Source organism: Xenopus laevis, chromosome 2L (assembly GCF_017654675.1).
Source record: "Xenopus laevis strain J_2021 chromosome 2L, Xenopus_laevis_v10.1, whole genome shotgun sequence".
NCBI classification, from domain to species: Eukaryota; Metazoa; Chordata; class Amphibia; order Anura; family Pipidae; genus Xenopus; species Xenopus laevis.
Window position 1 is genome coordinate 171,608,068 of NC_054373.1, and position 72,089 is coordinate 171,680,156.

Genomic DNA, 72,089 nt, shown 5'->3' on the forward strand with positions numbered 1-72,089 from the left:
TAACCCCCTAAATATTAACGCAATTGTGAACAAGCCCTTAAATATTTCCCCCACCTGTTGCCACAGCTCAACTTTCCTTACACGTCTTTGTGCTTGTCGCTGCTCCCGACACTTTGTAGAATTGGAGATCGCTATAAAAAAAAAATCACATAAACAGTCCAAATCAATATTTTGTTTAAATAAAGCCTTTGCATGTGTAACATTGGATAAACCCACAAGGAAAGGCTGCCATTTTAGGTCCTAAGCCCCAGCCTTTGGATTGTAAGAGGCACTGTGTTCACACACACAAATCAAGGGCACACATTCCTGCTTTGTTACACCAGCCAATGAATGGGCAATGCTATGTCATTTACTCCTACACTTCTTCCTGTTACAGCTAGAACTACATTATTTCCTGTCAGGTGATCTGTGACAACGCACACAGGCCATCACAAAATGGTGGCTTAAAGGAAAATATGTAAAATGGCTATATTTACCAAAATGAGTGTATAAGTTTGGTTTAATTCTTTAACAGGACACTTAGGGACCGATTCACTAACTTCGAGTGAAGGATTCGAAGGTAAAAAACTTCGAATTTCGAAGTTTTTTTGGGCTACTTCGACCATCGAATGGGCCTACTTTGACCTTCGACTATGACTTCGAATCGAAGGATTTCGTAGTAAAAATCGTTCGACTATTCAACCATTCGATAGTCGAAGTACTGTCTCTTTAAAAAAAACTTCGACCCCCTAGTTCGCCATCTAAAAGCTACCGAAGTCAATGTTTAGCCTATGGGGAAGGTCCCCATAGGCTTGCCTAACTTTTTCTGATCGAAGGATATTTCTTCGATCGTTGGATTAAAATCCTTCGAATCGTACGATTCAAAGGATTTTATCGTTCGATCGAAGGAATTATCCTTTGATCATTCGATCTAACTATTTGCGCTAAATCCTTTGACTTCGATATTCAAAGTCGAAGGATTTTAATTCCTAGTCGAATATCGAGGGTTAATTAACCCTCGATATTCGACCCTTAGTGAATCGGCCCCATATTATACTATACATTAACTGTTGGGTAATTATTCATTCTTAAGGTATAGTTTTCCTTTAACTACAAGCAGTGCAAGTGCCACCCAAGCTCCCAAGTCTAAAGGTCAAATAGTAACAGATGATTGAACTTTTTGACAACAATTTCAAAAAAAAAATCATAGTGATATAGGGTAGATAATGTTCAGGAGGTGATAAGAAGGGGGACATCCTAGACACCAGACCAGACCAGTGCACTCCTAGCTTGCAGAAGTGACATCATGTGTATGACTGTGTGTGACATCACTTCCGTTAATGTGTAACATCGCTTCCTCACTACAATGTGCCTAATACCCTTCACCTCCCCCTGGTGGCGGTGGCAGCTGGGAGGGGGTAGGGGGTGCGGCAGTGCAGCAGGGGCCCCATCAGGGTGCGAGAGGACCAGCAGGGGGCCCGTGGGGGTTGTGGGAGCGCCTAAAAAGGCAACACCCGGTGGGCCCTGTACCCACCAGTCCACTTTTATTACTTGTGGTTTTCGAGTTATTTTAGCTTTTTTTTCAGCAGCTCTGTTTGCAATTTCAGCAATCTGATTGCTAGGGTCCAAATTGCCTTAGCAACCATGCATTGATTTGAATAAGAGACTGGAATAGGAACAGGAGAGGGACTGAATAGAAAGATGAGTAATAAAAAGTAGCAATAACAATACATTTGTAGCTTACAGAGCATTTGTTTTTCAGATGGGGTCAGTGACCCCCATTTGAAAGCTGGAAAGAGTCAAAATAATTCAAAAACTCTAAGAAAAAAAATGAAGGCCAATTGAAAAGTTGCTTAGAATTAGCTTTTCTATAACATACCAAAAGTTAACTTAAAGGTGAACCACCTTTTAACATCTTACTGCAATTCTGAATCTAAATGTGCCCTTAGCAATTACTCTGCATGTCCCCCCAATCTTTCTTATAAGCTCCTCCTGTTTAGATCTGTGACTGTCATTACAGTTGGGAACATTTTCAGGTATGTACAGAATAGTTTACTTGTCCCTGCAGTAAAACTGAATATTTCTAGGGGTGGGGATGAGGGGTAAATATACTAACTGTACCATTCTCCAGTTGCACAATTATATTTCTAATGAAAGAATATACAAAGCACCAAAGAGCAGTATGTGCATTAGGTGGATGAATTACCCCTTTACTTGCACCTCAATGAGAAATATAAGGGTGAGCTTGTGCGTGAGTGTTAATTGTAGTCAAATCCCTAAAGGGTTAACAAGCTCTTTTTTTAGAAGTTGAGCAGAAAAAAGAAGATACCAAGCAAATGTCATAATTAGCATATGCAAACGATAAAAGTGGCCGATTCATCATAATATTGTATAGGGAAATAGGGAATATTTATGTACCTTCCGCTACTCATTTGTTTTCGACTTGCGTCTGCCTGGCACGAGGAGGAAGACCTGACCAAAGAGAAGCAATCTTCATTTTAAAGGGGCATTGTCATATTTATAAGCACTGAAAGATGTATCTCTCCTTTATATATAATGAGTATTATACAGTATATATAGACACACGATACTCATTATATATAAATTATTGATAAATCTTTCAGCACTTATAAAAAAGTTTTTTTTTGGTGTTAAATAAAACACCGCTTCACCTTTCCAAAATCCTGTGAGTGCCTTACTACTTTGAATTACTCTATGCATATTTATTTGCGGTGTGCATCCAGATATCTGTCATTTTCAAATATTTTGGACTTGCTCGCTTGATTGCCTGCCCCTGTTGCAGGGTCTGCACCTAGCAATGGGTCTGCAAGCCAAGGTGCTGCCACTAGTGATGGGTGAATAAATTTGGCAGGTTGAAATTCGCGTTTCGCCGCCGGCAAATAAATTTGCGAATCTCTCGCGAAAATTCACCGGTGAAAATTCTCCTTTTTCACGATTTTTCCTTGAAAACGTTCAAAATGCTCGTTTTTTTTCGTGAAAAGGTCTATTTTGCGCGCAAAGTTCGAATTTCATGAATGTTTCACCTGACCAGAAATACTACATAACAGTAACAGTATAATGTTCCTGTCTATTAGGAACCTTTAGAAGCAGTGGGTACACTCAGATGCATAGGGCACCCCTGTGGATTCCAGTGTTCGCTGACACCCTTTTGGGGCCCTGGGCCTTCTGCTTCTATTGAACCTGCTAGGAGTAGTGCGTAAATAGTAACAAGTCCAAAAACGAGGTTCCAACAAGGATTAGGCAAAACGTAGTCGAAGAACAGGCTAAAGGCTCAAGGCAGGCAGCAAGAATCGAAGTAAAAAAACAAGCAGGAGTCAAAAGAACAGGAATTCAAAACAGTATAAATCCTTTGGCAGGATCTGTAAACAGAAGCCAGCTTGGGCACTGCTAAAATCGAGACAGGGCCTTTTAAAGAGGAATTGGGGCAAAAAATTCAATGTTAATTGGCTCATGTGACCTAACATGTACAGTTTGTTTGGTATGTTTGTGTGCACCGTGAATCATACGATCCCGGGGGGCGGCCCTTATTTTTTAAAATGGGAATTTTCTATTTATGGTAACCCAATGGCACGTACTACTAAAAAAGTATATTATTCTGAAAATGGTTAATTTACATGAAGTAGGGTTTTACATATGAACTGTTTTATGCAATATCTTTTTTTATAGACACTTAAATTGTTTGAGGGGTATAGTTTTCATTTAACAGTATATAAAATATAAAGTCAATCTGCTCCAAGATATTATAAGTTTTCCAGACTGCTGAGATGGGTAGCTTATGTAATGCCTGTAGCCTTTGCAGTAAATTTCCAAGAAGTGGTAGTGTCCCTTAAATTCTTGAAAGTAAATGAGATTGCCTATGCAATGGTCTCTCTTATCTGCATTCTCTGGCCATAGATTTCTTAAAGGTGTGGTTCACCTTTAATTGAATTTTTAGTATGTTAAAGAATGGCTACTTCTAAGCAACTCTTCTATTGGCCTTCATTTTTTCTTTTGTACAGTTTTTATAATATTTGCCTGCTTCTTCTGACTCTTTCCAGCTTTCAAATAGGGGTCACTGACCCCATCTAAAAGACAAATGTTCTTTAAGGCTACAAATGTATTGTTATTGCTTTTTATTATTTATCATCTTTCTATGCAGGCCTCTCCTATTCATATTCCAGTCTCTTATTTAGATTGATGCATAGTTGCTTGAGTAATTTGGACCAGACTGCTGAAATCACAAAGTGGAGAGCTGCTGAATTAAAAGCGAAATAACTGAAAAAACAGAAATAATAAAACATGTCACCGTATATCAATCTCTACATCATATTAAAAGTTAATTTAAAGGTGAACAACCCCTTCAAGGTCTGATTCTGACCTTTCGCAGTAAATAGAGGCAATCTGCTCCTAAGTCTAATGAGTAGCCTAGGAGTGTTAAGAGGGATTGTTCCATGTTATCAGATGTATTTGCAGAACTTTTTCAAGGGTTTTCACTGAGAATTTTCATTGGAGTTAGACCCCACTAAACACTCCCCCTTGTGGCAGAATTAATACAATTTTGGACCCTGAAAATGAAAACCCTGGGGACAATAGAGGATGTTCTCTCCCCGCATTTAAGAGTAGTCTCATTCTAAGACAGCAGGTGGTTCCCTTAAAGGGTCTGTCAAGGAATAAATATATCTGATAGAAGTCCAGATTTCCAGTCTCAGCTGCTTTACATGTGACGACTAGCAGAACATCGGGCAGCTGATTTGATGACTGCAAAGAATGCTAACACCATGCAAGCTCCAGCAGTGGCTTCATGCAAATCAATGCTGAAGAATCTACTTAGATATGTAAATAAAGCGTCTGTATAATATGAAGTCTTTGGTTTCCCAGGACTGCATAGGTATGTGTCACAGTACTATATGGGATGGAAGGGTGGTCACAGAGTGCAGTTAAAATACAATATATGAAGTTTCATTTACAACCCAAAAGTCCAAGGGGCAAATTCACTAAGCGCCGAACGCTAGCGTTACTTCGCTAGTGTTTGGCAAATTCACTAACGAACGCTGTTGTAGATTCGCTAGTGTTACTTCGCACCCTTACGCCTGGGGAATTATCACTACGGACGTAACTACGCAAATTCACTAACACGCGCAGTGTACTGAACGCTACCTTTTACGCTAGACTTCCTTTGCCACCTCAGACCAGGCGAAGCGCAATAGAGTAGATAGGGATTGCTTCAAAAAAAGTCAAAATTTTTTCTATGTCCCAAAAAACGCTGGCGTGTTTTCTACATTATGGGTGATAGGCTGAAAAAGATCGCAAATTTTTTTGGGGCTCCCCTCCTTCCCCCCTACATTTCCTGACTCATGGCAACTTACCTAGACAGTGGGCACATGTGTAGGGCAAAATAAAATTTTTATTTGATGTTTTGAAGGTTTTCTAGGCATTTGTAGTGCTGATACGTATTCCTCCATTGAAATTTGAATTTGGCGCCTATGCAAATTAACCATCGCTAGTGTAACTTCGCTTCGCTTAGCGAATCAACGCTAGCGCAACTTCGCAACCTTACACTACCCCTGAGCGCAACTTCGGATTTTAGTGAATTTGCGAAGCGCTGGCAAAACTACGCCTGGCGAAACTACACCTGGCGAAGTGTGGCGAAGTGCGGCGAAGTTACGCCTGGCGCAACTACGAATCTTAGTGAATTTGCGCCCAAGTGAACACAAATTTGTGTGTGAATTCAATCCATTCAAAAAAGATACTTGCTCCCTACTGTACCTACTGACACCAAGGAACCCCCAAATTATCCAAGACTGATTGGAAAAGAAAATTGCACTCTATGCCACAGCGCATAAATATTCTGGAAATATACATTAAGGGCTAATGGAATATTAGAATATATCCAACCTAACACCCACCAACTGTATGCACATGCCGATCAACTCCTCCTTAATTTGTGTCTACCAGATCCAGGTAGAGGCTACTTTCGAGGCAGGGGAATGGACTGGGTCATAGGGGTCCATGAAGGCTGATGCCCACCCAGTTTTGTCCCAGTAGCCAAGCCCAACACTGTCCATGCAATAGGCAAAGTGCAAAAGATTGCCTTATTATTTTGTGAAGCATTGTAAATGAGGCCTAAAAGGTTTTGGGGGATGGGGCATGTAAATGGAGACACTCTTCTCCCCCATAATCATCTTATAAGTGCACAGCATAATTTGATAAGTCTGAATCAGTTTGCCCAAGCTTTAAAAATGAAAGTTGGTTTGGTTTAAACTGTTTCTTGTTCTTGTATTTAGGTTATTAATGGATGGATGTGAGGCCTGGCATTTGTCCTGATAAACAGTGCGTGTAGAACATGCTCAGCCTCTCCGTTTATTTTAATCTACATTTATTACAAAATGAACAAAGTTAACATACCCGCCCCATTATCTACTAACTCATAGTGACACTGCAATACATTCACCATGTCAGCTCTCTAAAGTAAGAAATAATATCAATTACAAGTTCCTGTGCAAGTTCGGCTGGCTAAGCTCCACATGCAAGAGGCAGGGATCTTTTTTTTTTTACTCTGGTTAAAAATGATGACTTTGGGATTCATACAATTATCATTTAGAGCCCTTCTGGCAGTTTGTAGATGCAATGTAAAAGATCTGTATATCTCTTATAAATATATCTTATATTTACTGTATAAGAGGGGCCAGTTACAACAGGAATCAGGAATTTGGCTATGGTTCTTATTGTAAATACAACTCCTTCCGGTTGCTGTTGTCAGGGGTCACTATATGGTTTTTGCTAATGTGCTTTTTTTGTCCTGCAGCCCTCAGTCTTGCCATTTTAACTGGTATGTGGTTGCTAAGCTGGAATTACCCTAGTAATCAGTCAGCAGCCATGAATGATATGGAATATGGATAGGAGTGAGTCTAGATAGAAAAATGATCAATACAAATGAAGAAGAACAATAATTACAGTCAAATCTAATTTTTTGGTGACTTTTTTTGGGATGACTCTCCCCAACAAGCAAATAGCATTTCAGCTGCATGCTGGAAAGAGGCAACATAGGAACAGTAATCGTTTTATTTTCTGGTACTGCACAAGCACATTTCCAGAGGTTTTTTTTACAAAGGTTAAACATCATTCCCTGTTCCATTTTAGCTTACAATCAAAGGTCCCTATCACATTCACACACTATGGTCAATTTAATGTGAGCCAATTAACCTGTTTCTGTGTTTTTTGAGTGTGGGAGGAAACTGAAGCACCTCTAGAAAACCCCTGCAGAGAACATCCAAACTTCTTGCAGACAGCGCTGACACCAGAATTGAACTCAGGACCCCAGCACTGCAAGGCAAAAGTGCTGCCCACTGATTTAAAAAGTACTAGAAGGACTAGTGGAAAAGATCCTGCTGTCTATGACCTGCAATCCCCCCTTGTGTGGCCCCTCACATAAAAGTCTGGCTGCTGTAACTACTTGACTTTTGAGATTTAAAAGGTATCAATACTGAGATTAACTGGCCCCTGCATTGTTCCACCTCAGATTCAGGCTGTAAACTCTTGCATTGTTCATACCTATTAAACCCTGTACTGTTCACACCTCAGACCCAGACAGAAAGTGCACACGTTGTTCACCTGTTCACACCTCATACAAACTGCTGAAGGGGCACCAGCATTGTGTTACTGAATTTAGCACAGTATGAACTGTTCATTTTAGAGTGGTCCTGATATGTTACCCTGTCTCCTGTATTCTGCCAGCCCTATGTTCCCTGTGTGTACCATACTCTGCCTGTTATACATTGCCTGGTGTACCATACTCTGCCTGCCTACACTGCCTAGTGTGCCATATTCTTCCTGACCTACACTGCATGTGTGTGCCATACTCTTCCTGCCCTATATTGCCTGTGTGTGCCATATTCTTCCTGACCTACACTGCATTTGTGTACCATACTCTGCCTGCCCTACATTGCCTGTTTGTGCCATATTCTTCCTCACATACACTGCCTGTATGTACCATACTCTGTGCCCTACATTGCCTGTGTGTGCAATACTCTGCCTGCCCAACATTGCCTGTGTGTGCCATACTCTGCCTGTCTGACACTGCCTGTGTGTGCCAAATTCTGCCTGTGGGAGTGAGTCTGGTGGGGTTTTTTTTTAGCATTAACCATGTTCTGGGGGTTGCTGTGTAATCCACAGGGGAGGAGGAGTCATATGGATATAAAAGAACAGTTACATCAAAAAATTAAAGTGTTTTTAAGTAATAAAAATATAATGCAGTGTTGCCCTGCACTGGTAAAACAGATGTGTTTGCTTCGGAAACTCTATAAGTAAGATGCTGTGTAGCCATGGGGGCAGCCATTCAAAGGAGAAAAGGCTCAGATTACACAGAAGATATCAGATAAGCTCTGTAGAACATAATGGTGTTATCTGTTATCCACTATTTAAACTGTGCCATATAGACTTTTTTTTCAATTTCTGCCATTGTTAAACAGCAGCTTGTTTATATGAACTATAGTAGTTTTTTTAGTGTACTACCACTATTAATGTGGACATGGTCTTAAAAGTTCTTGCGGTAACATGGGTGTGGTTTAAACTGGGTGTGGTTTAAAAACTGGAAGTGGTCAACACTGGCTTCCATTATCAGCACTCCACCACGTAGGCCAGAAAAATACCATCCCTCTGTACCGCAGAAGTTGAAGAGCACTGGTCTGGAAAAATAGTATGTTGGTTGCTAGATTGAATAGCTTGTTAAAATATACCATATACTAGGGATGGATAACCTCCCAGCAGCACACAGACAGCTCATCCTTCCTCATCCTGCTCTTATGGGGTACACAGGACAAGCAGGAAAGAGGATTTATTACCCAATTGGTTCCCTATCAGTTTCAAATGTCCCAGGGAATTAAATCAGATATCCAAAATGCAAGGCTACTGTATAAATCAAGATAAACTTCACACTCATGTTTAGTGTTCCACCGAAGGCCACAAGTGGTCTAATTCAAGAATGACTTTAGTCTCCTTTTATGTGTTTTCTCTGCTTCATTCCTTGCCGGTTGTTGGACTGGGCCCTCCTGGGCAGGGGTGCTCAGCCTGAAGACCACTCAAAGAGTTACTGACAACAGAAAATAACCTTTTTGTATATCCATCATAACACTGTCTTTGAATGCTATTTATCTTTTTGCCATAAAAGTATTTGCCTGATGTTTTTACATTACCTTTCTAACCTGCCATATTTGTGCAGCAAGAGTCCGTTAGCATTAGAAACTCTAACTGAAAGACTGAGAAGGGACAGTCAGGTTGGCAAAACAGCTTTAGGAATTTCAAGTAATAAGTAATAATTACTTAGGCAACTTTTAATGTAGATTAATATTTTGAAAAGAACATTTTTAGTGTCAGTATCACTTTAAGGTGAGATTTGTGAAAAAGTCCCGTGTGTTCTCTTAGATACTCCGAAAGCCCAGGTTGAAGGTCAATTGAGTTGATATTTGTGGTGAATACCTATTTGCTTCCCTAGATGTTTTGGAACTATGATTGGGTTGGATGCAGGGCCGGAACTAGGGTTAGGCAGAAAAAGCAAGTGCCTAAGGTGTAAAGGTGGAGGGGCGCCAGGTGCGTACCTCTTCCGACGTGTACCCCTAGTTCCAGAAGCTGTGGCAGCAGTTTTTCTCCTCTTGCGAGTGTGTGCGTCCTCTGCGCATGCGAGTCCTCTGTGCTCGTTGTCTTCCGTGCATGCGCATTCGCACGTCATTAGTGCATGCGCTCTTCCCTACAGCGGGGGGCAACGCAGTCAGCCAGGTTGCCTGGGCACCTGGCCAACTTGGCCCGGCATTGGTTGGATGGTGTTTAGCAAGTGAGGGAATATAGGGTTATGGGAGATAGCTCATAGTACAAGTTGATCCAGGGACTGGTCCCATTGCCATCTTGGAGTCAGGAAGGATTTTCCCCCTCTTTGGAGAGGCTTCAAATAGGGTTTTTGCCTTCATCTGGATCAACTGGCAGTTAGACAGATTAAAATAGAGTTGGAGGGTCGAACTTGACGGACGTGTGTCTTTTTTCAACTTAACTTAATATATATGACTACTGAATGACCAATGTGGTCATGTTTTCCCAATACCAGTAACCTTGTTATTAGCAAAGAGGAGCACCAAGCGAAGGTTGGACATCAAACCCAAGCTTCAACTAAAAAAGTCCAACAACCTCAGGTGTAGCTAGATGCTGAATCAGATAGCATTTGTGGAGCAGGTGCTATTTATGTAAAGTGAGAGATTCCTTTCTTACAAATTATTCATTTTATCTTTGCCTGCCAGTCAGAAACTCTGCATATGAAAACGAGCTTCTTACATCATTGTGAATAATAGCAAATGGGCATCAGGAGCATCAGGAGCATCAGGAGCATCAGGAGCATGTTGTCCACTCACTAAATAAATGCCTAGGGCAGGTATCAATAGGATGTCCATGATTTTAGTCTCGTATTAATTCACACAGAGTCTGCAAACGTGCAGGTTACTATGATGGGCTTGCCCAAACAGGTGCCTCAAAATGCTGATACAGGGCTTTTTATTCCCCTGGGCCTCTTCCTAGGCTGCTGTAATAAAGGAACGGTGGTGCTTCTTCCCCCCTTGCTCTTTATATGGGAACAAGCAGGCAGCTTCTCCTGATATATGAATGACCTTTTATTCCTTCCCTAGTGAGCAGCTGGCTCCTTGCAAAACCACCTGAGGGATCTATTTGTGAAACTGACTCCATTCAGCTACTGATTGCAAAAGGCAAGCGTGCTACATCAGTCAAAATGTTAACTCTATTATAGCATGTAATAGGAAAAAAAAAAATTACAAATGCCCCTTAATGGAATCGATAAAATCAGGCCGCGCACTTTGGATACCGTGGTGGGATTATAGTCGAGAAGAAACTTGAAAAGAGGAAATACTGAAGTATAGGGCCTTTGTATGGAAGGAAATACAGGTATTTAGGGATGTATTTCATCTTATTTCTTGTAGGGGATACGAGTAAAAATGATGCACACAGGTTAAGGCAAGTTGCTGCTTGAATAGCTAATTGTCCAGTTATGTGTATGTGAGCACCTTGGTTTTAGCTGCAAGTCCCACCATACGCTTCCAAATACAGGGTATGGAGGGGCAATGGTCAGCAACTGGTGATGGAGCTTAAAGGGGTGGTTCACCGTTATGTTAACTTTTAGGGGCATTTTTATCAAGGGTCGAATTTCGAATTGAAAAAAATTTGTAATGTGAATTCAAAAAGACCAACTGAAATTAAGTTGAAGGTTTTTTTTGGCCAAATAGGTCCGTATTCAAAGTTTTCTCCCAAAAAAACTTAGATTAGAAGATGAGAAGTCCAACAATTGGCTCCATACAGGTTCTAGGAGGTCCCCCATAGGCTACAACAGCAATTCGGCAGGTTTTAGATGCGAATGGTCGAAGTCATATTTTTAAAGAGACAGTACATGATAAATTTCGAAATATTGAAATATTGAAATATTGAAATTTTCAATTTTTTTTTAATTCAAATCAAATTTGGACTATTCCCTAGTCGAAGCACTCAAAAAAATTCGAAAATTTACCTCAACCTTTGATAAATCTGCCCCTAAGGGGATTATTTATTCAAGTTTTTTCAAAACTAAAATTTTTGATTTTTAGAAGCAGGGCCAGAACTAGGGGTAGGCAGAGTAGGCACGTGCCTAGGGCGCAAAGCTGGGAGGGCGCCAGGCACGTACCTCCTCTGCCACCTACCCCAAGTCCGGTTCCCTTCTCTTGCCGACTCTATGTGTTTTTCACGATTTGTGCGCTTCTGCGCATGCCCAAATTCACGCATGCGCACTCAAGCGCAAATCCGCACGCGCGCTAATTTGCGCAGGTGCACACTAAACAGGCGCCGCGGCTGCCGGGCCTGCCTAGGGCACCTGCCCAGCGTGGCCCGGCACTGTTTAGAAGTTTACCAAACTACTCCAAATTGATTGTAGGAGGTCCCCCATAGGCTAAAACACCAATTGGGCAGGTTTTAGATGGCAAATAGTCGAATTTGAATTCTTAAAGGGACAGTACATAATAAAAATCTGAAATTGTAATTTAGATTTTTTTTTTTTTGCCAACTCGAATCTGATTTGGACTATAGAATTACACAAAAAAAAACCTTGAATTCGAAAATTCAATTTTTTAAATCGACCATTGATAAATCTGCCCCTATCTGTATTTAGAACATATGCCGATATCAGAACAAAGCCCACCAATCTGCTTTAACCCTGCTCCCTTCATTTAGGCCAGGGATCCCTAATCTTGTATACACGTGAGCCACATTTTCATGAAAAATGTTCGTGGCTGGTGCAAAATAAGGGCTGTGATTGACTATTTGGTGGGCCCTAGGTTGAATGTCAGCCTACAGGAGGTTCTGTTTTGTAGTGCACCTGGTTTTTATACAACCAAAACTTGTCTTCAAGCCTGAAATTCAAATATAAGCACCTGCTTTGAGGCCACTGGGAGCAACATCCAAGGGGTTGATGACCAACTTGATGCTCAGAATGTAGAATTGTAGTACTGACGAGTGCCGACCGTCTAGAGAGATCTGCACCACCAGGGCAGGAAGCATCGTGGAAAGGGTGAGAGGTGCGGTTCATCTACACACACAACTTGATGCTCACAAGCCACTGGTTGGGGATCACTGATTTAGGCAATAAAATCGACCAAGCTCATGTAGACTTGTAGACTCACAACAAGACACACTGATACACATTTCTATAAATTATTTCCCTAGCAGTCATGAAGAATGGGCCTACCAGTAATGATGTCCCCAGGGTTTGCCTACTGACTGCCTTAAATCCCACCTTCTTGGAACTGAAGGAAGAGGACTTTCTGGTTTCTGATCCAGTGATTGTGAGCTTTAATGACCTGTTCAATGAATAAAGCTATTAACAGTATATTCAAATGTGTGCAAAGCTGTATGCATCATTAACAAAGCTGTGCAGAATAATTACATATTGCCCTGTCCCTGGACTGATGTTATAACCGATCGTGACACTCACTATTACAAAGGGCCTTGCTAATGACCTGTTTTCCCAAGCAACCCTCATAAATCTGGAGTACCCTTATATAACAAGTCTCTTTGCCTGGCCGTATAATGTACTAACCTTGCAGCCAAATGTCCGCTGCAAAACTGATTAAAGAATTGTCTGCTGACTAATCTGGCGAAGGGCAGTTTAACTTGTAAATGCCCATAATCGTATTAAAGGGACATTAATTGGTTTAGTAAGTGTAATGAAAAGCATGACTGTCTGGATGTTCTTGTTTCCTCTGCTAAACATAAACTGTTACAGTAAATTAGGCCATTCCCTGAGCAGTTCTTTGTGCATTGTTTTCTGTGCACCATTGGGCTTGATTATAAATATACTGTATAAAGATAAATGGAATGTTAAATAGGCTGCCATTAACGCATCTATCTAACGCCCAAATCTGCACTCAAACAGCAGTGTAACGTGCAGGGAATCAACAAGAGGGGCACTTCTTATTCGGAGATACAGAGGAAAGGACACTTATAAACCGAGGGGGAAGTTCATTAGGAAATATTGGTAGTGGAACCTCTCTGACGAGCCAGCGAGACTAATTCTGAAGCAGTAGATGAGGGGGGTATCGATTTAGCAGGAGCAATGTAGCTGCATTCTGTGCTGCTTGTGATGTATCCGTACCTATTGACTTGCACATCTCATATTTACTAAAAATTGTAAGTATATTTTTCAAGAGAAATGTGGATGTAGGCGTAAATTCTCGGTGAAAATTCGCCAGTATATTTTTCCCCTAAAATAGCAGTGGGGAAAATTCTCTAGAGACATAGTAAGGGTCAGGCCACACAGGGCGTTTTGGGGAGATTTGGCGACTAATCGCCTCATTTTTGCGGCGACCGATCTTCTCAAACGCCTTCCCTGACTCTGCGCCGGCTAAAATGAAAAAAAAAACCCACCAGCGCTAATCACACGCAGCGGTTCGTATTTCGAAGTCACCCGAAGTTGCCTCACGAGGAAACTTCGTGCGACTTCGGAAAACAAATTGTCGCGTGTGATTAGCGCCTGCGGTTTTTCACTTTAGCCAGTGAGGGCGTTTGGCGAAATTGGTCGCCGCAAAAATTAGGTGATTAGTCGCCAGGCAACCAAATCTCCCCAAAACGCCCTGTGTGGACTTACCCTAAAAGGTGAATGTTTATGTATTTACAAATAGGAGACGGTATGGGATATGGGGCTATAAATTAATAAATAAATGATGATTTATGATCAATGTTTCTCAATCTATAATTCTAGGTCCAACACTCATAACCTAACTTGTTGCTTATTGATGGGACCTACGGCCGGTATTTCTCATGATATGATGGTCTGTGAATCAACATTTCACATATTGCACCTAAAATAGCTCCCAGCCACATTCCCTTAGAGGTAGACGTCACCTAAACCTATTTGCACAAGAGACTTGCCAAATTATTTGGCTAACTAGTTTCACTAGTTAAATGATGTTCTTTTGTGTTGCTTTTATTTCCTTTAATCCTATACCTTGATCCCATAATGTAAAAATGACTCTGTGCTTCTAAATCTTGTATGTAGGATCCATTGATCAATAGAATAGATCTTAAAGTCAAGCAGTCAATGAAAATGTTCTTTTAGTATGATTTACCATTACCTGTTTTTTTTATGCTTTGGGGGGAACCAACAAAAGCATGATCTGGCATGAAATGCAAACTTTCTAGGAATTTTAAAGGGATACTGTCATGGGAAATTTTTTTTTTCAAAACACATCAGTTAATTGTTCATCTCCAGCAGAATTCTGCACTGAAATCCAGGAACCTTGAACAATGATGGGAATACTCTCATGCACAGGGAATCCCTGTGGATTCCGGTGTTCACTGATGCCCTTTTGGGGCGCCGGGCTTTCTGATGCAGAAACCAAGAAGGTAAGTGCGTATAACAAAATGTCTGTAAAACGAGGTACCGGCAGGATTAAACAAGACGTGGTCGAGATTCAGGCAACGGGTCAAGGCAGGCGGCAATAATCAGAGTCAGAAGTTAGGCAAGAGTCAAAAAACAGGAATACAAGTCACAATATCAAGGCTTCAGCGGGAACAATAAACTGAAACCAGCTTGGGCACTCACAAAATGGAGGACTGGCCTTTTAAAGGTGTTTTGGCACCAAAAATTTAAATTTGGCACCTTTACGTGACGGCACAATGCTTGGCATCACAACGCGAGCGTCATCACGCCAATCGACAGCGTGATTTTGCCCATGGACCCGGAAGTGCGCACCTTCGCACAAGCAACCTGGGAGAGGCATCGGCCTAGCCAGTAGCCGGTATTACAAATTAACCACCAATGTACTTGCCGGTAAATTTGTAATACCCTTAACAAAAGCCTGTGGCCCTCCGTTTAAAATGTACCTTTTCTTTTATGCCACAGCCCGCCCCTTATGTTCCCGCTGCACCACCGGCCGGTACAAATTTTCTGAAAAGATGGCAACCCTACTAACACAAGATAACAGCTCCCTGGTGGATCTAAGAACAGCACTCAGTAGTAAAATCCAGGTCCCACTGAGACACATTCAGTTACATTGAGTAGGAGAAACAACAGCCTGCCAGAAAGCAGTTCCATCCTAAAGTGTTGGCTCTTTCTGAAAGCAAATGACCAGGCAAAATGACCTGAGATGCACCTACACACCAATATTACAACTTAACTCAATAACAGTGCTCCACTATACCAATCCACTGGTTTTAATATAACTACTATTACTGAGCCATGGTGCTTGACTATGCAGTCTCCAAGTAACTTTATAGTTCAACAATGCATGCACCTGGGGTGCAGCCCGGAATTTAAATGTTCTTAAAATTACTATCACCGGTGTCCAATAACCAGTATAGCTTCTATGGTGTAACGTGACATGTTTATTAACAGTTAAAATGTATCTGGAACTCTTGCTGAACTGGAAGGGGTATTCCAGAGGAAGAATGTAGGGTATGTGAAAGAGTTAATCACCCTCAGGGCCCAGTTGAGAATAGAGTTGAGAGGGGGAGCAGGAGTTTAAATAGATTTCATAGGATATTGAGTTGGTCATGAGCGGTTGGACTGGGGTTCAAAACTAAGTTCAATGTCTTTCTTGTGTAATTGTAACTTATAAAGTAATTGATTCAGGGAATTATGTGATTACGTTTTGGGGTTAGGAAGGAATTTTTCACCTGGGAAGCTCAATTGGCATCTCATCTGCTAGGAGTTTAGCAATTCACTGGATAAGTCCGTAAAAAGCCTCATAACATAATATAGATTGCAGTATTTTCCCATACAGAAATAGACAATTAAAACATAATAGTTACAGTTAGGAGCATACAGTTTTGTATGTCGAGTGTCTGCTGAACTAAAAGAGTAGGCTAGAAGTAGGCAGAAATGTTGTACATTATGTTTTGTGCTTCTGTACCAGCCCAAGGCAACCACAGCCCTTTAGCAGTAAAGATCTGTGTCTCCAAAGATGCCCCAGTAGCTCCCCATCTTCTTTTCTGCTGATTCACTGCACATGCTCTGTGCTGCTGTCACTTACTGAGCTTAGGGACCCACTCACAATATACAGTACACATAGAATAGAAATGTCACAATATAAGGCTGATTAGTAATTAACAAAGATAATTACTACATGGCAGCACAGAAACCAGTGCAATTAGCATCAGAATTTAATAATCAGCCCTGTAGCATCAGCTTATATTACAGGGGAAGCTCATTTTCTGCTGGATAATTAGTGACGAGCCCTAAGCTTAGCTTCTCAACAGCTGCTCAGAGCCCACTGAGCATGTGAGTGTCACAGACACTTTCCAAGATGGTGACCCCCTGTGACAAGTTTGAAGTCCTGGATCATTGCTGCTATTGACAAGCTGAAACTTCAGGCCAGTGCAATAAGTTCAGTGTATAAAATATGGCATTTTAGCCATATTCATTTTAGGGTTTAGTTCTCCTTTTAAGGTGAAAAGCCCATTTAAAATCAAACCCCACCCAAAATCATTTGCATAATGAAATATATCTAATTCTAATCAATGCTCCAGTATGGATTAATTAAAGGGGTGGTTAATTAAAGGAGAACTAAATCCTAAAAATGAATATGGCATTTTTAGCCATATTCATTTTTAGGGTTTAGTTCTCCTTTTAAGGTGAAAACCCCCTTTAAAATCAAACCCCACCCAAAATCATTTTCATAATGAAATATATCTAATTCTAATCAATACTGGAAGTATAGATTGATTAAAGGGGTGGTTCACCTTTAAGTTAATATTTTAGTATGTTATAGAATGGTCAATTTCAAGCAAAATTTCAATTGGTCTTCATTATTTATTTTTTATATATTTTTTCAAATTATTTGCCTTTCTTCTGACTCTTTCCATTTTTGAAATAGGGGTCAGTGACCCCCATCTAAAAACAAATGCTCTGTAAGGCTACACATTGATTGTTATTGCTACTTGTTATAGTTAATCTTTCTATTCAGGCCCTCTCTTATATATATTCTAGTCTCTCATTCAAATCAATGCATGGTTGCTAGGGTAATTTGGATCCAAGCAAGCAGACTGCTGAAACTGTAAACCGGAGAGCTGCTGAATAAAAAGCTAAATATCTAAAAAAAAATCATAAATAATGAAAAAATTACTACATCATACTAAAAGTTATCTCAAATGTGAACAATCCCTTTAAACATTTTCAGTTTGTAAGTATAACTGCTATTGAAAACTGTATTTTTGTAGGCCATTCTGTATTGCAGCTCTGACTCATGAAACAATGTAGCCAAAATCATAGTTCTGGTAAATTATTCAGCTTTTGTCCGAACCCCCCCCCCCCCGGGTAATTTTGTAGGCCCCTAGCCCCCTATACATATAACCTATGTGGAAAGCTGTAGTTATACATGTATGTTCTGCAGGGAAAAGGAGCCTTGGGAGCATCCAATAAAGAATGATGCTTCTATGAATAAAATGCTTTTTACGTGCTGGAACATTGTCCAACCTTGAGGCAGACTGAAAGCAACGCTATAGCCTAGGGCCAAATGCTCACATTTAGATTGTGTACAGCAGCATTTTCCTAATTCTTCATGCTGCTTGCAAGCCAAGTCCATTGCTGCTAATTAGAAACCCCCGGGCATTAGTTTGGAGTTTGCATCCAGAAGGGGCATTTTTGATGACTAGATGAAAAAGAGCTTGGGCCAATAAGAAGGTGAGTTTGTGCGTCTGTAACATAGGTACATAAAGGGAAGAGGAGAGGAGCTGACTTGTCTCTGGAGAGTGTATCATTAGCCAAAACGATGACAGAGAAGCAAGTGAAAGTCAGCAGCACTGCCGTGCGCTATGGCGCATCATATGGAGGCAACAGGATCTTCTCTGCTGGCAGAAGTGCTAGGGCTGGTGGATTTGGGGGAGCGTTTGGTGGGGGCTTCGGGGGGATTGGACTCTCTAGAGCGGTTGGACTTGGTGCAGCAGCAGGTGGCGCAGGGTTTGGATTCAGAGGTGGATCGGGAGGAGGTCTTGGTCTAAGAGCTGGAGCTGGTTTAGGGTTAGGAGCAGGTTTTGGAGGAGGAGCAGGTTTTGGGGCAGGAGCAGGTTTTGGGGCAGGAGCAGGTTTTGGGGCAGGAGCAGGTTTTGGGGCAGGGGCAGGTTTGGGATTAGGTGGGGGAATTGGAGGTGCAGGAGGTAGATATGGAGGTGCCTTTAATGTCTTGAGAGGCCGTCTGGGAGGTAGAGGCTTTAAAGTAGGAAGCTATGGAGTCAGCCCAGCCTTCCTCTTCGCTGCTAAACCTGGTCCTGGTGGACTCGGTTGTCTCGGTGGTGGGCCTGGATCAGGCCTCCCTGACATCCCCTCTATTGACCCCTCCCTGCCTTCTGTGGACACCGTGCAAGTGACTCGCTTAAAGGAAAAGGAAGAACTGCAGAACCTCAACAACAAATTTGCAGCCTTCATTGATAAGGTAGGTGGGCACAGGTGGTCATTGAGTCCCGAGGGATGCTCGAGGGCTTTAATTCAGGAAAGGTTGGGCAACCCTGCAGATTGATATTCTAAAACAATTTGCAATTGGTTTTCATATTTTATTACTTGTGGTTTTTGAGTTATTTTATTCGGCAGCGCTACAGTTTGCAATTTCAGCAATCTGTTTGCTAGGGTCCAAATTAACCTAGCAACCATGCATTGATTTGAATAAGAGACTGGAATATGATTGGGAGAGGCCTGAATAGAAAGATGAGTAATAAAAAGTAGCAATAACAATACATTTGTAGCCTTACAGAGCATTTGTTTTTTAGATGCGGTCAGTGACCCCATTTGAAAGCTGGAAAGATTCAGAAGAAGATAAATATTTCAAAAACTGCAAAAAAAAATAATGAAGACCAATTGAAAAGTTGCTTAGCATTAGCCATACTAACATACTAATAGTTAACGTAAAGGTGAACCACCCCGTTACGTATTCAGTAGTACATATTGCCATAGGTTACTCTAGCTGTTTAGACTTATCTGTCTTCATATCTGTGTTTATTAGGCTTGAAGGTGGGATCTTCATCCAAATGCTTATTTTAACCTACAGCATGCCCCAGCTCTCGTATCTCTGTTTTACCTAGCAAAATATCATGTAATGATATTATTATTATGTTTTGTCCATCAAAACATGCTACTGGGGCAGGTTTATTCCAGTAGGTACAAGTTCTTCCCAGCTGCCTGTTTTATCTAAAGAAAAAGGTACATGATTATGATCTAAGTAGAGTTGTTCTATAACAATATATGTGCCAATGTGAAATACTTTATAGTGTATTCTTCAAATATGTGTTATATATATTTTGGTGTGTTGCATTTGTACTGTGCCAAAAAATCCCCATTATAATATGATATATACTCTGGGGTTTAACCTGTGAGTGGGCAATATCATGTGTGTGATTTATATGCTTTTTGCTTGCGTAGGCTTCTGTAATACACTGACCTCTAATATATTAATACAGTTCAGTTTATATATGGAATATATGGAATGCATCTCACACATGACAGTTGATTAAGTAAGGCTATAACTGTATGCTATTGCTGCCGTTATACACTGCAAGCTGAATGCTGGCAGGGAGTTTTCTTTGGAGAAGTCTTTGGTTCCTTATAAAAACTTTCATCACTCATGGGCCTCAGGGGGGAGGGGGAGGGGCAGGGTTGGGGGGCAAAATTGTCAACTTTTTTTTTAACTAAGTCTGTGTACTGAGGCAACAAGTATGTACATTTAAATACATTATCAAAGCCTACAAAGCACCTCATAAAATCCATAATTGTGTATCCAGGGGGACCTTTCTAAGTGTAGAGTATAAATTAGGAAAATGTTTTGCACTATACACAGCACAATTATAAGAATGGATGTACAGAATCCAGAATTCGGTTTGGAATTCATCCAGGATACGTCCTTTATCAGCAGAATTCGGATTTGGCTGAATCCAAGTGCCTGGCTGAACTGAATCTGAATCCTTAAAATCACGTAGTTTCTTTTGCCACAGAAACAATGAAGTTAAAAAATTTTTTATGTGTTTCACCTTTCGTAGCCCTAATTTGCATATTTAAATTAGGGTTTGGATTCAGTTTGGTATTCAGCCTAAACTTTCAGCTGAATCCCAAAATAGTGGGTTTGCAACCCGGCCGCCTGTATTGCCCTCTCTGCGCCCACCTCACACGGACGTGCAGGGGAGTGCATGCATGTGCAAATGTGTACGCATGCGCATGCCCAAATGAGCGAGTGCTCCCATTTGCTAGTGTGCAGGAGCAGCTTGCTGTGCAATAGCTTGGTCCCAACAATCACGTAACACTGCTGGACTAGGGGTAGGTGATATGGAAGGTACATGCCTCTCCTGCCTACCCCTAGTTCCGGCCCTGGGTGCATCCCTAATTATAGGTGATATTATCCTTATGGCCCATTCCAGTTATTCTTGGGGGTCCAGGTTCAATACCCATATCAGGTAGAAGATCTATCATCCAGAATAACTGGGATTACCATACCTTACGTCTGCTCAGGATGAAATAAACCTAATAGGATTGTTTTGTTTGGGGAACGGGTCAGTGCTGGCCAAATTTTTCTACGTAGTGGGCTATAATCCACCTGTGGGCCAGACTATGTTTAAAGTATCATATCACATAGCCTATGTTGAACTGAATTAGTGGCATAACTAGTGTGTGCCAGGTCCAGCAATCCCTACCCAAATCCCTCCCATTCCCTGCCCCTGCCAGCCCACTTTCTGCCCTCACTGGTAGTGATGGGCGAATTTCGTTGTAAAAATCGTGAATTCTGAAAGTTTCACAAATTCTGCTGGCGTTACAGTTAATGTGCGTTCAAATAGCTTGTTTTCAGCAGATCATCGTTACTTTACAGTGCAGATGTCACAATGGATTTGTGTGCATACACTATGCTAACAGGAGCTATGCATTCTTTTTTCTTAAGGTGCGCAGTTTGGAGCAACAAAACGCTATCCTTAGAGCTCAGATCTCCGTGTACAACAGGAGTGATCCAAGCGCTCCAGTCTCCCCCTCTGTTGTCGCAACCACTGCTATTGCTGGTTACAAAGCCCATATTGAGACCCTGTCCCAAACAAAAGCAGCCATACTCGCAGAAGCAGATCACTACAAACAGATCATTGAGGAAGTGCAAGTGAAGTAAGTTTCACTGTTCCAAACCTACGCATATGAAAAGTCCTGCTGTCCCATAAAGTGCAGCTAACCCCAAAAGCTGAACATCCATTTTTTAAAAGGAGGTTGGCTTTTTACAGTACAGTGATTAATAGTGACATTCACCCTTGCCCAAAGCTATAGCAAGTAGTCCAACAGGGAAAGTATTGTGAATATCCAGGCTCTGCCATGGGGGCACAACAGAGGCCTAATATTAAGAGCAGGTGGGTGGATTTCAGCAACAAAAAACATTTGCACAACCGGTGTTTACAGTGACCGGCGTATTGAATTTACTCCTGCCCTTGGGACAGAATCAGCCTTTACTCTGCCAGCGTTTTTTATGCCAGTGGAGGAAATGCATAGCGTGACCATAGGCTTAAGGGGGTTATGAAACAAAACACGTACAACATTTCTACCTGCTTCTTAGGCTTTAGTTCTCCTTTAAAGGGCAATTCACTTTCATTAGCAAAACTGTTATAACACATAAAACATTGCACTAAAACTCCCAGAAATGTGTTCATACTTTCATAACCTGCCAAATTTTGTAAAATGGACATGGCAATTGGACATAGTAAAATGGGCGTGGCCAAAAAAAAATTTGCCGCAAGTTTTCGTTTTTCGAATGCATGTTTATATATGGTGTATTATAAAGGTGTCACAACAATGCGCCTAGCTCCAAGTCCCCTGCACATTTGTTGTAGAAGGAGTTAAATAATGTGTGTTGCCATGGTAACGTGTCTAAGCAAAGTCTGTCCAGGCCGAGCCGCATGTGCAGAGTGAAAGCCAGCGTTTCCAAGGTAACGCGTCCCAGAAGCAAACAGATAGCTGCAACAGGACGGAATATAATTGGGCAGCCGACATGAGTAAAGTGAAGGCATTAAAGTTCAGTAATAACTCAAAGACACGGCTAGCGGCACATTGTTTTAAGTTAATCGACTGGCCACAATGGAACATAAACAAATCGCTGGCTCAGAGGTAGCAAAGTCCCCTGGCACAAAATGAGCAACTTATAATAAAACTTAATGGTGTCAGTGACTTGTAAACAGGGACACTGAGGTTTGCAAATATGAAAACAAATGGTATGGCTGTTAGGTGGTTGGTAGGTCATAGAAACGGAAAACAAACATAGAAAGCTGAGACTGTGTCACAGTGGGCAAAAAACTAGGAATAGTATCAACAAAAAATGAAAGTGTTTTAAAGTAATGAAAATATCATGTAGTGTTGCCCTGCACTGGTAAAACTGATGTGTTTGCTTCAGAAACAGTACTATAGTTTATATAAACAAGCTGCTGTGTAACAATGGCGGAAATTGAATAAGGCTATATGGCACAGGTTAAATAGTGGATAACAGATAACACCATTATGTTCTACAGAGCTTATCTGCGTGTAACCTGAGCCTTTTCTCCTTTGAATGGCTGCCCCCATTGCTACACAGCAGCTTATTTATATAATAATACCAGTACAGGGGAACACTGCATTCTATTTTTATTACTTTAAAACACTTTAATTTTGTTGATGTTACCGTTCCTTTAAAAAATAACGCCCACACAGAAGGGTAAGAGCTATTAAAGCGATACTGACACATTCCTATAAAAATCATAGGAACGTGTCAGTATTAGGGATGTAGCGAACTGTTCTGCTGTGAACTAGTTCGCGCGAACTTCGACCGTTCGCGTCCGCCGAATGTTCGCGAACGTTTGGGAACGTTCGCATTTTGAGTTCGCGTTCGATTCGAATACAAGTCGTTCGACCATTCGACCATTCGAATTCCTTCGACCGCTAAAAATCGAACGATTTCCATTCGTTCGAACGATTGTAAGCATTCGATCGAATGAAAAGCATTCGATCGAATGGCTTCGATCGTTCGATTCGAATGAAAATCCTTTGATCGAATGATTAAAATCCTTCGATCGTTCGAATCGAACGATTTTAGCGGGTGTTCGGCAGTTCGCTACATCCCTAGTCAGTATCAAGTAAATGCTGCACCTGTAATCGTTCCTCGAAAAGCCCCCCCGCAAAGCTGCCCCCAGCCCTGCGAACCTGTGTGCAGCAGACTGGCTGACACCACTAACAGATCTTCCATATTCCATTACGCTGGGCTGGGGGCAGAGCGAGCCTTCCATATGCTGAAGTCCTGTTTTCATTGGTAATCAGCCGATGGAAGGATTGCGCCGCCCCAGCCCAGCGTCGGGTACACACAGGTTTGCAGGGGCTGGGGGCAGCTTTAAGGCAAAATATGAGTCGTCTGTTCAGAGTCAAAAAGTCATAAGGCCCCCCAGTGTTCATTGAAAGAGTACTATAACTACCAAAGACTCATTATTAGCTACTGCAATTATAGCTTAGGGACCCAAAAAAACTGCAAAAGCTGTTAATTTCATTAAGGCTTTTCAGGACCATTGTGTCCAGATTAAAGATCCATCGGCACCCCATCTGGAGCAATTCTTTCTTTCTGTTGTCCTCCCCCCCAAGGGGAAGTCTGAGAATGGTTGATGATGCCAGGGGATAACCATACAGAAGAGAATGTCTTGCCCCAGGCTTATTAGATTTGTTGTCTTCAAAGGTTTCCCTAATGGAGCTCCAGTGGTTAGCCATGTGTTCCCTAAAATGTGGTTTGTAGTGATGGGCGAATTTATTCGGCAGGCGCAAATTCGCGCGATTCGCCGCCAGCGAATAAATTCGCGGAATGCCGGTGAAAATTCGCGTCAAAAATTCGCCGGCGTCAAATTTTTTTTAGAAAAAACAGATGCCGGCGCCAAAAAACGGGCGCGGCGCCAAAAACGGGCGCCGGCGTCGAAAAAACGGGCGCCGGCGTCAAAAACAAGACGCCGGCATGATTTCGCAAATTTTTCACCGTTTCGCGAATTTCGCGCGAAATTTGCGAATTTTTCGGCGAAGCAAAACGGCGCAAATTCGCCCATCACTAGTGGTTTGCCATCATAGTATAAATCACACGGTCGTATCCTGAGTCACTTGCCAGTCACCACACTCACTGGTGATCATGCTCCTCCGTGTTATACAGTTAGGGCACCTATAACATCCCACTCGTGGCTTGCATCAATTGCATTGATTGTCGGATGAACCAGAACATCGCGTCCGTTCTTCTGCAGTAGCTAATCATGAGTCTTTGGTGGTCCTTAAATGGCCAGGAGGGATCTGGCCTAATCACATCCCAATTGTCATTAACTTGGTAGCCTCCTCCTCACCGGGAAAGTAACAGGTGGTAAACGTAAGACTTTTGGCATCGTTGTTACTAGTTGTTTCTCTGTATAACACATCATTCTGTGTAAGATGGGACCCTCTGGAGATTGTGTTCCTCTTGTACCCTCGTTGAAGGAAACATCTCATGTAGTTGTTGTTACTTTTTGACAGCATTATGAAGTCCATGAGTGAGAGATTTTTGACATACTTTTGATATCTATATATATATATATATATATATATATATATATATATATATATATATATACACATACACACACACACACACACACACACACACACACACACACACATATATATATATATATATATATATATATATATATATATAATATATATATATATATATATATATATATATATATGGGTTGTATTTAATATTCATACAGGTCTGTATGAACATTGGATACAAGTTATTATAAATTATATATAGAACCCACAATATGCTGCTTGCAATTCCCCTTGCTCATCGCACTGTCCCTGTTTCGTTACTGTGAAAAAAAAATCTGACCTCCAATTTATCATGGGAACTTTACAGATTCGATGAAGACAGCACAACAGCTAAGACCTTGGAGACTGAATGGACTACTCTGAAAGAGGTCAGTGAATCCATTTATTGAACTAACACAATAACGCCGACCTCCACCAAACAGAACTGCTTATATTGAAACACAGCTCCCGACATTCCCTGACAGCCAGTGGCTGTGAGATTGCAAATGGGAATTTTCACTGTTCCTGCTGCTTCTAGAGCATTACTATTGTTATTGTTATTAATAATAATAAAAACACTCAAACTAACAGAGAATATACTGAAAATAAATATGTAATTAAAGAATTAAAATACACAAGGCCATACCACTACTAGAGTGTAACGGATGGAATTTCTTATATGTTAAAGTTGACCATACACTGGCCAATGCTCTATAGATGCATCTGTTGATGAACCATATGTTCCAATCTGCAGACTATATTTTCTAACAAGATAGAGCAACTGGATTTGGACTTAATATGCTCTCTCCGATTCTCTTACAGGACGTGGACCATCTCTACTTGACAATCTTTGATTTGCAGGCAAAACTATGCGGAGTTGAGGATCAGATATCCCTTTCCAAGCAGTTATATGATGCTGTAAGTAAGGACTGGAAGGTGGTTAGGATAGATTACAAAGAGTGGTGGTAAATGGAACATTTTCTGATTGGACCAGTGTTGTTAGTGGAGAACAACAGGGCTCTGTACTTGGTCCCTTGCTTTTCAACTTGTTTATTAATGACCTGGAGGTGGACATTGAAAGTACTCTTTCTAATTGGCTGCCCAATTATATTCCGTCTTGTTGCAACTTGTGGTCAGTTTAAATAATGAAGCCTTCGTCGTCACTGTTGTGTCCACGAAACTCATAGATCAAATAGGTGGGTAGTATATAAATAAAGTCAGAGTTTTGGCGCACAGCAGCCCTCCTGATGATAGACATCCTGGCCAAGACTCCAGAATACAATTCTGAATGGTGTACAAAGAGCATTCCTCCTGGGCAATCTCTGTTCCCTGTTCATTTACTGAACTCTTCAAGTCTTTAAAGCCCAGCATATCTTGGTATGAATTGAGATATAATAGGTTTTCCAATATTGGCATGTCCTGTTCATATATTGTTTCTAATAATGACATTATTTGACAAGAAAATATTTGCAGGTGATACCCACCCTTGTGCAGTTCCCAGTTTTGCCAAAACCACTGTGGTCCTCACGTTGTTCTTAACCCCAATGCCTTTTCTCATTAACAGAAAGTCAGAGAAGTGCATACTATTGCCACCTGTGGCACCAAAGCTGCTATCTCCATCTCTTTTGATAACTACGCCCAAACTGCAGATCTCACATCAGCCATCTCAGATATGAAATCACAATATGAAACTCTGGTTGCAAAGACAAAGCAGGAAGCTTTCGCAGCGGCTGAGAGCAAGGTATGTATGAACAGCTGATGATTCAGCATAGGCCCAGGGAATGCTAAACACTGTTTATAGGACAAGGAAATTTAAACTAAAGAAGTAGCTAGAAATGTTGTACATGATGTTTTGTGCTTCTGTACCAGCCCAAGGCAACCACAGCCCTTTAGCAGTAAAGATCTGTGTCTCCAAAGATGCCCCAGTAGCTCCCCATCTTCTTTTCTGTTGATTCACTGCACATGCTCTGTGCTGCTGTCACTTACTGAGCTTAGGGACTGACTCACAATATACAGTACACATAGAATAGAAATGTCACAATATAAGGCTGATTAGTAATTAATACAGATAATTACTTCATGGCAGCAAAGAAACCAGTGCAATTAGCATCAGAATTTAATAATCAGCCCTGTAGCATCAGCTTATATCACAGACCAACCTCATTTTCAGCTTGATAATTAGTGAGAGCCCTAAGCTTAGCTTCTCAACAGCTGCTCAGAGCCCACTGAGCATGTGAGTGTCACAGACACTTTCCAAGATGGTGACCCCCCCTGTGACAAGTTTGAAGTCCTGGATCATTGCTGCTATTGAGAACCTGAAACTTTAGGCTGGTCCACTATGTTCAGTCTATATAAAACATGACAGTTTTAGCCATATTTATTTTTAGGGGTTAGTTTTCCTTTAATGGTTTGTACACTTTCTGGTCTCCTCCAAAACTTAACAATGTTTCAGTTACCTGAATACACTGAAGTATCAGTTGTTGCAAAAACAGCAAATAAGTGTTCATCCCAAGTGTCTTTCTAAATTCTCCTTTAGCTCATAATATATCTAGGAAAGAAAGATCTACTGACTCCAAATTTCAGCCTAGCTAGCCTTAAGGCTTCGCCACCATCAGCAGCTCCAGGATATAAAACGTTTTTACCTGGCCTCATAGATGAAACCCCTGGCTCCTAGTAACTAAACACTATAAGGTGCTATTCATTGCACTTACTGACCTTCAATGTGGCTGCCACGCATCATCTGACCAATAAGCATCTCTGAGCAAAGAGAATTAATATAATTGGTACATGATGCTTTACCAAAGGAATGAAAATGTAGTCAGTACAGGGATGGTATTTGTTATCCAGAATGCTTGTGGTTTTCCTGATAACCTATCTTTCTGTAATTTGGTTCACTATACCTTAAGTCTACTAGAAAATTATTAAATAAATAAATAAATCCAATAGACTGGTTTTGCTTCCAATAAGGATTCATTATGTTATAGCTTGGATCAAGTACAAGGTACTGTTTTATTTTTACAGAGAATTAAGGAAATATTTTTATTACAATTTTGTATTATTCGGATAAAATGGACTCTATGGGAGACGGCCTTTCTGTAATTCGGATCTTTCTGGATAACAGATCCCATACCTGTAATAACAATATTATACAGAATAAAAGTGAGGAATTCTTCTGTTTTCGTGTTTTAATCCAAACAAGGTCAACACTCATTTTATGCACTCAACAGTCTAACAAGCATAGGGTTTTTTTTCATGATGTTTACTTTTTAAATCAGTCATGCTGAAATTGATTGGTCATGTAAATTATAGATTTACTCTCACATTAAATAGAGCTACACGCAGTTACTTTCCATCCTGTGTTTATCATGCATGGTTTATTAATAATTTATTACTTGTGCCCTTTATCGCTGGGTAAACACAGTCAGTGCCAGTTCATCTGTTGAATCCAGTAACTGATGGATACAGCCCCTTGTCCCAGTGTCAGGATAGGATATGTTCTTAGTACAGATTATTTTAGTTTCATCCAGAAAGTCAGACTTTCAAACTCCCAGCATGTTTTGGAAGTTGTTTCTGGTAGTCATGGGCTGCACATTCTTTATTTGTTTATTCTGAAGCAGAGGGCCTCTCTTGCTTGGGTTCTGTTTATTAGTTGTTGTTTTTTATTGAAACTGAACATTTTCTTTGATTCCAAAAGATCTTTATGGCATCAGGTTCTACACAGTCATCAGTCCAAACTCTGACATCATTCAAGGAAGAGTACAGGCTGGCGAAACTCCAGGTGGAATCAGTACAGCGCGAAATAGAACGTGTGAAATCCCTGGTGAGATCATTTCTTTAAATAGCTCATTTGCTTGTATTGTGTTATTCCTGGCCAGTGTTGAACTGGCCCATCATTATACTGGGATAGCCCTGGTCTTTGTAGGCTTCTCCGACCCCTGACTCAACCAGCCATGATCTCTTATATACCCATGCCACCATGTATTCTAATGAGATCAGACATAGAAGCAAACTCAATGATGCAGTAAACTCATATGTGTTGACAAATATATTCCTCAACCCCGACTCTTGTGGTCCTTGAGACCTCTACTTCTTTTTCTCTCTCTCTACGTTCTTTCCTTCCTTTATAATTGTTGTAAAAAAACTGTTCAATAAAAATAAAGCTTTTAATAGATATAGAAGGAGTAGAGAGCCAGTGGCGTAACTACCTTGGGTACAGTTTGCACCCGAGCCTCCATTAGGGCCCACCAGAGATACTGCATGTACAGAATAAATGTCTAAATGCAAGATAGAGCTGCAACATGTGTTCCACGAGGGGGAAGATTGGGAAGAGGTGGTGCAGTTTTTGGGGCTTCCCTAGTTACACTGATGTATGGAGCCTCTATATAAGAGATCGTAACACACCGATTCAGGCCTTATTTGGAGAAGGTACAATAAGTAGGGCTATGTAAGGATTGAGATTGATTGTATGGAAGAAAGTGAGCCATATACAGTAGATCTTAGATTTTATAGATAAGTCCTTTGTAGTAAATAAGTCCAAGCTAAAGTCTGTATTAAAATAAACAAAACACTTATGTCAGCATGGCACACCAAAGTGAAATTGAATTTAAAAATACTAGGTCATCACTGTAAGGGGCTTCCTGAAGGCCTCCATACTAACTATACATAATATTCAAGAAATAGGGCACTCCTTCAAAAATTAAATCAAAATGTACTAGTCGAACATAAAGTTCTTCCCTCAAAACCAAGGGCCTTTGTCACGGGAATGGTCCTGCACTTGGGTTGGGGTTTTATGTTTGCCACTAGTATCTGATATAATTTTTCAAGGAGTGCCCTTTTTCTTGAATTTTAACAAAATAAACCACTCAAAATCATTTTGGTTTGCTAATGATAGCCGTTGCCCATTAGCATTCCTGATACAATGTTATATATCATTAAAGACAAAAAGCATTGATTAACAAAAATCAACAATGAGCATTGAAACGTCTGTAAGCTAGTAAAACAATTTTCTTTTCTGTGTGGTTTATTCAGTCCTGTTTCCACTCAAATACTGCTCCAATCTAGTTATTCGGCTGCTTTTTTTTCTGTCCATGCCTTCGAGGAAATGATTTATGCGTATTCATTTGCGAGCATATTACATGATAGCGAGACACACCGTTTTCCTTCGCTCCTTTCAGATCCATCATGTAACAATGCTGAGGGGTGGGCTTGTTCCCTAAAATGTCCATGAATATGAAAGCCTTGCATTGACATCACTGTAAATCGTGACAGATGCCTGGAGTGTTTATTCATTCCAGGATTTGCATTCGTAGTCAGGTTTGTTTGCTCCTTACAATTAGATCATGATAAATTGCCTACGACGAACATCCCAGAAGGTAATGCAGCTTTAAATACCCGCCAATTTCTGTATTGATCTTGTTAAGCTGTTGTACCGTGCAAATGAGATGACCATAAATCACCTCATCTTGTCTCATATTTAAGTGCCTGTTTTTTTCCTTGTGTTGCAGAATGTACAGCTGGAGGCTCATGTCGCAGAAGCAGAGACCAGCAGCGGCAGTGAATCCGACACATACCAAGAGCAAGCTGTCGCTCTCAAGTCGCAACTCGATGACATCAGAAAGGTAAGGAGCCCTCCGCACAGAAGTCACAAGGGGAAGGAGTATCAGATTAAATACCTTCTCTCTGGCTAAATCCTTCTTCCTCTTGACATGAGTATAAAGGTCACACCTCTATGGCCTGATATTGAGCATGTGTATCTTACCATAGTAGTAAATGCCCATCCAAACTGTGTTGCCCACACCAACCAATGTTGTCCCTGATGTAGCAGTGCAGCTAAAATATTGGCAACCGATAGGTTTCTGTGGGTAACAATGGTAGGTAGTGATGAGCGAATTTATTTGCCAGCCATGGATTCGCAGAATAATTTGCAGAGAAAAAACTAGGGATGCACTGAATCCACTATTTTGGATTCAGCCGAACCCCCGAATCCTTCGTGAAAGATTCGGCCGAATACCGAACCAAATCGGGTTCGGTATTTGGCCGAAAACAAGGAAGTAATGTTTTACTTCCTTGTTTTCTGTAAAAAAATCACATGATTTCCCTCCCCGCCCCTTATTTGCATATGCAAATTAGGGTTCGGATTCGGTTCGGCCTGGCAGAAGGATTCGGCTGAATCCGAATCCTACTGAAAAAAGCCGAATCCTGGTCGAATCCTGGATTCGGTGCATCCCTAGAAAAAACGCCCATTCACTTTAATGCATTTGGACAAAAAAGTCACCATAAGAAAAAATGCCCATTGACTGTAATGCATTTGAACAAAAGTCTGCCATAAGAAAGTCCAAGTCAAAAGTCAAAGTAAATTGTCTTCTCAGCAGTATACAAATACACAGTGAGACGAGACGACGTGGCTGCAGCTAGTACAGATCACAAAAAGGCACAAAGAATACACAATAAATATGCAAAACACCCATTGACTTTACTGAATTAGATAAAAAAGTGGCCATAAGAAAAAATACCCATTGACTTTAATTTATTAGGAAAAAAAGTCGCCATAAAAAAAAAAACACCCGTTGACTTTAATGTATTAGGAAAAAAGTCGCAACCAGAAAAAACACTCACTGACTTTAATGCATTAGGAAAAAAAAGTCGCCATAAGAAAAAATGCCCATTGACTTTAATGCATTTGGAGCGAGAAAATTTTGCGCGCATGTAAAAATGTCTTGCACATAAAAACACCTATTGACTTTTTGAAAATTATTTCAGTGAAGCGAATGGGACATGTTTGATCATAATAACCCTAACAAGCCAACCCCCACCAGCAAAACCATTCTGTTATTCTAGCCAGACTTTGGGCCGGAAGGTCCTTTTATGAGATTTTATGAGAACACATGTATCATAGTCTATAAATGGGCTGCCATTGGCTAATGACTTGGACACTTCACTTTATATTAGGTTTGGTTCTGCCCATCCCTTAGCCATGTTACCTATACCAACTAATGTTGTCAATGATGTAGTACAGCTAAAATAATGAAAGGAGACAACTGCTGTGGGTCACAATGGTTGGGCAAACTGACCATACATAATCACAAACAACCTCCACCAGGAAAGCCATTCCACTATTCTGGACTATTCTGGACTGGGGGCAGGTGGTATGGTGGAATGGTCCTTCTATTGGCTGGAGCACTGTTGCTTTATACAGGACACAATTGGCAAATTGAAATTACAGTTGATAATGTCTTCCTAACTGTAGCTGATTTGTGTTGTATTTTTTATTCTAGCAAATTGCTCATTATGGTCAAGAATACCAGGACCTCTTGGCAGTGAAGATGGCATTAGATGTTGAAATAACAGCCTACAAGAAACTCATGGATAGTGAAGAGCTAAGGTAAAAAAAATAACATCTAAAAAACATTGCTTTTGTCACCAAACATAATTTTGATCTTGAGTCACTCATACAAATATGGTTAAAGGAACAGCCGTTCATGGGGGCAGCCATTCAAGCTGGAAAAAAGGAGAAAAGGCACAGGGTACATAGCACATAACAGATAAGCCCTGTCCTATACAATGGTGTTTTATCTGTTATCTGCCATATAATCTGTTCCTTTTTTCCATCTTGAATGGCTGCCCCCATGGCTACACAGCAGCTTGTTTATATAAACTATAGTAGTACTTATCTGTTATCTACTGTGTATCCTGTGCTAGAATGGCTGCCCCCATGGCTACACAGCAGCTTGTTTATATCAACTATAGTAGAGTTTCTGAAGCAAACACACCAGTTTTACCAGTGCCGGCTACACATGCTGTAATGAGCTTCTCATGACAGCAATTGCTTTTGTGAACATCAATAAAAATGTCAGATTGGGATTAAATGTGCTCTACCAATTTTCAAGTGGCACATTACAGACTTAAAAATACAGTGTACTAAAGCCGCTTCAAGCAGCGGAATCTTAATGCCTGGAGAAACTGCTGTGCTTAGAAAACTAAGAAATATGTTTAACAGTGATGGGATTCCATGAGCACTGCTGCAAGTGACCTTAAGTCACCACTAGTGTCTTTGGTTTTGTTCAGATTTTTTGTTGCTTTCCAATACCATTTCGCAAAGCACCTCTGTTCCTTCTTAGTTAACAGAGAGGCTTTAATAGTTCTGGAAACAAGGCTTTATCCAAAAATTATACACAGACAAATATGATTTTCTTTTGTATTTTGAAGCTGAAATTTACTTTTCATTTGAACTTATTAAAACATATTCAGATCAAAAGCTGTAACAGTGGCCAAGAGCCTATTCATCATATCATGTTTCCTAGAGGGGTATTAAGGGAAGGATAGAGTTCTTTTGATTGATATGCCCTTAAAACCCCATGCACGTTAACAGAAGCCTGGGTAATTGCCCTTTGGTGAACTTCTACATGTTCTTATCTTCACTCCTAAATTATACAGTATTCTAGGTAGGCCCAGTTTTTGTCTCTCTTTCCAGGCTCCTTTAACAGCTTTGAGTTTATAACAACTGGAGTTTCACAACTCTATATTCTCTTTAATCACAAGAAACTCCTTTGATGACTTGATATTCTGGTTGCCAGTTCCAGGCTGCCTCAGTCCAATCAGGCCTCTCTACGATGTCTCCTAAGCACAGGGCTACTTGAATAGCATCCATAGATACTGTCTATACCAGGGGTCCCCAACCTTTGTTACCCGTGAACCACATTCAAAAATAAAAAGAGTTGGGGAGCAATATAGGCATGCAAAAACTTCCTGGCGAGCCAAATAAGGGCTGTGATTGGCTATTTGGTAGCCCCTATGTGGACTTGCAGCCTACAGGAGAATCTGTTTGGTAGTACAACTGGTTTATATGCAGCCAAAACTTGTCTCCAAACCAGGAATTCAAAAATAAGCACCTGCTTTGAGGCCACTGGGAGCAACATCCAAGTTGTTGGTGAGCAACATGTTACTCGCATGCTACTGGTTGGGGATCACTGGTCTATACTATGTGAGATTAGAGCTCATCACAGGAAAATTCCACCACTCACTATTCATTGATATGGTATTTTTAAAGGTAAAATTTTTCGATATTTATCAAATGGTGAACTCTAACTCTCACCCATTTATAAATACTCTTTTAAAAGTCCAATAGAAATGAGTAGGAAGTGGTGGAATTATACCACGATGAACTCTGCCCCTTAGTGTGAGTTTAAGCTTAGCCCATGTGTAATAGATAACTGTGGTGTAACTGCTCCCAGAATATGGTTGCCAACTGGCTGGTATTTAATTGGCTGGGTAAACACCAACCTGGCTGGTATTAGAAATTTACCTGCAATGTAGTTGAAAGTAATTGTGTAATATTTTTATATACCAGCCCACCTAAGTCCTCAACCTGCCCAGATCTTGCCTTTTCCCTTCCCCAATCTGCTCTCTATCCGCTTTCTTGCACTCTCTCTCATTGGAAAAGTTGGCAACCCTATCCAAGAATGGTTTCCATAAGTTTGCTACTCTATCTCTGTATGTGACATTAATGTATTAGGCAGCAATGCATACACAATTGGGCAGTATATGGGCATCCCCTGGCACAGTCCTAGCTTGTCCATTATACAAGCCAGGAGATTTGAGAAAAGCTAGGTGCTAGGGTGCTCTGGGGTTACCACCTGCTTAACCCAGGGCAGGTGCAGATTGCACACCTGGAAGGGCAAGTTGCAAGTGCTTTATGTATGGAGCTCTAAGAGCCATGATTTTGGAGCCCTCAGTGCTCCAGAATTTGCTTCTAGCCCTTCTTAAACGAGCCCTAATATCTTTATTTTCCCTGGGTCTGAACTCTCAGAACATGAGTACATTATCCAGCAAATGAACAGGATGTGCCGCTCAGAATAGCTATTACAGTTGTATGGATTTCTTTTATCTTTTCCATTTTTGGAGAGGAGAAAAAAATGACTAACAGATATTTTATGGTGCGCTCTGACAGCCTATCGGTTGCTGTTGTATAGATCTGTAGACTGGGAACTGTTCTGGGATCATTATTTGTTATCAAGGTTTTATTGTGCAAGGTATATCATAGTTTATCAAGATTATGGCATAAATGGATCATTTTTATGCTGAGTATCCATTGAGCTAATTTGTGCATGGTAATTGGGAGATTCCAGGGCAAAGCTGTTTGACAGTGTTCTTTTACATGAGAGTAAGCCATTTGTAGTAGAAGTACTTAAAATGGAGCAAGAAGATAAGGCAAAGATTGGTGGGCTTGATTGGATTTTATTTATTGGAGTGGGAAATATGGACCCCCAATATCTCTTCTGCCCCAGCTGTCCTCTATATTTATTCCAAAGGCCATTACAAAGCATTGTATTCTACTGGGTGCTTGTAGCCTGAATTATTCATTAAACAACGAAGCTTAGCTATAAAGTAAGGAAGTCAAGCCAGTGAATAACACATTAGATAGGGTTGCTACATTTGCCCATCAATTAAACCAGATGGGGAGTGAGCAGTGGTGTCAGGGGGCAGGGGTTGGACACAGGAGCAGCATAAGGAACCCATGTACCTCTGTACTGTAATCCATCAGTGCTACAGGGCTGCTGTATATCCTGCACAGCCATACGGCCAAGGATCATAAATTCTACAGCTCAAGCTGACTATGCCAAAAAGTTTTTTAGGTTTTTCTTCTTAGATCTAAGCCAAGCTCAAAAGAGACAGGGTTAAAACAGTAGTTGTCTGACTTCCCCATTATAATATGCCATTAAATTACCCCCTTTAGCTAAATGACCTAAATCTAGTAACTTTACGATTGGTCTTAATTTTATCATTTTTAAAGGGAGGCAGACCCTTATTGAAAGTCTATATATACTTTTTTATTCATGCTGAATTACAACTTGATCCATGGTTTCTGCCTGTAGGCCAAGAAAGATAGCTGGTCCCGTGAAATCATTTCCATGCTATTACTTTCTCAGGGTTTGAGCCAAGCAAGCTCAGTTCTAGGGCAGCTTGATAAGTGACTTCCTTAGGTCCCTGGTGATTCTCACTGCGGAACATATTTGTCATGAGCAAAGCTAGGGGAAGAGCACTGTGCCATCAAGATAAGTGCAACACAACTGGTTGCCTTATGGAATAATGAGCTGACAGCTCTGTTCCTAAATACATGTATTTATGAGACACGCTGAAATTGCCATCAAGTTATCTCCTGTCATTTGGTTTCAATTATTTATAAGTGCAATTTAGATTGGGAAAACTGAGAGTTTAGCTAGAAAATCTGCAAATGGATTGGTGCCAGAGCGGTTTTTAATAGAGGCTGGGCCAAGGGCACAACAGACTTTATTATTTTTAAATACACAGTGAAGTAGGAATGTCCAGACTGTGACCTTTTAGCTTCCAGCACCCCTGTTGGTGGGTGTTGAGAAACGTACTCTAACAAAAGGGCAACGCTAATATAAACTAATATTGCTCCTATCTTACCATACTCTTGAGTTCTTGCTTTTATTTGATCTGCCTTCATTCTCCCATCTGTATCTGCTTTCCCATGGGACCATGAGTGCTAGGACTGTGCTCCAAAGGCAAAGCTAACCAACCCTTGATTTATCCACCTAAAAACTATTCACAACAAATGGCAAACAGGCTTGTTGCATAATTTAGTCTGTAACCATAAAAAAGCAAAGTATCCTGAATATGAAACTGCACTGATAGAGCATTACCTCTAGCAATTCATTGGTTTGATCTACCTTCCTCCTTAAATTCAACCTGCTTTCTCTTCCCTTTTGCCATTTTCTTTTTCTCCCAGGCATTAAGTCTTTAATTCTCCTTGTTGTCATCCACTGATCCTTTTCTTTCCCTTTCACATTCTGTCCTCCTTCTGTTGTTTTCTTCTCCACAAATGGCATTTCCCACCCTGCCTTTTGTGCTGTTTTCTCTTTATCATCATGGCATTTGCTTCTTCTCAGTTTTCTATTATTTTCTAAAGCTGAGTATATACATGTTCATTAAAGATCAATAACTCTGTCCATCTAGGACAGTGATCTCCAACCAATTGCCCACAAGCAACATGTTGCTCACCAGCCCCTTGGATGTTGCTCCCAGTGTCTCAAAGCAGGAGCTTATTTTTAAATTCCTGGTTAGGAGGCAAGTTTTGGTTGTGTAAAATAAGTTGTACTGCCAGAGCCTCCTGTAGGCTGCCTGGCCACAAATAGCAAATTACAACCCTTATTTGGCATCAGGGACTTTTTTTAATGCTTGTATTGCTCTTTATCTCTTTTTACATTTGAATGTGGTTCATTGGTAAAAAAAAAAAGGTTGGGGACCCCTGATCTAAACCAAGTTGGCACCCTATTGGCCAATGTATGGGGCCCTTTCAGCAACCTTTAGAATGAGGACTGTGTTGATGCATTGATGTAGTCCTATTCCAAAGAGTTACTGTAGACCCTCATTATTATCTGATCATTGGGTACAAAAAATCAGATCATATTGATTTAGTACTGCATGTTGGGTCCGAATTCGAGTAAGATCCACTTATCAGCAACCTCAAGCTGATCTTGAATATATGCCCAACTTAACTTTCCTTTTTATCTCCCATGTCTTCATGCACAGTCCACCAATTTATTGCTTTATCCCACCTAGGGCTCCTGTATCAGTAGTGATGGGCGAATTTATTCGGAAGGCGCGAATTCACGACGAATTTGCACGATTTGCCGCCAGCGAATAAATTCGTGAAACGCCTGCAAAAATTAGTCGAAAAAATTTAGGATTCCGGCGCCGTTTCACGTGAAATTCACACATTTTCCGGCGAAGCGAAACGGCGCAAATTTGCCCATCACTATGTATCAGCCTTCAGCCTATATCCTATATCTGTTAACTTGCTTTCCTAATAATTGCATTGCCATCAAGTATTATTTTTAGCATCCAGGACAGTAAAAAAAAACAGCCAGGTAGCAGCCCTTGAAATGCTCAACCTGTTGAGCTGGCCTGGGTGCGAGGAACCTAGCACATAGCATTCAGAGGGTGCCTTGGCTGGCTAACTTACCTGATTACCCCTATTCCCGTAACTGCTGTGAGACCATGGGATAGTTGCTCCTGTTTGTATCCCCTAAACACAACTTGATTGGCACCGAGGCAGAATTATTTAAAGGGATACTGTCATGGGAAAAAACAAATTTTCCAAAATTAATCAGTTAATAGTGCTGCTCCAGCAGAATTCTGCACTGAAATCCATTTCTCAAAAGAATAAAAACAGATTTTTTTTATATTCAATTTTGAAATCTGACATGGGGCTAGACATTTTGTCAATATCCCAGCTGCCCCTGGTCATGTGACTTGTGCCTGCACTTTAGGAGAGAAATGCTTTCTGGCAGGCTGCTGTTTTTCCTTCTCAATGTAACTGAATGTGTCTCAGTGGGACATGGGTTTTTACTATTGAGTGATGTTCTTAGATCTACCAGGCAGCTATTATCTTGTGTTAGGGAGCTGTTATCTGGTTACCTTCCCATTGTTCTTTTGTTTGGCTGCTGGGGGGGGGGGGAAGGGAGGGGTTGATATCACTCTAACTTGCAGTACAGCAGTAAAGAGTGGTTGAAGTTTATCAGAGCACAAGTCACACGACATGGGGCAGCTGGGAAATTGACAATATGTCTAGCCCCATGTCAAATTTCTAAATTGAATATAAAAAAATCTGTTTGCTCTTTTGAGAATGCAGAATTCTGCTGGAGCAGCACTATTAACTGATTCATTTTGAAAAAACATTTTTTTGCCATGACACACCCTTTAAGGTGTTATTCCGAACTGTGTAACGACAGAAGACCAAGGAAGGCAGCAGATGTCAAAATATAGAGATTCCACTTTAGGCAACAGTTTTCCTAAAAAAGATTTTTTTTTAAAAAAAAGTTACAAGACCCTCAGTAAATACAAGCAATTCTTATTTTCCAACAAATGTATCGGCATCGGACTGTAGCAGGCATACTTTATAGAAGAAATTGTTTATAAAGTGTCTCCAGTAGCCCGGATATAAATCAGGCTAGAAAATAATGTTCTTTCCAGCTGGCTGAAAAATAGCACCATGCCGTCATATATTCTGTTCTATCTTGTTATGGAATCTCACATAGACTGTAACAGAGTTTGCTTTCATCGAGCCCCTCTCTCTCTCTCCCATTCCATTGGAGAAACGCAAGTCTAGTTCCAATACTGCCACAAGCGAGGAACACTTAACCTTTTAATTACTATATTTTCCTTTTCTGTTTGTTTGTACCGAAACAAGAGATGACAAATAATAATATTCCTACTGCAGAGCGTCTTTGTCAGCCGTAGTGGTTTGTTTGCTTGATACTTCTATATTTATTCACTGATCAGTGTCTAGTATCCATAATACTGCTTATCTCCTCCCAGAGCTCTCCTACAGTGTGAATATTCACTACAATAAGGGGAATGCCAGATAAGTGCATAGATTGTTAGCTTCTGAGCATTTCTTACAATATGCGTAGTTTCATTTATTGAAGGGACCAAAAACCTTGATAAATGTCAACAAAACACCATTATTGGATGCTCATGCAGCAGATGAATAAGACAATATATAAATGGAAACGTGTTCCAAATAAATGTTACCTTTGCACTAGCAGAAAATACATGAATATCCTTTAAAGGGTAATGCAGCTTCCAAACCAAAATTTGATAAAGAGGCCCACATAACACAGAAACCCCTAATATATACCCATCAAAGTTACTTGTTTCTTTAAAAATTATGCCATTTTCTATGCTGAAATCCAGCTGTTTAACAGTTCTTCTCTTTCTGCATCATTTGAAATCCTGGCAGGGAAGGAGGGACTAAACACTGATGTTACAAATTGTAACAACTTCTCCACAGCTTACAGACAACATGCAGGAACTACATAACCCACAATGCATTGCACTGTGATGTTCCTTTCCTTATTGAAATCACATGTGCAGGGAATTGTGGGGTTTGGTGTTTGCAGGCTGAGGACTGCTGGCTGTTGATACAAAGTAACAGTAGTCAGACAGCTCAGCAAAGTAGTCAGACAGATAAGCAGGAGAGCAGGGGGCTAGGCTTAGGGAACTGTTCCAAACCATTAAAAATCATAAAAAGTCTGAAAATGTTTTAATTGTTGTATATTGCAAAGTTGCTTGAAATTATATTTACTTTTCAAAAAGCTTAAGTTATGTTTGTGTGGAGTTCCCCTTTAAATTAACTTTTAGTATGTTATAGAATGGCTATTCCAAGCAACTTTTCCATTGGTCTTCATTTTTTATTGTTTTTGAATTATTTGCCGCCTTCGTCTGACTTTTTCCAGCTTTCAAATGGGGGTCACTGACCCCATCTAAAAAACAAATATTTGTAAGGCTACAAATGTATTGATATTGCTACTTTTTATTATTTCCTTTTCTATTCAGGCCCTCTTCTATTCATATTCCAGTTTCTTATTCAAAATCAGTGCATCGTTGCTAGGGTAATTTGGACCCTAGCAACCTGACTGTTGAAACTGCAAACTGGAGATCAGCTGAATAAAAAGCTAAATAACTCAAAAAGCACAAAGAATAAAAATTAAAAAAACAATTGCTGATTATCTCAGAATATCACTCTCTAAAGTATAATAAACATTAATTTAAAGATGAATAACTCCTTAAAAATATATCCTTATAAACGGTGCATAGTGATGTCATCAGTTATGAACGGTGCAAAGTGATGTAATACGTCACACGGTTCCCTGAAACTTGTATCGTTTAATATACAATGAACTATATTAAAATATAACCATGTATGCATTTATATGGTAACTGATATCCTATCTGTTTTATTTCCTGTATATTTGACAGTAAAATAAAACCCTGTGCATTCATTTGGACAAGAATTGCTAAGCAGGAAATTTATTATCTTTTATATTCTATGAGGCACACTCAGATCCCAGCTGGCCACTGCAGGATAGAAATGTAGTTATTTATGGCAAAAACACAATTAAGCTTCATAATATATTGATATGGCCTTTGTTATTTATTTAAACGGCCATTAATTAACTCTAAAACATTAATTAGCCATTTTGCTTATCGCCGTATCCTTCAGTTGCTCTTTACCGAGCATCATTATGAATGGAACAAGTTTTTAAGGATTGTGTTGCTTGCCTATGTGTTATATAGAAGTACCTAGTGCAGGTGCATAATCACTTTCAGGGCTATGGATATCTGTATTGTGTTTAAACAAGCAATGTTTTCATTCACAATCAAATCAGAGAATTAGTGGCTTTTAATCTCTACTAAGCAAACTGATGCTGATTCCTTTCCTTTTAATTGTCTGATGTCCTCCCTCTCTCTCTCTCTCTCTCTCTCTCTCTTTCTCTCTCTTTCTCTCTCTCTCTCCATAAACTGAGTTGTTAAGATGAGTGATCCATTCCCAGAGACTATTATCCTACTGCTATTGTAGGCACCATCTCTCCCTACTATACCTGCTATCCCACAGTCACACTCCCTTCCCAGAGACTATTATTTCACTGTTACTATAGGCACCATCTCTCCCTACTATACCTGCTATCCCACAGTCACACTCCCTTCCCAGAGACTATTATCCACTGTTACTATAGGCACCATCTCTCCCTACTATACCTGCTATCCCACAGTCACACTCCCTTCCCAGAGACTATTATCCACTGTTACTATAGGCACCATCTCTCCCTACTATACCTGTTATCCCACAGTCACACTCCCTTCCCAGAGACTATTATCCACTGTTACTATAGGCACCATCTCTCCCTACTATACCTGCTATCCAACAGTCACACTCCCTTCCCAGAGACTGTTATCCACTGTTACTATAGGCACCATCTCTCCCTACTATACCTGCTATCCCACAGTCACACTCCCTTCCCAGAGACTATTATCCCACTGTTACTATAGGCACCATCTCTCCCTACTATACCTGCTATCCCACAGTCACACTCCCTTCCCAGAGACTATTATCCCACTGTTACTATAGGCACCATCTCTCCCTACTATACCTGCTATCCCACAGTCACACTCCCTTCCCAGAGACTATTATCCACTGTTACTATAGGCACCATCTCTCCCTACTATACCTGCTATCCCACAGTCACACTCCCTTCCCAGAGACTATTATCCACTGTTACTATAGGCACCATCTCTCCCTACTATACCTGTTATCCCACAGTCACACTCCCTTCCCAGAGACTATTATCCACTGTTACTATAGGCACCATCTCTCCCTACTATACCTGCTATCCAACAGTCACACTCCCTTCCCAGAGACTGTTATCCCACTGTTACTATAGGCACCATCTCTCCCTACTATACCTGCTATCCCACAGTCACACTCCCTTCCCAGAGACTATTATCCCACTGTTACTATAGGCACCATCTCTCCCTACTATACCTGCTATCCCACAGTCACACTCCCTTCCCAGAGACTATTATCCCACTGTTACTATAGGCACCCATCTCTCCCTACTATACCTGCTATCCCACAGTCACACTCCCTTCCCAGAGACTATTATCCACTGTTACTATAGGCACCATCTCTCCCTACTATACCTGCTATCCCACAGTCACACTCCCTTCCCAGAGACTATTATCCACTGTTACTATAGGCACCATCTCTCCCTACTATACCTGCTATCCAACAGTCACACTCCCTTCCCAGAGACTATTATCCACTGTTACTATAGGCACCATCTCTCCCTACTATACCTGCTATCCCACAGTCACACTCCCTTCCCAGAGACTATTATCCCACTGTTACTATAGGCACCATCTCTCCCTACTATACCTGCTATCCCACAGACCATTATCCCACTGTTACTATAGGCACCATCTCTCCCTACTATACCTGCTATCCCACAGTCACACTTCCTTCCCAGAGACTATTATCCACTGTTACTATAGGCACCATCTCTCCCTACTATACCTGCTATCCCACAGTCACACTCCCTTCCCAGAGACTATTATCCCACTGCTGCTATAGGCACCATCTCCATACTATAAATATGATAAAGTCTCCATCATGCTCTATTGAATTTAGTTACCCAATACAGTTGCCTATGCTTTCAACATACCGTCAATTCCCCTGGATTTTACAGGAGTTACCTGGTTTTGGACCCCTCCCCTGGACCCCTATCTCTCTAAGGCCTTCCACCGATTTTCTTTTCACTTTTCCAAGAATGCGCAGTGGACTTTGAATGACATGACAAGTGATAGCTTTAGGGATGAAGGGATGGGTCAGGAATTGTGGGATATGGGGATTTTGGGGTCTGTTCCACCCAAGTTAAACCACTAGGTGACTAACACTATGCATCAACCACAGACACACGCTCAATAGAGCAATAGGCATCTTTTTGATGCAGTATGAGCTGCGAACTAGTAAGACACAGTAGGAAACCATCTGCAAAAGTTGTTTGCTAATTAAATCCTTAAGGACCATTTAGCAGGTGAGAAGATGAGGGCTGTTTGTGTTCAGGCAGCGGTACCATCACTTGAATGGTGTCGATTATATATATATATATATATATATATAGTCAAATCCAAGAGTCCTCTGCACTCAACCCATTATCAATATATTTAAGACAGCGACATTTTGTGCATACTGCTACTAAAAATGCCTTACCCTTTAAACAAAACAGGGATTGTTTGTCCATATATTGCAATATATTTAAGCTGGCCAACTACGTCAAAGTCATCCCATATCTGGCCAGTCCTATGCTCAATTTTATCTGATTCATTAAGAATTCTATTGCTTCATTATACATTTTACAAAGGGACTAGGTATTACCTGCAACTTAACTTGCTGCTTTCAAAGTAAACCTCCATACTTGGCTGCCCTTTTATTAGACACCAGTGGGATCACCTGACTATAGCTGGGAAGGGTGGGAGCTACAACATGGAGCTGGTCACTGCTCCTGTATAAACTATAACAAACAAGGGAAAGTTGTGCTCACCACTATTTTTTAAAACCATTAGGCGGGGGTGCAATGAGGCTGTGACCACAAAATACATATAGTCAAATATATATATATATATATCCCTGCTTCACTGTGCATCTCATATGCATAATGATCCCACTCCTTTACATATTTACAGCCATACCATAAAGCATTAAAAGATGTTTCTTGATACAGTCGCTGGCTAGAGATTTTGTGATTGCTGCGGGTGACTGTGATTGGTTCCTGTGAGCGAAGGAGAACAAGATGCTGGCTGTAATGTGTTCTTTTCATTGTGCACTTGTTAATGGCTTACTATAAATAGCAGAGTTGGATTCCAGTAAAATATTACTGCAAAAACAGAGCCCGAGATTGCAGCCAGAGAGCGTGTGCTATCCGCAGCCCCTGTTTGCTGACTGCAGTGTTTTTGCCTATTTTGTGCAATGCAGGAGCCCAGCTACCGCTATTCCACATTACCTTCTATTAGAGACTTCAGAGAAAGGCAGAGCAAGTAGAAAATAGAACTGCAGAATAACAAGAAAAGGTGGCAGAATAAGGATTTCCAATAAGATTTAAATAGCACCGTCATCCAAATTTGAATTTGTTTATACAGGGATCAGTTATCTGGAAACTATCCAGAAAGCTCCAAATAACAAGAAGGCAATCTCCCATAGACTCCATTTTAATCAAATAATGAAAGTTTTTAAAAATGATTTCCATTTTCTTTGTCGTAATAAAACAGTAGCTTGTACTTGATCCCAACTAGGATATAATTAATCCTTATTGGAGACAAAACCAGCCTTTTGGGTTTCTTTAATGTTTTACATGATTTTCTAGTAGACTTAAGGTATGAAGATTAAAATTACAGAAAGATCCGTTATCTGGAAACCCCCAGGTCCCAAGCATTCTGTATAAGACGTCTTATACCTGTATCTAAATTGTCATATTTATTTGTGTGGGGGAGGTCAAGTTTGAGCATTTTGCAAAACACTAGCAAGTTCCCCATGTGTCATTGTCCTTAAAAGAGAACTAAAATTAATTAGGCCAGAAAAGCTATGCATTTTATATACTAAAACCAGTACCAGTCCATAATTTCATCAGTCCTATAAATGATCCAAGCTTTCCAGCTCTGCAACCTGAATGGTTAGGCAATATTTTGAGTGTCGGTGGCTCTGCACATGCTCAGTGTGCTCTTGGCTGCTGTTTAGAAGCTGACCTTAGAAATCATAAAACAAAAAATGCTACAGTTGCCGATTATTATATATGATTCTGGACTCCAGTGTTTACCTGTATGTGTTTTAATCAGTTCCAGCACTGTATATGAATACACACACCTTAAAGGAGAAACAAACCCTTAATAAAAAAACCCTACCCTACATAGACCCCCCCCCTCCTCCTCCCAAGCCTAGCTGCCCCCCCCATGGGCAAATGCCCCTAACTCTTTACTTACTCCTCCATGCAGATTCTGTCCAGCGGAGTTCACAGGCGCCATCTTCAGCTGCTTCGGTAATCTTCGGAATGAGACTGGCGCTTCAGCAATTTTTGTGAGATTCAGCCCATGCGCAGTTGTCGAAACCTAAAATTGCTCCAACTGCACATGTGCCGATTTGCTGGTCTCATTCCGAAGATTACCGAAGAGAAGTAAATGGCTGCCGTGAATTTCGCTGGACAGAATCTGCACAGAGGGGTAAAGAGTGGGGATGCACCGAATCCACTTTTTGGGATTTGGCCGAGTCCCCAAATCCTTTGTGAAAGATTTGGCCGAATACCGAACCGAATCTGAAACTTAATATGCATATGCAAATTAGGGACGGGAAATGAAAAGCTGGGAAAAATTTTTTTTACTTCCTTGTTTTGTGACAAAAGTCACGTGATTTCCCTTCCAACGCCTAATTTACATATGCAAATTAGGATTTTGTCCGGCCATGGACAAGGATTCGGCCAAATCCAAATCCTGCTGAAAAAGGCTAAATCTGAACCGAATCTGGATTCAGTGCATCCCTAGTAAAGAGTTAGGGGCATTTGCCCGGGAGGGGGCAGCTAGGTTGGGGGGAGGGGGTGTATGTAGGGTGGGGGGTAGGGTTTTTTTTATTAAGGGTTTGTTCTCCTTTAAAGGGATTGTTCACCTTTAAATTAACTTTTAGTATGATGTAGAGAGTGATAATTTAATGCGATTGGCAGTTGATTTTTTATTATTTGTGGTTTTTGAGTTATTTATCTTTATATGCAGCATTTCTCCAATCAGATTGCTACTGTCCAAACCCAAGCAACTATGCATTAGAAACTGGAATATGAATAGGAGAGGCCTGGATAGAAAGATGAGTAATAAAAAGTAGCAATAACAATACATTTTTAGCCTTACAGAGCTTTTGTAAAATGCAAATTACAAACTATACAAAAGAAATAATGAAGACCAATTGAAAAGTTTCTTAAAATTGGCCATTCTACAACATACTAAACGTTAACTTAATGATTTAAGAATTCAGATCTAAGGGGGGAATAATTTCCCTGTAGACGGCTGTAAATCAGCGCAGCGGATCTCCCGGTTGGACATTAAAGCTCTGCAACACGTTCATGGAAAGCAGAGCGGAATGCAGAGTCATTTTTCTCTGAATGATATTTATTCACAGCTTGTGATTTGAGAGCAGAGAATAAGACGGTGAATAAAAACTGCAGAGAGTGTACAAAAAAAAGAGCAAAGTTTATATCCTGAGGTTGATATTCTCATGTATGGTTTGCTAGCTGTCTTATCTGCATTCCCCCTTAGTACTGATGGAATCTACAGTTTATTCCATTTCTGCCTGTTCTTTTGCTGATGCCTGTTTATTTGTCTGGAACAAACTGGCACTTTCTTTGGGTCGTTAGAAACTAGAGCTAGGGGGACTAGAGAAGAACATCATGGCAGCTCACCGTGGAGGGGCAAGGAGTCATCTTTTCACAAAGGAAAATTAAATGTGCAGTCCTAATGCTCAAAAAAAAATATGGCGGATTGCTGAAGTTTTTGAACTTGGCACCCTGCCCTATTCTCAGAAAATGACCCCCTATAACTTAAAACACATTGCTTATTGGAGCACCCAAATAACAAGGTTTTTTGCCTTTGGATATATATATATATTTTTTTTTCTTTTTTTTTTTTTTCTAGGGCAATTGTTCTAATAGTAAAACCTGTAAGGAATGTGTTTGATTTGTAGGTGCATTCTTTTATGCATGAATATATTTTGATGAACTGTCTAGGTATCCGCAATGCTTAGCTGCAAGGTTCATTTCTCATTCATTTATCAGTGAATATCTAGGGCAATGATGCTTATGCGCCGGTAAAATGCAGCCTATGTAAGCAATCTATATTTAATGGTGAGAATAAAGAATGGGCACAATCATTTCTCATTAATCTTAATCGCTTATGTTATATAAGTCGGTGCTCCCCTGCTATCATGTATAAGGATATGCCAAGTCTCCGTGGAGTTTTGTGGCCTGTATAAGGCTTAATGGCTTTTATATAGTCACAGAACTCTTTGACGGCTTCCTATAGCTCATATATGGCTATACGTTATCCACTACACTGGGCTATTCAATAACAGTTAGCAAGCTAGTAGATGCTGATCTTCTAGATGCCCTAAAAACTACAGAGCAAACCAGGAGCTTGCCTCGGGTGTCACAATCATTTGACAAAGCTCTGGTGACCAATGAGGGAGCACACAGACCATCACAAAAAGGCGGCTCAATAAATATACAACGGAACTATTTACATATAATTTATGTCTATATTATAAGGTTTTTTGTAGGCCACATAGTACAATCTAAATTATTTGTTGGTTATGCTTCTGTACAATGAAATCTAGAAATGTCATGTATAATAACATATAACTAGTGATGGGCGAATTTATTCGCCAGGCGCGAATTCGCGGCGAATTTGCGCGATTCGCCGCCAGCGAATGAATTCGCGAAACACCCGCGAAAATTCGTGGCAAAAAAAACGGGCGCCGGCATCAAAAATGAGATGCCGGCGAAGCGAAACGCCGCAAATTCACCCATCACTACATATAACACTCGCCTTCTGTTTTTCAGGCTCTCCAGTGGAAGCGGCATTACTGTGCAGGTGTCTAAATCTAGTGTTGGTGGAGCAGCTGCTGGAGGTGGTGGAGCTGGATTTGGCCTTGGAGGTGGCGCGGGTCTGGGTGCTGGAGGTGGTCTTGGCGGCGGCCTTGGCGGAGGTCTTGGTGGAGGACTTGGCGGAGGTCTTGGTGGAGGATTTGGCGGAGGACTTGGTGCAGGATTTGGTGGAGGACTTGGAGGTGGAATTGGCGGTGGTCTCAGCAGTGGACTAAGCTTGGGCGGAGGCCTGAGTTTTGGTGGTGGCAGTTTTACAGGAGGTTACAGTTTGAACTCCAGCTCAAGTAAGTTTTAATATGTTAATGGTCACTTGTAATGCATCATGCATTCTTTCAATACCCCATAGTTTGTATTTTAAAAATGTTATGTTTTGGAAATACAGGTAAACAGTATTATAATTACAGGCAATATGATAATATTTTCAAAACAGGAAAGTAGCAGGAGATGAACACTTGAGTTAATGACCTTGTACTTGTAAATGAATATACTGTATATATATAAAAATGCTCATCTTCAGTAAATGTTAAGATCTTTTGAAGTTGCGGTAGAACAAGGTCAAGAGCTTTTATACAAGTCACTACAAGATGACTTTATGATTCTCAGCAGGGGACTGTTATAAATCACAATATACATGGGTTTGTTTGGAAGAAGGGGTTATTGTAGCAGTTCATATATTCCTTAAAACAAGATACTAATATACATGTGTAGAATATCCCTGAAAACAAGATAAAATATTATTATAAAAATGATAGCTATTGCTGTGCCTCTTCCTCCACTTTAAGCCCCAGGAAATATAAAAGGGCATCAAGTTTGGGACTGAAAAGGCCACAGATGTATAATAACTGTAAAGAAATGTAAAGAAGTACAAACATAACTTTAGGGATGCACCGAATTCACCATTTTGGATTCGGCTGTACCCCCGAATCCTTCGCGAAAGATTCTGCCAAATATCGAACCTAATCCGAATCCTAATTTGAATATGCAAATTAGGGATGGGAAAGGGAAAACATGTTTAATTTCCTTGTTTTGTGGAAGTATGCAAATTAGGATTCGGATTCAGGTTCAGCCTGCATAATAATCCGGCCGAATCCTGCAGAAAAAGGCTGAATCCTGGCCAAATCCCGAACCGAATCCTGGATTCCGTGCATCCCTACATAATTTACAAATCTCTGGTTGAACCTACAATGAAACATGGAAGCCCTATCCCATGGATAGTAACCATCACACGCCTTTCAGGGATACCTGACATGCCAGCCAGCTAACCCCTGCAAGTGAATCCAAGAGGGTCTGCTTCTTCTTTAGTTACACCCCGCTAGTTACTTTTCCCCAATCACATTTGTTGACTTAAGAAAAACCCAATGGGCTGCTCTCCTGACTGTAGAACTTGCATGAGATTGAGCAGTCCCTGCCTACTCAAGGGTGCCAGCCATCACCCCCAGGATTTGAAGCCAGCTACTGCTTCCTCCAAGCCCTGACATCTGCCTCCCACTTGTACAACCCTGCTACTTACCTATGCAGAGACCCTAATATGATCATACGGCCTTCTGGAAGAGGCTCATTTTAAAAGTTATTCAGGCATACTACCAAATCCCATGCTAAATTGCCAGCATGAAATTGACATTTTACAATGGTACTGGTGCTTATACAGGCTCCTTAGAAATTGTGCCTAGTGATAATGTGCCAGTTCAAGCTACATTGATGAATTACATGCAAAGGGCAGGGCCCACATAAGCAATGGAGGAGGTGCTACTATCCAGTGTCCCCTTAGAGGAGAATTCAACCCTAAAGTTAAAAAAACCCCTACCCCACTACCCTACAGACCTAGCAGCCTTATTGTTACCCCGGGCGAATGCCCCTAATGTTTTGCTTACCCCTCGGTGCAGATTCAGGCATCAGAGTTCACAGGCGCCATCATCTTCTCTTCAGCAATCTTCGGAATGAGACCAGTGTGTCGCCGAATGTGTAGTTGGAGCAATTTTCTGTTTCACAACAACTGCGCATGCTTCGAAACTCACGAAAATTGCAGAAGCGCCTGCCATTCCGAAGATTACCTAAGCGGCTGAAGATGGCACCCGTGAAAGCCAATGCCTGAATTTGCACGGAGGGGTAATTAAAACATTAGGGGCATTTGCCCGGCATAACACTTAGGCTGGGGGGAGGGAGGTCTATGTAGGGTAGGGGGTAAGCGTAACTTGTCAAAGCAGGTGCTAATTTGCACCATTAGAATTCTAGAAGATACTCTATTGTTGATTTGCGATTAGTAACAGCCCTTTTGGGTTAAAAAAAAACTGTGTGTAATGTAATAAAAGTGCAATCTTTGGTCTGGTCACCCACACCCATCAGAGGATTGATTTCCACCAGTACAGGCCCAGTAAACGCTACCTGCCAATTGCTAGACATAACCCTATATATGATTTGCAGTATCTCTACTGAACTATTGCCGACAGCCACTCCATAGAATTAATTTTTTGACAAAAAACAGAAATGTGAGGCATTTGATCTGCTGACTATAACCTGCTTTACGGGAAGAGGATGACTTTTTGTTAGCGGAGACTACCAATAGAAAGCTTTCCATTACACAACCAGTTGATATTGTGTTGGGGAGGCTAAACCTCCCTAAATCTTAATTATCTTCTACCCTTAGCCTTCCACTTCTATTCTCCCTTCCAAGGATCTTTACCTAGCTGCTCATGGGCATGGCCTTACCTCATCACAACTAACCAACTAACCAAAGGGGAAGTAAAAAAAAAAGCACCTCTCCATAATTATAATTATGATCAGACCATAGTATAGTACTAAGCATAATTCTGCAGGAAAATGTTGAGGCTATAGTGTCCCTTTAATGGACAGTAATTTCTAACGCTGTTGATTTTATTTCAGTATCTTCTTCCACCGCCTACTGAAGAGCTGTAAAGTCTCGACATCTGCCCCACATTCCCGAGAAATTCCTGAATGAATAAATGAATTCTGAAACTCATCAGATTTTCTCTGCGCCTGATTTTATATCTGCACTTACAGAAGACCCTCAGCTCTTCATAATTCTCTACTTTAATATTTTCTAATAAGGGGAACCTTTTGTGTGTGTGTGCGTATGGTGTGCTAGTCCTCTGAGCATTCTTGCGGTGAATTGAGAGGCTCTTTTCTTGCCTGCTTCTAAATACTGAGCAGTTATTTTCAAATGAAAGATAAATTATACATGTAACCCTGAGCCTGACACATAAATCTCTAATTACTGAACGGCAGGACGTTTGGCTTATGGGAGATTGTTCGCTGAACTGAAAAGGGCCTGGCTATATGTGTCAGGCTTAATGTTGGCAATAATAAAAAAAATGTGGTATTAATGATTATTGTGACCAAAACACTGGCTGAATAAAAAATTGAAAAGTACCATCCGCAAACCATTGCTAGAAGTGTTTATTCCAGTCTCCAGCAAAGGCTTTTTTTACTGGAGCGTATAGGACATTTCTGAGCAGGTTGTATTCCCCCACCAGAATTATAAAGAAATTAAAGCATTTATAAATTCAACCTTTGCTTTTATTTTTGTCTTTGACTGGTTACTATCTGTTCCCCTTCCTATGTTTACCCTTGTGGAGTGCAGAGATAGCCAACATATAATCCCATAAGGCACAAAGGATATTATATTGGGAGATTCATAATTTGTTCTTTCAAACCAAAATTCTTGCCAAAAACTGACATCAGCAAATTCAGTTTTTAGTTTCCACCCCATTACTCTTCCACCGCATGAAGTGTGATATGTTGCCAGGTGATTGGTCATGATGATTGAAACCAGCAGAACTTCTTGGTCTGCTGGACAACCAAATTTGCGCATGTATGACTTAACTGCAACATAACACCAGAGACCACACAAGGGTGAATGGATCTTTGACCTGTCCCTCTATAATCTACTGAGTGGAGTCATACTCTTGTAGCTCTGCCAGTATTACTCTAATAGTGGCTTATTCACTGGGTCATATTTAAGGTCTGTCTCCATGGAGATCACAGGCAGTGCCAAAGTTCTGGATATCTCCTCAGCATTGATGGTCTGCTTCTGGGTGTCTGGTATTTAGTGTTCTACTCATTGTGGCACTGGAGCTCCAGGCATCTTGTTCTGGATGAGCTTGGCAGGGGCAGCCTTTGGTGTGCCTACTTTGGGTTGAGTTCCAAATATGTTTCATCCAGGATCCTTCTGTTCTCCCACCAGCCCTGCTCAGCTTCCAGCATTCACCTAGCCAATTACGGTAGATTGATTCAAACACCAGAGAAGCTTCCTAATGATGTGCTCATTGACACCAAAACAGTGCCAGACTGCCAAGAAAGGCCACTGTAGGTTTGCTCCATTGGAGTATGAAGAACCACTGCCCCGATATATAGACAATGTGGGAGACTACAGCTATTGAAGGCTTCCCTACTAATGGATGAGATAAGACACTAGACAATGTTCATAAGTAAGATTTGTTGTCCTTAGGAAAACAATCTGCCAAAACCGAAGACTGGCTGAATAAGACTAGCTTTTAATACCTGCAGATACCTTTAAAAAACATTGGTAACTGACTGTGGGGCAAGAGAAATGACAGTATCATCCAAGCCACTTACTGACTGCTCAGCCCGAATACATTACATACCCAGAATCACTAAACATTGGGAATTTACAATTAGTTCTATTGAGATCCATAAACATAAGGCAAACAAGTGCATAGTGGTATAACAGCGAGCAGGGCAAAGGCTACACCCCCCATGACATCCAAATGCGATTCCTTGGTGGATTCTTTGTAAGTAGGATGTTGGTGGGTACAAGTATGGCGGCAGGGGGCCCGAAGCAGATTTCGCTCTCTATAGTTATGTTAGTGAAACTGTGGTTCATGTTCAGAAGGCAAAAGCTAAAGACTACACTGACATCACAAGATTGGCACCAGGTCAAAAAAGTTGACTTTACTTTTAAGGGGTTGTTCACCTTTGAGTTAAATTTTAGTATGATTTAGAGGGTGCAGTTGGTTTCCATTTTTTATTATTTGTGGTTTTTGATTTATTTCAATATTTATTTATTTGGTTGCTTGGGTCCAAATGACCTTGATTTGAATAAGAGACTGGAATAGGAATAGGAGAGGCCTGCACAGAAAGATGAGTAAAACAATACATTTGTAGCCTTACAGAGCCTTTGTTTTTAGATGGGGTTAGTGACCCCCATTTGAAAGCTGGAAAGCATCAGAAGTAGAAGGCAATTAGCTAAAAAACTATAACAAGGAGACCAATTGAAAAGGTATTTAGAACTGGCCATTCTACACATACTAAAAGTTAACTTAAAGGTGGAGCACCTGTATGTTTTTAAAGAAAAGGCTAGTTGAAAGAACTTGCAATACACTCTTCAATGGTACAGGAAGGTTATGGCAACCTACAGGCCCTTTATAAAAAGACAGATGAAACTGGTCATGCTTAAAGCACATGCCCTTATTCCCAGCGACTGTGTTTTGATGGCTTTATAGCCACTCGGGAATCCCTTTAACATAAGAATTTGTGATATATGAATAAACAGTTACTTTAAGCCCTGTGTGCTTCTCATTGGATGAGGATTCCAGGGCACTTAGCATGTGTCACAACTGAAGTTCACGATCGACTGGTCATTTCAGATATACATTTGTCGTTATCAATAATGTATGTGCTGATGGCACTGTTTGTATTATCAAGGCAATGTTACAAGCTCTGTTGGATGAGGCTGAAAACTCAATTCCCAGGCAAACTGAGCTCCCCTCTGCCTGTGCCAACAAACTGCCCAACTGCCCAAACATGTGTACAAAAGCAAGACAGTGGAGTCCTATTTATCAAATGTCGAAGTTTAGTGGCTTTAGCGGTTTTTGAAACCACGACTAAACTCACTTGGGGTTATTTAATTAAAGGCACGAAGTTTGCCCAGGGGCAGTAACCTATAGCAACCAATCAGCAGGTAGCATTTCCTGGGTACATGTTTAAAAGCAAACCTTTTATTGGTTGCCACTGGTTACTGCTTCTGGGCAAACTTTAGTGCCTTTTATTCTCTAAAACCACGAACATCACGACATTTCTTAAAAGATCAAAATAAAAAAAGTACGAACAGAAAATAGCGCTGAACGATATTGAAAAATATTTTTCGGACAATTCCTAGCAAAAAAAACAAAAAATACAAAAAACCTCTAAAAGTCCAAATTGATTGAAAACAGTCCAATGAAATTAACGCAGCTCCCATTGACTTCTATTGGACCTCGACAACTTTTACCTGCCGTTGTTTTGTATTAAAGGGGTTGTTCACTTTAGTATGATTGGTTTTCTTTTTTTATTATTTGTGTTTTTTGAGTTATTTAGCTTTTTATTCAGCAGCAATTTCAGCCATCTGGTTGCTAAGGTCCTAATGACCCTAGCAACCATGCATTGACTTGAATATGAGACTGGAATATGAATAGGAGAGGCCTGACTAGAAAGATGAGTAATAAAAAGTAACAATAACAATACATTTGTAGCCTTACGGAGCATTTGTTTTTTAGGTTGGGTCAGTGACCCCCATTTTAAAGCCGGAAAGAGCTAGAACAAGGCAAATAACTCCAAAACTATAAAATATAAATAATGAAGCCCAATTGTAAAATTGCTAGGAATTGGACATTCTATGACATACTTAGGGGGTTATTTATCAAGCTCCGAATTTATCTCAGTATTTCTAAGATAAAAATCCAAGCAACTCCGAATTCCTGAATGGAACTTGTCATTAAAAAAGTCAGAAAAAATAGGCTCGGGCAAAAATCTGAAAAATTCTGATCTTTTCTGCAAAAGTCCGAATTTTTCGGACTCTTCCGCAACAACTAATACGTTTTCTGACTTTTTTGTCCGAAATCCCTGAAATCATTGGTTATTGGTATGGACAGCAGCGCAGACACTGGGACCTTCCCCATTGACTTATACAGGACCCTGAGAGCTTTGAGATGACGGATTTTTGGATTCGGATTTTTCAGACCATCGGACTTTAATAAATCCCTAAAAATTCAAATTTTTTTTTTTTGGTCCGAAAAATCGGATTTTTTCAGATTTCGCATATTCAGAGCTTGATAAATAACCCCCTTTAAATTACCTCAAAGGGGAACCACCTCTTTAAAGGTTTGCGTGGCCTTTACTTTCAAATTTTTAGAACTTGTTATTAAAGGTAATGCTTTATTTGTTTTCATGAAGAATAAACATTAACAAGTCACTTGATTTGATTTACATTATGACATAGTCTTATTTCTTTATATGCAGATTGACTATACACACAAGTCCCACCAGGGGCTCCATTATCTTTATAATTTACGGGCCGTGCCTCTAGCTTCGTATGTGAGCTTTATCAAGGGTATAACATTGTTGACACGTTTTCTCCTTGAGTCCCTTTTGGGAGGGGTGGCTCTCATTCAGTGCATAATTATGCATTTCTTGGCATAATACAGTAATGCTCTAAATCTCATTCTTGCATGGGCAGCACTAGTTGGTCCACTACTCCCAGTAGACACACCAGTGGAGAAAGCACCTGTGGAAAGGCAAGGGTGTTAGCTAGGACGGCCATTACCTGAGACCAATAGGTGTTTATTATTGGGCATGCCCAAATCATGTGTATGAAATTAGCCACTGGAGTTCCACTTCTATGGCAAATATCATTGTCTCTCTTGCCCATAGGGTTGTATAATGTGGATAGAAGACTTTATACTGAATCAGTCTATCTCTGACTGGTATTATGCTAGTATACATTGTCTCCGTGACTTCATCCCAGCTGTCCTGGGTGAGCTCTGTATCTGCAACCGCCATTTGTTTTGAGCTATATGGAATGGGGGGGGGGATACTGACTAATAGGTTGTAGTATAGTCTGGACACAAGCTTAGTAGGTTGTTCTACCAATAAGTAGGGATGTAGCGAACCGCCGATAATGTGTTCGCGAACGCCGTTCGCGAACACCGGCAAAAAATGCGAACAGTTCGCGAACAGTTCGCGAACTTCGAACATCCGAAAATCGTTCGATTCGAACGATCGAAGGATTTTAATCGTTCGATCGAACGATTTTCGTTCGAATCGAACGAAAATCGTTAGATTTTAGCGACCGAATGGTTGGATGGTCGAACGATTTTGACGCGAACGCCTATTGGCAAACGTCGCGCGACGTTCGCGAACTTGCGGCGGACGCGAACAGCCGATGTTCGCGCGAACAAGTTCGCCGCAGAACAGTCCGCGACATCCCTACCAATAAGGACTCTTCCAGTGCCAAGGTGGTCAAGGTTGGGGAGAGAGTATTCAATTGGGCCCTAAATACATGCCGGATTTGAAAGTAGCTCCCTGGAGCCCATTTGGCTTTGAGCTCCAGATATGAGATGAAAGTGTTTTTAGTTAGCAGGTCACCCAGGTGTTATTTCCCTTTTGTGGCCAATAGGTTAGAATTTCCCCACAGTGGCAAGGAGAGAGTTAGGCGAATGGATTCTTTTTTAAGACGTTTGAGCCCTTGGCACCAGGCTTTGTGGGGTGTAGTAATAGTGGATGGGAGTTTGCGATAGGGCAGGTTCTTTTAAGCTTTCTAATGACCCTGCTATATAAGCTTGTAACGCCATATTGGGATTATATAGTCAGGGTGATACCACCAATACAGATAGTATATTTGGGAAGTATATTTGGGATGCCAGATAGTATAGTTGGAAATTAGATAAGGCTAAACCACCTTCTCCTTTGTCAGCCGTGAGTTTCTTCCAGGCAATTCTCGGCACTTTCCGATTCCATATAAAGGGTTGATTTTTTTAAATACCGACATGGGGATATAGGTTGGGGCGTTGTGCAAGTGGTATAGGAATTTAGGGAGATATATCATCTTAACGAGGTTAATTCTCCCTCACAGTGTGAGGGGGGAGGTTCGCCCAGATTTGGAGGTCAGACTCAAGCTTTGATATTATTGAGTTAAGATTGTTCTGTACAAATCGGGAGAGGTCCACATGTATATTGAGTCCAAGATACTTAAACTCCTGAACCCACATTAGTGGAGCATTAGGAGGGAGGGTAAGGCAGGAGTGGATTTCTTCTCACGGCGCCCGGAGGCCAGTGTCCTCTGGCGCCCCCTCCCTCCCGTAGAATTGCCCATCTTTTCACACTGGAGCACTAAGCGGCTAAAAACGCTTAGTGCTCCAGAACATCGCAAACTACCGCTGCGGCAGGGCGGCATGCCACCCCTTAATTTATGCCTCCCTAGGCCTGGGCCTGAGGGTAGGAGGGGCCTAATTACTTATGGGGAATAACAGCGATTTTTTACAATTAATTTTAAAGCCTGAGAATACTCCAAACTGTTCTACTATGCTAAGTAGGGCAGCGAGAGAGCTTTGGGTGTCTGCTAGATATATTAGCAGGTCGTCAGCATACAGGGATATTTTCTCTGTGAGTGGGCCTAGAGTCAGACCAGTGATTTGTTTAGATTCACGTATGGCTATGGCCATGGGTTCAATGGGCAACATGAACAGAAAGGGCGACAGTGGGCATCCCTGGCAGGTTCCTCGACTTAAGTGGAATGGTGCGGATATCAGACCATTTACCCTGACCCTTGCAATTGGCTGTTGGTATAGAATCTGCAGCCATTTGATAAACTGCTCCCCTAATCAGGGCCTGTTTTGGGGCAATGCCCAATTGAGGATACCAATGTGCAAAATTTAAAAAAAAATTGGGCAATTGCAGACATTTTTGCACAAGTAAACAGCCCCTAGTTTCCCAGTGCAAGGTAACATTATATTTAAATGCATATGAAAACCCTTTCATTTGGTCTTACTGCTCCTGGAAGGTTAATTTAGCTTCTATTATTATTGACTGTGAACTATCCAACAGATGTTACAGGTTTAAAAATGTTTTGTAATCACTCTGAAAGCATTTGAGGCCTTGTTGATACCCATTAGCTTTGCTTATATAACTTATAACAAATAACTCAGAATTGTACCGGCTCCGACCATTAAAACGGCCCTGAAAAACTATTTTGTGAACATTTACAGCAACTGCCTTTTATTTTTATATGCAGTTTGATTCTATAAGTAAAATTAAAGCCTGTCCTGGACTAATGTGAAATTGGAGCAAGGCACTCACACACTGTAACTGAAACTTTTGGGCTTAAAGGGTTTGTTCAACTTTAAATTAACTTTTAGTATTATGTGGAGAGTGATATTCGGAGACAATTTGCAACTGGTTTTCATTTATTTATTATTCGTTTTTTTGAGTTATTTAGCTTTTTATTTGGCAGCTCTCCAGTTTGCAGCTTCAACAATCTGGTTTCTAGGGTCCAAATTTTTCTAGCAACCATGTATTGATTGGAATATGAATAGTAGTGATGGCCGAACTTCTCTCGTTTCGCTTCACCGAAAAATTTGCGCATTCTCTGCACAATTCGCGAAACGGCAAAGAATTCGCAAAAAACGGAAAGTTCGTGGAAAAAAAAACTGAAATGTGGCCTATTTCACAAAAAAATCGTGATATTTGGAAGTTTTCACTCAAAAATCGTGAAATTTGAAGGTTTTCTCTACAAAATCGTGACATTTGAAGGATTTCACTAAAAAATCGTGAAATTTGATGGTTTTAACAAAAAACGTGAAAATCAGACATTTTCACAAAAAAATCCTGAAAATAGGAAATTTGATTCATGGCGGCGAAATGGGGAAATTATTATTATATATATATTATTTATTTGCCCATCACTAATGAATAGGAGAGAGCCTGTCTGGAATAGAAAGATGAATAATAAAAAGTAACAATAAAAATACATTTGTAGCCTTACAGAGCATTTGTTTTTTAGATGGGGTCAGTGACCCCTGTTTGAAACTGGAAAGAGTCAGAAGAAGAAGGCAAATCATTTTCAAACTATAAAAAAGAAAAAATTAAAAGTTGCTTGGAGTTAGCCATTCTATAACATATTAAAAGTTCCTAAATATTGATTAAGGCTTTTCTGCAATTGCAAAATGTCATTGAAACTCTCTAAACTTTCAGAAACTTTTTATCTGTGTCTAGTGATGATAACCAGCATTTCCCAACATAGTCATCGTCTTTCTTATTTTTTGTTCTGTGTTTATAGATTCTGTGTTTTATCTGGCAATGCCTGGTTGTTAATCCTTTAAACGTTGAGCCCTATGTTATGGGAGAAAAGCCAACAGTTGCATTCCGTTAAAGTTGTATAAGGCTAAGGCCACACGGCGCGATTTCGCCGCGATTCTGCGCTGGGCGAGTTGCGAGTTGCGAGTCGCTGCGGTTTTTAAGCCGAAATAGCTTTGCTAACTTTGGCGCTGGCGTCAATGCAAATCGCGGCGAAATCGCTGCGCTAATTCACACGCGGCGATTCTTTTTCTACTGTCGCCCGGAAACGCCCAGCGAGGCAACTTCGGGCGACAATAGAAAACGAATCGCCGCGTGTGAATTAGCGCAGCGATTTCGCCGCGATTTGCATTGACGCCAGCGCCAAAGTTAACAAAGCTATTTCGGCTTAAAAACCGCAGCGACTCGCAACTCGCCCAGCGCAGAATCGCGGCGAAATCGCGCCGTGTGGCCCTACCCTAAGGGCTATCGGTTCCTGATTTGCCAAGCCAAGATAAGATGGTTTGTTTTATAAGGGGCCAAAGTAATTCCTGGCTTTCTACATAACTATGATTGAAACCCTCTCATATAAAACATGCCAGGTGCTCAGTCAACAAATTGTATATCCTACATACATTGAGACATTCTTCTCTGGTGTAAAGAAAAAAAAACTGTACCCTATGACAGCTAAATGGCCCTATTTTGGACAACACAGATGGTGATTTAATGTTATTGTCATTTTGCCCTTCGGCTCTTCTACAGGTATGGTATATATTATACGGAAACCCATTATCCAGAATGCTCAAAATTACTTGAAGGCCATCCCCCATAGACTGCATTTTAATCAAATAATTCAGATATTTAGAAAGGATTTCCTTTTTCTCTGTAATAATAAGACAGTAGCTTGTACTCAGGGACTTTACTACAGAGGAAGCAGACCCTGCGGCTGCAGGGGGTCCCAGGAGGTATAGGGGCCCCATGAAGCCCTAATTCATAGAATTTCAATAAATGTTGGTAAAGCGGGTCAACCTCTAGACATTTGGGGCCTGAAAAATAATTTGCTGTGGGGCCCAGTAGGGTTGCCACCTTATAAAAAACTACTACCGGTCAGTGGGGGTGGGAATTAAGGTGTGGACTGTGGCACAAAAAGGGGTGGAGCCGGCGGGGCATGATGCAAAAAGGGGCGGGGCTACATGGTAGTGCCGCAAAAGGGGCCACATTGCCCGAAGCCGAAGAAAATGTACGTTTTCACCGGCGGGCAAAGGCTTTTGTAAATGGTATTACAAATTACCGACAGCTACATTGCCGGTAAATTTGTAATACCGGCCCCAGCCCTGCCAGGTGTTTTACCAGCTAGGTCGGTAAAATACCGGCCGGGTGGCAACCCTAGGGCCCAGTAATATTTAGTTACGCCACTGCTTGTACTTGATCCCAACTAAGATATAATTTATCCTTATTGGAGGCAAAAACAATCCTAATGTAAGGTAACGTAATGTTTATGTGATTTTTTAGTAGACAAGGTATGGAGATCCAAATTACCGGAAGATCCCTTAACCATTCTGGATAACAAGCCCCTTCTCTGTGTCTTACACTAATCCTACTTAAACTTGCTGTTTTTATTTTACACCATAATGTGTAGGGCTAAGCCCCTATAAACAGCTCTATAATTAACTTTTGAAAGAGTTGAATTTTGGGACCAATGGATGAAGATAACGGCAGGAATAAAAGCAGCACCAATCTTGTTCCTTGATCTTCTCAAAGCCTGCAGGGTCGATATCATCAAGGATCCCTTTCTACGAGTTCCAGCACCTTGGGTTATTAATTCACCCAAGGAGACACTTGCACGTTTATAACTAATGGAACAAAACAACTGCTCTTTCGAGGGAATTAAGACCGTTCTGACATGATCCATGAAGCTGGGTTGTTTTTTCCTGGAATGGGGATTATCGCTGACAAATGATTTACTGGATAGAGTAAACAATAGTCTAAAATCTTTTTCTTCTGGAGAGAATACACAGAAACCACATTTTTGCTCGATATTTTGTTGCTTGATGCAACCCAGTTTCGATGCTTCTGCCTCTGGAAAGCAAACCTATAATAAGCACCGAAAATAAGTATAAATATAGGCACATATGTAGCTATTAGTCTTCTGCCAGTGCAGCTTTCCCTGGAGAGCAGCAACAACAGGTAGCATTCATCAAGCTGAGCGGTGACCCGGTTGACAATATTTTCAGACTAAGGGCTAACGGGATGTTTATGCTTCAGAAAATATGTACCAACCATTATAAGTAAGAGTGAATTCCAAGAATAGGATACGTTCAAATTCCTAACTGGAATTAGTTATCCGCAAATAGAAAACTTGATATTGTAGGGCTGACTGCATGTCGAGGACACAGTTAAGAATAATCTTGTACCTTGCAGAAAGTAGGACAACATAGGCTTCATATAAAGCATTATCTCAATATATTACTGACAGGATATTGGATAAACTACTGTGGTTTTATATGTATACTAGTGATATATACTGCATTGTATAGGTCATGTTATATAGCTACCATCCTTTTGTAAAATATAGGATCCAGGCAGCTATTCTCATAGTACAAAGGATTCCCCACTTGATGTTTTATATGTGTCCATAAAGTATAGTAAGTGGCACCTGTGGGTATTATGAGAAAGAATAACTACCCCTCTGTTGCTTGATATGTTAAAATAGAATTTTGAGTTCTCCATGTCCAATCAAACGATGGTAGGATTGTGTGGCCGGCTTTCCCCGGGTGGTATACCAAGCATGTGCTGTGACCACTACAATGTTAAAGCAATAAATCCCTTTGAAATAGACTTTGAAATCCTGGAGTTGTTAAATGTCATTGTATTACTTGGACCATTCAAGAAGTTTATCGTCTCCAGAATACCCCTTGCCTTTGCCTTGGGCAAGAGCCCAGCATAAATATTTACTGTTGTATCATTTTCCCCTAGTTGGGAAAAAGTTGCTGCAAATATGTCCCTAGCAGCATTGGGTTCTCTTCGGAATCTACATAATACCTACAATTATACTGCTCTCAATCCAGTGTCGGACTGGGGCAGTGGTGACTCAATGGGGCTGTGAATTAAAGGGCCTGCCACTCAATCTCCAGGGCTTCCATCCCCTCATTTATACCCCCCCCCCCCCGGTGAGTGCACTGCTTCACCTAAAGTCTTTCTGGCTCCTTACAACTTATAGGTACAAGCTTTAGCAATAACTGGAAGCTGACTGCACTTGGGGTGATCTGTGATGCGGTGGTGCAGGCAGGGGAGTGGGCCTGGGTCGGCAGTGGCCTGTGAGAGCTGGGTCCCACCTAGTGTCCCTTCAGCCCAGTCTGACCCTGATTAAATCCATCAGATTTGACCAAATACGGGATCCTGTACGACAAAATTTGGCAGAATACTGAACCAAGTTTGCATATGGAGACTTGTACAAAATTCCAAGTTGCATTTTCTTAAAAATAAATGATTTGCTTCAGTTTTTCAGTGCATCAAATAAGGATCAGATTTATTCCTTATTCAAGAATCTGAACAACCAGTTGGCATAGCCCTAGTTGTGCTCTTGTGCCAAGAGACTTTGGGAAAAATCCTTGTTGAAAAACACCTCAGTCAATGAATTCCAGGTATATCTGATGGTGTGTATCTGTATGTCTGAGATAGGAAATCTGTGCTGCAGAATATACTGGTACTAGATAAACCCAGAATAATTAATTCTTTTAACTTCAAAGACCCCTATATTTGTGCACGACCTGGAATTCATTTCTTCTTCCTCCGTCTCTTTTGTCAGCTGTCGCTCAGCGCTGTGTTGCATCTAATTCAATGTGTTGTTGTTAATGATAGCTATATTTATTGTGTTATAGATCTTTTGCCTAGAAGCAGTCTGTCAGATGACTTTCCCGTGCCAGAGCCAGGATCTTTATTTTAGTGCAACAGACACTTATCCGAGGAAGCCATTAGGAGAGAGTGACAGAATGTGAAAAATGACGAGCCGCCTTGACAGATGGAGAATCGTCGAAGGGCCGGGAAGCCAGGAATTGGTGAAATGCATTTTTAATTTACCAGATGGAGATGAGGGCAAGCATGTACAGCATCTTCCCACCTTGCTGCTAGTGCTCAGTAAGATGGCCTGCCTTCCAAATAATGCACTTTGTTTACTCCACATCATAAAAATAAGCTATTTTCAGCCTTTGCCTTTTGCAATGTTGTTGTTGTAGATAAAATCGATGGTTTAACCCTAATGTTCATTGTCATGTGTTTTAAAGCACCTGGAATTAGTGCACTGCTTCTATTTCAGCCCTATGATTTCCATTCAAGTAATTTGTTGGGCATTACGATTGCTGCCATAGGAATTTAGCATTATAATGCAGAGTCTGATAACCTGCCTTATAGGCAATATGAAGGCTTCCCCACACTGGCTACCGGTTTGCTTTGCATATTTTAACACATCTCATGACTCCCACTCCGCTATTTCATTCTGCTACCGCTTTTTAGAGAGTTGCTGGAGACAGACTTGTAAATAAGTAATTTTTAACAGTGCCATAGGGTCTGTCATAAACTAGTGAAATGGCTAATAAATATTGAAACACATTGCGGTGCCTGATAACCCAGGAACAAAAGCGTAATTGATAATGCCCTGTACACAGCATGTAAATGTACATATTTTCAGCAAAACTTGGAGGGATCTGCATGTCACTTCCCTTCAAGGTCGATGATGTATAAATGGAGCAGAAATTAGGATGTGAGGGAAAAAGTAGAAGCATTCAAAGAAGCATTCAAAAGGGTGTGGAGGGGGTGTAATAAAAGTTGGCTCAAGTTATTGCTGGACCCTATCTCTTGGCCTTTACCAGTGGCGTAACTAGATATTACTGGGCCCCACAGCAAATTATTTTTCAGGCCCCCAAAATGTTTAGAGGTTGACTTGTTTCTCCAATATTTATTGAAATTGTATATGAATTAGGGCCTCATGGGACCCCTATACCTCCTGGGGCCCCCTGCAGCCGCAGGGTCTGCTTCCTCTATAGTTACGCCCCTGGCCTTTACCTTGTGGCTCCATAGTTTTTTATTATCAATACCATCAATGTGTTTGGGTCAATGCAGAGAGGGCTTCTAAATTACGGAAAGATCCGTTATCTGGAAAACCGCAGGTCCCGAGCATTCTGGATAACAGGCCCTATATCTGTAATATTGGTGTGTAAGTGCACCTCAGGTCATGTGCTTTCAGAAAGAGCCAGCACTTTAGGGTGGAACTGCTTTCTGGCAGGCTGTTGTTTCTCCTACTCATTGTAGCTGAATGTGTTGCAGTGGGACCTGGATTTTACTATTGAGTGTTGTTCTTAGATCTATCAGGCAGCTGTTATCTTGTGTTAGGGAGTTGTTATCTGGTTACCTTCCCATTGTTCTTTTGTTTGGCTACTGGGGGGGGAGGGGGTGATATCAGTCCAACTTGCAGTACAGCAGTAAAGAGTGATTGAAGTTTATCAGAGCACAAGTCACATGACTTGGGGCAGCTGGGAAATTGACAATATGTCTAGCCCCATGTCAGATTTCAAAATTGAATATAAAAAAATCTGTTGGCTCTTTTGAGAAATGGATTTCAGTGCAGAATTCTGCTGGACCAGCACTATTAACTGATGCATTTAAAAAATTTCCCATGACAGTATCCCTTTAATAGAATTAGCCTTGGAGTTCTTCCACAGCCCCCCTTGTGTAACCTGTACTATGCTGCTATCTAATGTTAGGAATCGGATGCTGCCTATTGTTTAACGTCAGCAAGCCAAAGCCTTTGTATGCAGTATTGATTGAGAAACTACTTTCATTTAAAGAGATGGAAAGATTTTGTTCTCTGGAAACCCTGTTAGTTACATTAAACTGCGCTTCTGAATTCTGATGCACCCATTGTTTTCACAAATCAGGAGATGCGCTGCCGATACAATGCAGTTGATTTCGTGAACTCATAAAAGAATGATCAGGTATCTTGTACATAAATTTATAAATAATTCAGTTAATGCATTTAAATATCTCTGTGTTTCTGTGATACAGGAAGCTTCGCAGCTCTCGCAGGAATAATACAATATACTCATTTTGCCAGTCTGTTCAACTCTCAACCGATTTCCACTCTCTCTGATTTTGCTGGGGTGTTAGATGAATAAATGCATTTGGGTTTTTTTTTAGCTAAAGAATTATAATTTCCCATATATATTCAGGTTTTTGTAAATCCATTTTGCTGCCTGTACAGGTTCCAGCCCTGTTAACATTAATTCAATGTTGTTTTTTTGTATGTCGCAGTAACGGACAAGGAAAATCTCTGCTTATGTTCTGACACTGTACCATATATATTTAGGGGACCCAAGAGGCAGTGTTGGAGTGGGGTGTTGGCCTACTGGTAACTTCACCACAAGGGCCCCTTCTCCTTCTACCAAGGTCCCAACCCTCTATCACAAACCCACCACAAAGACACCCACTACCACTTTGAACCTGCACCCCCCCACATGCGTAATGCATGCAGAAAGGGAAAGCTCTGCCTTCCCTGCAGATCCGACACTGGGGCCCACTAAGAGTAGGGCCCACCAGAATTTCTCTCCAACTCTGCCAATAGCAGTAAAAGATTTCCAAAAAAGCAGCCTGATGTGCGCAGTGCAACCAGACTCTGGACATAATTACTTTTAGAATGACCGCTAAGAGCCACATTTTTACGCCACTTAGTGCTGTTGCGTTTGCATCTGAGATCTGGCTGTGCTCTGCAACTACTTCTGGATTATTGGAAATCTGTTGCAAAGTGCAGAGCCAGTGCTCCCTAATGTACCTGAATTTATGTTTGGATTTGGGTAGTCAGAGGAGACTGAGGGGCACATTGACTAAGGGTCGAATATCGAGGGTTAATAAACCCTCGAATTCGACCCTCAAGGTAAAATCCTACGAAATCGAATATTGAATTCGTAGGATTTACCACAAATCCTAACGATTTACCGACAAATCGAACGATTAAAGGAAAAATCGTTCGAACGAACGATAAAATCCTTCGAATCGAACCTTCGATCAAAAAAACCTTACAAAACTGATGGGGAAGTTCCCATAGGCAAACATTGTAGCTCGGTAGGTTTAAAGTGGCGAAGTATGGAGTCAAAGTTTTTTTTTAAAGGAGACAGTACTTTGACTATCGAATGGTCGAATAGTCGAACGATTTTTAGTTCGAATCGTTCGAATCAAAGTCGTAGTAGCCTATTCGATGGTCGAAGTACCCAAAAAAAAACTTCGAAATTCCAAGTTTTTTTTACTTCGAATCCTTCACTCGAGCTTAGTAAATGTGCCCCTGAGTATCAAAGTGCACTGTGTAGTTCCTGAAAGCAGTTGTATCTGTGCCATGCAGGTAAGTAATTCAGAGACGGTACCATAAACTGTATGCTTCTCACAAAAAAGGGATTAATTGAAAGCAATTTCAACGTTTTGCAAAAATAGCTCGCAAACAAAAAAGGTCATGTTTGACAAAGTGAAGGAGTCACAATTAGAGTCCAAATCTACCCATAATCTCTGAACATTGCATACAACAGAAAACATCAACACTTATTTAGTCTAAAGCAGCTGCAACAGTTTTGGAGACAATAGAAACTGGGTATCTTAAGTATATACCAGAGCCTACAGAAAGCATAACTAAAATGGGCACACAGCTGTGAAAATAATATGCCAACATGGCACTACAATAGCCTGGGAGATCGCTGATGTTGTAGCTGGGAAATCCTTCCACTTCTGTCTCATTATCCCCCACTCACTCTCTCTACAAACATTTCAAACCATTTTTAATAGTAACAATATATATCTGTACGTAAAGTTTGCAATGTCTGTCTTAAAATTTCAAATAGTGGAGTTTAAAGGGATTGTTTTAATTACCCGATAATATGTTTTTTCATTGGTATAAACCATTTGTAACCCAGGGAAATGTAGCAAGTTTTTCAGCATTAAATCGAAATATTGATTTGAAGAAGTCGCCCCAAATTTATCCATGTTATGGTTTATTTTCTTATATCTTCCATCAACGGGAAGCTGTTGTTAGAGCCAAAATATAGGGTTATACTACTAAGCCCACTGGAGCATATTCAAGAACCCTAATAATGGGGACCCATCCACTGAGCATTTGTCACACCCAGTGATTCCCACCACTTTGATCCATTTGGCAATTCCGTGTTTGCATTTCTGAAAGATGTGCAAACTCGGGGAGGTCCAAGGGGGTGCCCCCATTAACTGCTGAACACAGACCACCTGTATTTATGGGAAATGCTTAGGTCTTGCACCTAAAGGCACAATCTTCTTTGCTCCCACTTTTAGCACCACATTAGTGAATACACTCTTTTATGTTTTGTGTTTGTTATCTTGGGAAAAGAAGTCACAAATAATATACAACTGTTCAAGAACTATGTTGTGCTGCCTAAAAAATGCTAAGTTATTCAATTGGGTATAAATAACAAAAATAGCAGTTATACACTAAATTTGTATGTTGGGGGCCTCCTTAAAGGGATACTGTCATGGGAAAAAACATTTTTTTTTCAAAATTAATCAGTTAATAGTGCTGCTCCAGCAGAATTCTGCACTGAAATCCATTTCTCAAATTTCTCTGATTTTTTTTATATTCAATTTTGAAATCTGACATGGAGCTAGATATTTTGTCAATTTCCCAGCTGCCCCTGGTCATGTGACTTATGCCTGCACTTTAGGAGAGAAATGCTTTCTGGCAGGCTGCTGTTTTTCCTTCTCAATGTAACTGAATGTGTCTCAGTGGGACATGGGTTTTTACTATTGAGTGCTGTTCTTGTATCTACCAGGCAGCTGTTATCTTGTGTTAGGGAGCTGCTATCTGGTTACCTTCCCATTGTTCTTTTGTTTGGCTGCTGGGGGGGGGGGAAGGGAGGGGGTGATATCACTCCAACTTGTAGTACAGCAGTATAGTAAAGAGTGATTGAAGTTTATCAGAGCACAAGTCACATGACTTGGGGCAGCTAGGAAATTGACAATATGTCTAGCACCATGTCAGATTTCAAAATTGAATATAAAAACATCTGTTTGCTCTCAGCACTATTTACTGATTCATTATGAATTTTTTTTTTCCCATGACAGTATCCCTTTAATTGAGAAGGATTTGGGTGGTTTTACAGATAACAGACTGTGCAAGTCTAGTCAGTGGCTACTCAGTGGCTACTAAAGGAAATAAATTACTGTCTTGCATAAACTCAAGGAATAAAAACATAACTTTGCCTTTTTAAATGTCCTTGCTAAGGCCTCACCTGGAGTATGCAGTGCAGTTTTGGGCTCCAGTCCCTAAGAAGAATATAAATGAGCTGGAGAGAGTGCAGAGACTAAGTGCAAGAAAACCGGTTAGAGGGATGGAAGATTTAAACTATGAGGAAAGGCTATGAAGGTTGGGGTTGTTGTGGAGAAAAAGTTCTTAAGAGGAGGACATGCTTACCATTTACAAATACATTAGAGGACATTATAGATAGACAGTGGGACCTTTTTTCCCATAGAAAAGATCATCGCACCAGAGGCCACCACTTTAGACTAGAGCAGTACTGTCCAAAGTCTGTGGTACAGAGGACCGGAATTTTTCTGGCCTACATGGTTGAGGGCCAATAATGGAAGCCAGTGTTGACCACTCCCTGTTTATAAACCACAACCACTTTAAACCATACCCATGTTAACACAAGACCATGTGCACATTAGGGATACTGTCATGTGAAAACATGTTTTTTTCAAATTTATAGTGCTTCTCCAACAGACTTCTGCACTGAAAAAGCAAACTGATTTTTTTTATATATTCAATTTTGAAATCTGACATAGGGCTAGACATATTGTCAGTTTCCCAGGTGCACCAGTCATGTGCTCTGATAAACATCAGTCAGTTTACTGTACTGCAAGTTTGAGTGATATCACCCCCTCCCTCTCCTAATACAAGATAACAGCTCTCTGGTAGATATAAGAACAGCACTCAATAGTAAAAATCCAGGTCCCACTGCGACTCATTCAGTTAAATTGAGTAGGAAAGCACTGGCTGTTTCTGAAAGGTGAAATGGCCTGAGATGGAGCCTACACACCAATATTACAACTAAAAAAATACACTTGTTGGATTAGGAATTACATTTTATATGGCAGAGTGAATTATTTGCAGTATAAACAGTGTAATTCAAAATAAAAAATACATCATAAAAATCATGACAGGATCTCTTTAATGGTGGTAGCAAACTAAAAAAAAACAAAAACAAATGGTTGGTGCTCACTGCAGGGATGTCACTCATATGTGAAAAAAGTAGTCATTATTAAGATACCTTTAAATCCGTATGCCTCCTCCTCATCTACGCATCTACACAGCACCCCCCAGGACATGATTAAATAGTTTAGGGGCCCCTAACAATAATTTTCAACTGCTTACAAACCCCCAGAACAAACCCTACCAGGCTTATGTTTCACAGGCAGAGCAGGGCACACACAGGCAAAGTATGGCACACACAAGGAGAATGGGACAGACAGAAAAGAGAAGGAGACAGGGAAACCTATCAGGACCACTCTGTATATATTCAATATGTACTATATACAGTGACACAGTGCTGGTGCCCCATTAGCATTTTGTATAAAGTGTGAACAGGTGAACACTGTGGGCAGCTTCAGTCTGGGTCTCAGGTAAAACAGTACAGTGCTTTCGGGGAGCAGTAGAGGTGTTGAAAGTGTGGACAATACAGGGGATTACAATCTGAATTTGAGGTTTAAACAGTGCAGGGGCCAGTTAATCTCTGTAGTGATACCTTTTAAATTTTACACATGGTAAACAGACACAGCAGGCAGACTTTCAAATGGGGGGGCCACACAAGGGGGGCCGTGGGTCGCCTGCCAGTTGGACAGCCCTGGACTACAGAAACAGCACAGCAGTGTAGGTAGTTCTTCACATTGAGGACAGTGAGGTTGTGAAATGCACTGCTGGGTGATGTTGTGGTGGCTGATTCTGTTAATGCCTTTCATAATGGCTTGGATTCTTGGACAAACATAATATTCAAGGCTATTGGATTCTTAAGATATACAGTTTAGTATATGTATGTGTATATACAGGGATAGGATTGATTATCCAGAATACTTGGGACAAGTGTTAAGAGATAAAGGTCTCTATGGAAGATGGCCTGTAATTCAGAGCTTTCTGTATATCAGGATGCCGAGAAAAATATCCCATGTTATAATCAATATGGCGTTTGATGCTTCAGTAAGTGGACTGATACGTGTGCTCGCTGCTATGACGCACTGACGCCGGCTGCGTCGCTACGTCACAGTGACCGGGCACGCCGGTTCCGCGGCAGCACGCACTCCGGTTCAATAAAATTTAACATATACAGTATTTACCTTAAATGATACATATTAAAAGCATCAACGTTTCAGTCCATGGTCTGGGACCTTTATCAAGATGCATTAACTCATGAAAAGACCGACAATGAAAGTAACAGTTATAAAGGTTTAAAAAGTCCCGCCTTGTTGCTGACATCACACACAATTATGTTAATGGATGCTTATTAGACAGAAACAGAAAAGGCAAAGCTAAACTAAGAAGCAAAGCTAATGAAAAAAGTATTATCAATACAATCCAAAATGTGTAGTAAATATAAATAATTAAAAACATATTATCTTTTAGCCAAAAAACAGCTATATGTGCAATACTCTACAGACCTTTGGGAGAGAGGGTATCAAGTGTTTTTATCCAAAAGGTTTCACGTTGAAGGAGAAGTCGAGATCTATCTCCACCCCTTCTAGGCATAGGTATTTGGTCAATAGCAATAAATTTAAGAGTCGGGACAGGATGGCCCACCTCTAAGAAATGCTTAGCCACCGGTTTAGTGGTTTTTTGATCTCTGAAGGCAGTGTTAATTGCTGATCTATGGGCGTCAATACGAAGTCGCAACATTAAGGGGCCGATTCACTAACTTCGAGTGAAGGATTCGAAGTAAAAAAACTTCGAATTTCGAAGGTTTTTTTTGGGCTACTTCGACCATCAAATGGGCTACTTCGACCTTCGACTACGACTTCGAATCGAAGGATTCGTAGTAAAAATCGTTCGACTATTCGACCATTCGATAGTCGAATTACTGTCTCTTTAAAAAAACTTCGACCCCCTAGTTCCGCATCTAAAAGCTACCGAAGTCAATGTTAGCCTACGGGGAAGGTCCCCATAGGCTTGGCTAACTTTTTTAGATCAAAGGATATTCCTTTGATCGTTGGATTTAAATCCTTCGAATCGTTCGATTCGAAGGATTTCATCGTTCGATCGAAGGAATTATCCTTCGATCGTACGATCGAACTATCTGTGCTAAATCCTTCGCCTTCGATATTCGAAGTCGAAGGATTTCAATTCCTAGTCGAATATCGAGGGTTAATTAACCCTCGATATTCGACCCTTAGTGAACTGGCCCCTAAATCTGTTTTGCCCTCATATGAAAGCCCGCAGGGGCATGTGATGAGATAAATCACATGTGTTGTAGTGCATGTTATGTGATGGCGAATCTTATATCTATGGCCAGTTAAAGGGTGTACAAATCTAGTGCCTGGTGTCATGGATCTGCTTGACAAACATGATGGGCACTTAAAGCACCCTGGTTTATTAGAAGATAGCCAAGTAGTTACCATTTGGCTCTCACTGTAACAGTGAACAGGGTCACTGGATACTAAGAGGTCACAGAGACTTTGTCCACCTCGAAAACCCGTCATAGGTGGATCAGGGCAAAGACGACCAAATGTATCATCTGCTTTAATGATTTGCCAATTAGCTCTAAAAGCTTGATTGAGGGAGGAGGAGATGTTAGTAAAGCACGTTGACACGTTGTTTTTTGATTATAGTCATCTAATTGTTGTTCAGAGATTTTAAGTCTCGCTTTCTGTAGTGCCTCATCTAGTAATTTAGTGTCATAGCCACGGCAAATGAATCGGTC

General features: G+C 40.8%; 1 protein-coding gene across 1 annotated transcript; it reads left to right on the top strand.

Annotated features, from left to right (window-relative positions):
- The first annotated feature begins 18,232 nt into the window (after positions 1–18,232).
- ouro1.L (ouroboros 1 L homeolog) lies at positions 18,233–51,033 on the top strand. The gene is given in 10 exon segments (NM_001166440.1): positions 18,233–18,923; positions 21,408–21,619; positions 25,389–25,449; positions 25,883–25,978; positions 26,625–26,801; positions 28,755–28,880; positions 30,565–30,678; positions 32,335–32,441; positions 48,013–48,341; positions 50,938–51,033. Coding segments are annotated over 10 exon segments (1,905 nt in total). The 5' UTR covers positions 18,233–18,263; the 3' UTR covers positions 50,961–51,033.
- Positions 51,034–72,089: the final 21,056 nt, after the last annotated feature.